General features: G+C 41.1%; 1 protein-coding gene and 1 pseudogene across 3 annotated transcripts; both read right to left on the reverse strand.

The window, feature by feature from the left end:
• Positions 1–19,416: 19,416 nt before the first annotated feature.
• LOC113189059 (cytochrome P450 4A11-like) lies at positions 19,417–31,611 on the reverse strand. 3 transcript variants are annotated; one of them, XM_026397670.2, is made up of 13 exons: positions 31,423–31,611; positions 28,918–28,920; positions 28,015–28,156; positions 27,314–27,358; positions 26,650–26,777; positions 25,539–25,660; positions 25,045–25,199; positions 24,497–24,603; positions 24,222–24,412; positions 23,987–24,120; positions 22,440–22,504; positions 22,231–22,307; positions 19,417–19,585 (listed from the first exon to the last, which is right to left on the reverse strand). In XM_026397670.2, exons 1-13 carry the CDS (start codon positions 31,609–31,611, stop codon positions 19,417–19,419), a joined length of 1,527 nt encoding a protein of 508 aa, XP_026253455.1. The 3 variants fall into 3 exon arrangements, with proteins under 3 accessions (XP_026253455.1, XP_026253454.1, XP_077647575.1); XM_026397669.2 differs by lacking the exon at positions 28,918–28,920; XM_077791449.1 differs by lacking the exons at positions 26,650–26,777; positions 27,314–27,358; positions 28,015–28,156; positions 28,918–28,920.
• Positions 31,612–56,183: 24,572 nt separating this feature from the next.
• LOC113189087 (cytochrome P450 4A11-like) lies at positions 56,184–64,290 on the reverse strand (annotated as a pseudogene).
• Positions 64,291–72,089: the final 7,799 nt, after the last annotated feature.

The following is a 72,089-nucleotide window of genomic DNA, read 5'->3' on the forward strand; positions in this document are numbered from 1 at the left end:
CTCTCCGTATTATTTTTTTTTGTACACACTTATGGGGTACAGTGTGATATTTTAGTACATGAATACAGCATGTTCTGATCAAATCAAGATAATTATTATTTCTTTCTTCTTACATATTTATCATTTCTTTTTTTTCTACTGCAAAAGTTTTAATTTATTATTTTAAACTATCTAACAAGATTATCACACAAAAATAGCTATTCTGCTAAAACGTGTCTAAAGTGAGGGTCACCATGCCCTGGGCTTTTCCCCAGACTTCATGGTTTATTAAGGCTGCCACTTATCTGGTCTCAGCAGAAAGTTCCTTGAGTTCACTCAGGAAGTCCAACACCTGCATATTTACATTGGAATTGCCCATGCCAAGTTCTCCTGGTAGGAGGTGAGTGCTCATCAATTTAGAGCATCTAAGTACCACACCTGCCAGTCTCCCACCATGTGTATCCATCTCATGGGCAGCTGTTGCTGCCTGGTGTCCAGGGCTGTGGTGAATGAGTGTCTTGCATTGCTCCATGAAGCATTCAGCCACTTCCTGAGGGGGCTGAGCATGCCCATGTGGGCTTTGGGCACATTTGCCAGCTCCTACTGCCTCTGATGGGAGAAGTCTTAGCTTCAGCTCACAAGCCTTTTCCTGTAGCTTCTCCCTTCCTTGGCCCATTATCAATGAATTCTTTGGTGCCCCTCCTTTGAACTGAGCGTGCCTATTCTCCATCCCATGCTATCTTTACTTTTCTGGAGCAGGTAGGGTTTCCTTCCGCCTTTACACACCTCCCACTGGTTTTTAACCCCTCTGCTGCAGGAGCCTTTTTGGTCATGTTCTTCTTGTACTGCAAGCGAGGACGCTCGACCACTCTCTGACCTCATACTCTTTTCCTTTTGTCTTGGTGCCAATGGGGGTGTTGGAACAGACCACAGGAGGCTGCTCAGCTGTGGCCTGAGGAATCCTCAGTTTCCCCTCTTCCACTAGAAGGCTGGCTCTTCAGGCTATTGTTTCTCTCTTCTGGGAAGGTTTGAACTCTTCTATGTCTTTATAAGATATATAATAATTTTTTTTTGAACTGTAGTTACCCCCCTGTGCTGTGGTGGTACCTAAACCTCTCTCCTAAGTGTAGTTTGGTATCCCTGATCCAAACTCCCTCTATCCCTCTTCCCCCCACCCTTCCTAGTCTGTAGTGACCACTCTTTTACATTCTACTTCCATAAAACCAACTTCTTAGCTTTCACATTTGAGTGAGAAAATGTTAGAGTCAGGCCCCGCTGGCAGGCCTGGATGAATGGAGCATTCATAGCAGGAGGAGTGGGCACTCCTCAGCTGTGTCCTGAAAATATCTATCACTAGTGAGATGCATCCGTGGGCCTGGGTTTGGTGTCAGCCAATTTCTAAGGGCTGCACAGGTTCCTTCATGGGGAGTAAGCTCAATGGTTTACGCAGAGGGGGCTGCCCAGCTGTTTACCAGGGCTGCTGGTGGGTGGAAGAGGTCCCTGAGGTTCTTTCTGTAGTCTTGGTGGACTTGCTGCATCATAGGACTACACTTGAGTGAGCCTCAAGGTGCTGTTGCTCAGTAGAAGCATGTGTAGTGGAGGGTAGAAAATGGGCAGGACTCTTCCTTTGGGGGTGTTGAATCAGTGTAGATTCTCTGGCAGCTCTGAACACCCTGTGAAGGTTGCAGGCTTATCCAGTAGCAAATTCTTCAGGTATTGGAGGGTTCACTGGGGACTGCTGTGGGCCTCATATTTACTGTGTGAAATTTAGGTTTTACCTTGCTTGGAGAGATGTGATGGTAGGTACTGTGTGCTCCATTTTCTTCTTTGGAAAGCCATCCTGGATATGTAGGCTGTGTGGTCTCCATCATGACCCTGCACTCCTACACTTCCTTCAATCACTCCAGTGAGATGGTAGTTTTGTTTTCTTTGATTTAATCCTTGTTCGTGGAGGGAAGTGTGCTTGGTACCTCTAATCTGGCATCCTGCTAATGACAATCCATTGGGTACTTCCTGGGAACCAGGCAGGATGGTAGATAGTAGGCACAACAGCAATAAAAATAGATATGAATCCTGACTTAAAAAATTCATAATCTAGTTTACCAAATGCTCAGTAAGTATGATTGGTTGAACTATTATTCTTATTTTAGTGATAAGAAATTGATGGCAGAGTGGCAAAGTGATGTTTTTTTGAAAAGACAGATGACCATTGGTAGTCTGTGGTAGGATTAGAATTGTTCTCTATTGGACTATAAAACTGCCTCCCCTGACAACTTCTGAAATGTTTCCAACAACCTTCACCTTTACCTTTCCTAATAACAAGTAATCCATTACATAAACAATGGGACTAGCTCCCCCCGCCCTTCTTTATCCTACAAAAAGCCAGGGGAAAGGGCATGCAGCTATTTACATCCCATTCCACTGAACTTTCCTCTAATTCTGTGGTTATTTTTCATCCTTAACTTTACTCCTCTTCCCTGACCTGGGACTCTTGGACCTTGACTCTTACCTTACTTGGCTCAGCACCAGCTTTTCATCTACAGATAAGAGACAGTAGTGGGAAGATATGTGGAGTAGGAGCCTGGCTTTGAAATGTGGTTGTGAGTTTTTCTGGCCCTCTCTGAATCCTGAATTCTTCTTTTTAGTGGGGCTCATAGTATGGTAAAAGCTAACATTTAGTGAGAAGTAAGTATATGCTGGGCACAGAGCAAAGGACTTTACCAGCTCCTCATCACAACAGAACAGATAAACAACAACAACAATAATAACAACAACAACTCATGCTATAGATGGAATTATGAGGCAGGACAGGTTAGTTGCTTTCTCAGCCTTACCCAGTTGATAAGAGGTGCTGCCAGGATTCTACCTGTCAGTCTTGATCCAAAGACATAGCTGTTAATACATTAGCACAAAGGAGATGAGGACTAGGTTGAACCTCATGACACTCCACTGGGCACATTTCTTACATTGAAGGTCTCAAATGTTCTAGGAGCTATTTTATGTTTGCTATATTTTATCCAGTTGTTCTAAGTAGCAGGAGATGTGACAGATTATCTACTCCACATATAAGCACAAATTCAAGTCTCAATATCCAAGGTAGCCCCTGTGAGAAGATGTATGGAAAAACATGTGATTAAACGTGCTAGTTATATGAAGAATTTTGAAGGACATAAGTAAAGCTTATAAGAAAGTGATAAAAAGAGAATATAGAACTGTATCTATATTCTCTATAAATTTAACTCTTACACAAATTTTGCTTTGCATCATCAATATTTATTAATAAGTAAATATCTTATCCATTTATTTGGTATTCAGACACTTCAACCAAGACTTCTGGAAAATTGTTACTGTTCTGGAAAGTTGTATGTCCTTATGCTTCCCACTGCATGGAACAGAAGCCTGTGCCTACTGATGGTGACTAATAAATACTGACTAATTTGGTGAATGAGGGAGAGAGGGAATGGGTAAAACTCTGGAGTGGCTGGATTTCCATCTTGACCACAGCAAGTTCAGTTTTTGGGTGCCATAGTTTATAGTAAAATGAAATAAATATTTTTCCTCCCACAAGCTTTCTGGTTGAATTTATAAGCAAAGAAAAGCAGAGGAGAGGCTGTGGATTCTGATGTGATATCTTGAAGCAGGTATTGCTTTGGGGCAATCACTCCAGGCTTTACTTGTTTTTTTTTTTTTAAGCCAAGTTTGATTTCTTATGTCTCTCGGACCTGAACATTGACACTTTTGCTTATGGGATTGAACTTGAGCTCCCTCTTTTTGCCCATAGGACTAGGGGTAGTAATGGGAGTAAACTTCCAATGTCCTGTACTCCCTGAGTCTGGCCAGCATGACTCCTTGCTGCTCCAACTGAAGCCACGGAGCTGCCAAATATCCTGTCCAGGATCTTCTGTTTCACTCTCTTGCCCCAAACCTCCAGCCAACACTGAGTATCCAGTTGTTCCTTTTCTTTACAATTCCATGGTTGAGGAATAGAAGAGTGAGGGAAGAGCTTGGATCTCAGCATCCATATGTGATTAACCTGAGGGATCTGACTTGAGAATTAATGGAAAAGCTTTACCAGTTGACAGAGAAGATGGCCATGTCTATACCCTTCTTCTTTCCCCGTATTATTCACAATATTTAGTGAGCACCTACCATGTACCAGGAAGTGTTCTAGTTCATGGGGCACACCGGCAAGGAATACAGGCACAGACTGGATTTCAAGGTATTCATTGTCTTGTTATCAAGTGTTCCTTAGGTGTATCTGATTGAAATATTATCCTAATTCAGTGATGAAAACTAATTAGAGTGGAGTAAAGAGAAGTGTTCAAAGGAAAATCACCATTGGTAGTCAGTCCAAGGTCACATTAGAAATCTTCTCTGTTGGACTCTATAACTGCCTGCCTTAGTTGCCTCAGAAATATTCCCTGGGGTTGTCCTATCCAGTTATGTCCCAGGGCAACTGGAGGTGGATGGATCACTTGGATTCAGGTGGCTCAAGGCCCAGGTCAGCTTCTTAGTTCATATAGCCAGCAAGTTATCCTCTCTGCACCTCAGTGTCTGCTTTTATGACATGGGGTAGTAATCCCTTTCCCAAACACCCCAAAAGATAGTTCAGTTTTCAATAACTTACTGCTTTAGCAAACAGTTTTTGACCTTATGGTCTGGTGGATAAAGGCAAAAATCAAAAGCTAAAAAAACAAAATAATTGTACAATTAGACATGGTAAGCCTGCACTGGGAGAATGAAATGTTCACCAGATATAGAAAAGACTAAATTAGTCTTTTAACTAATCCATTAGTTATGGACTTGTATTTTATTTATTTATATGTGGTGCTGAGAATCAAACCCAGTGCCTCACACATGCTAGGTAAATGCTCTACCAATTGAGCTACAACTCCAACCCCTAGAATAGGGTCTTGAAAGATGAATAGGTATTCACCAAGTAGGGGGTGATACATGGAGGAACAGTCAACAACAAAGTCATGGAGAGGAAGGGTAGGGTCATGTTAATCTTTAAGCTCCTCACCATCACTTTTTTTTCTGATTGACACCCCATAATGTCAAATCCAATATGCAGAATTCAGTGAGTAAAACAGAAAAGGTGTTTCAGGAAGAATCCCTTGAAAGCCAGATCTCTCAGGTACCAGATTTGCTCTTACTTAATCCTTTCCCCATATGAATTCTTTTTCTCATCACCCTCCATTTTTTGCCTTATTTCATGAGAGGTGATTCATTACTCAATCCAGGGGGCTGGAATTCTGTTTTTTTTCCCCTGAATCCTGAGCCCTTTTCAAGACCAGAGGGCAAAGGGGCATGCAACTATTTACACTCCATTCTGCTCAACTTTGCCCTGTTCTGAGGTTACCTTTCCATCCCCAAATATTTGTTGCATGAAGGAAATAATGAAATATAAGTTATTTAGGAAAGGGAGATTTTCATGCCCACCCTCCCCTACCAGGGGCTCTTGAATATCTACTCTCGCTCTACTTGGCTCTGAAACTGCTTTTCACTTACTGCACTGGGGACAGTAGTGGAATGTTCTGTGGAGTCAGAGAGTCTGACTTTCACTTGTGTTTAAGGCTCTTTTTAAAAATCTCTGAATCCTGAGTTCCTTGTAGTTTGGCTTATAATGAGGGCAATTGCTACCATTTAGTGAGCAGTTAATTGTTCAAAACACTGAGAAAACAACTATAAATATATACACACATATATATGTATATATATTTCCCTCTCAAACATACACAGAAATCATAACTACACAGGATTTAAGTTTTCAAAATTTGTTAAGGACACTTTTTTTGTGTGGGTGACCTAATGTATGGTCTAGTAGAAAAAGTTCCATTCGCTGTTGAGAATAATGTATATTCTTCAGCTGTTGAATGAAATGTTCTGTAATTATCTTTTAAGTACATTTGATTTATAGTATTATTTAGTTCTGATGTTTCTTTAAAAATGAAAAAAAAATTCTCATAGTATAGATAGGAAGTCTAAGGTAGAAAGAGGATGGCTGTTTGCCCAGGATCAACCAATTGGTAAGAGGAGCAGACTGAAGTCTAATCCAGCTAGTCTACCTCCAGAGATTTGACTTTTAATCATTAGTAAAAAAGAATTGATGATTACGTTGAATCAATATGATAACCTCCAAGATTTCTGGGGAGCAATACATGTTTTCTATGTTTCACTCAGTGTTCTGAGTAGCATGAAGACATGAACAATTATGAACTCCATATTTTGGCATAAATACAAGCCTCACCATCCAGTGAAGCTGCTGTGAGGAGGTATGTGGAAAACCATTTGAAAAAATAGAGATAGTCCTTGTAGATGATGTTTATGGAAGAATTTGAAGGATATGAGCAAATTTTTAACAAGCACTATTAGACCTAAAGGGAAAATAGGCTCCAATACAATAATAGTTGGTGGGGGGGTTTCAACACCTCACTTTCATTACTGGGCAAATCATCCAGACAATCAACAAAGAAATATCAACAGTTAAATAGTACTATAAATCAAGTATCCTTAACAGATATTTATAGAACATCTATCCATCAGACACAGAATACATATTCTTTTCATCAGAGAATGTAACTTTCTCTAGAATTGACCATATATTAGGCCACAGAGAGAGAGAGAAAAAAAAAACTCTTAACAATTTTTAAAAATTTAAATTATATCCTGTATATCTTTGATCATAATGGAATAAAACTAGAATTCAATAACAGAGGACATTTCAGAAATTATACAAATGCATGGAGACTGAACAACACATCATTCAACAAAAATTGGGCCATTGAGGAAGTCATAAGGAAAATTAAAAATTTTCCTGAAACAAATGTTAATGGAAACGCAACATATCAACACTTGTGGGATGCTGCAAAACCAGTACTAAGAGGGTAGTTTGATGTGATTAATGCCTACATTAAAAAAATAGAAAGATTTCAAATAAACAACTTAATGATGCATCTTAAGGACTTAGAAAATCAGGAAAAAACCTGGCCCTAAATTAACAGAGGGAAGGAAATAACAAAGATCAGAGTACAAGCAAACAAAGTAAAGACAAGAAAACAATATGAGATACAAAAGATCAATGAAACAAAGAGTTGGTTCTTTGAAAAGGTAAATGAAATCAACAAACCTTTAGCAAGACTGCCCAAGAAAAAGAAGATGACTCAAGTAAAAAAAAAAAAAATGGAAAAAGAGCCGTTAACAACAGAAGCCACAAAAATACAAAGGATGAATGGATGAATGGATAAGGAAAATGTGACTATTTGGGATTATTTTTAAAAATTATATGCTAACAAATCAGAAAACCTAGAAGAAAGGAACAAAATTTGGCAAATATGACCTAATAAAATTGAAACATGGGGACATTAAAAAATGGTTCTGCATATACAACTTAATAAACATAATATACCACATTCACAGATTGAAGGACAAAAATCATATGAATACGGATGCAGGAAAAGCATTCTATAAAATTCAGCATTCCTTCATGATGAAATCTCTGAACAAACTAGTTACAGAAGAATCACACCTCAACATAACATAACATAACATAAACTCTATGTGACAAACACACAGCTACTTCCATACTGAACAGGGGAAACCTGAAAGCATTTCCTCTAAGATCAGAAAATATACAGGGTATCTACTGTCACTGCACTTATTCAATATAGTACTAGAAGTTTTAGCTAGAACAATTAGGCAAGAGAAAGAGAGAAAAGACATAATTGAAAGGGAAGAAGTTAAACTATCCCTGTTTGCAGATGATATGATTCTATATACAGAAAAATCTAAAGACTCTACCCAAAGACTATTACAACTGTTAGTAAAAATTCAGTAAAGTAGCAGCAAAACCAATGTATAAAAACCAGTAGCCGTTCTACATACCAATTTTTCTGAGAAAGAAATCATGAAAGCAATCCCATTCACAATAAAATAATTAAAATACTAAGAATAAACTTAACAAAGGACGTGAAAGGATTCTACAACCAAAAATTATTAAACACTGAATAAAGAAATCGAAGAAGACAGAAAAGATTCAAAGACCTTTCATGTTCACGGATGGGAAGAATGAATATTGTTAAAATCTTCATACTTTCCAAAGTGATGTATAGATTCAATGAACCCCCATCAAAATACTAATATATTCTTCACATAACTAGAAAAAATAATCCTAAAATTCATATGGAATTAGAGGAATGAACAGTATCATAGTAGCTCCCAGAGACTGAATAAAAACAAGAGTTCTGCAGCAGCATGTTGAGGTAGGAAGGCTGTGAGAAAATGCTGGTAGGCAACCAGCCTGAAACTGTGAAAACCAGAAATACTGGTTTCTAGAAGAGGAAGATAATAAGAGAACTGTGGCAGTGCAAGGTGCCCAATTGCTCAATGGCAGGAAGTCCCCTTCCAACAAGCTAAAAGATATTCTCCCCCCAAATTTAAGAATAACAGGTGCAGCCGTCCAATCAATCTGCAATCTGAGCAGAAAATAGGCTCAGATATGCTGAGCTATGATGGTTCAGGAAAAAGTCCCATCCCTTCTTTAGTGAAGTTAGTTCTTTAGTGAAAGTGGGGAAGCAATAATAGGTTACAAAGACTGAATTTCCTGAGTGGGAAACTAGAATTTCCTTTTATTTTTCATTTTTTTCCTATCAAAATTTTTTTTCTTGTTCTTGGTAGGCTTGCTTTTTGAATACCCAAGACCAAACAGCCACTTATATTTTACTTTTCACTGGGTAGGTAGGTGACCAAGATGTGAGTCAGTCTGGGAACGGGGGTGAGACTGTAAAACAGACTTGGGGGGAGGTCTGAGTGATGGGGACCACGGTTGCCAGTCTAGGAGCCTGCAGAGTGGAGAAGAACAAAGGGCACTTTCATTTGAATTGACAGCCTGAACTGTGGGCCAAGGAATGGGGCTGACGGGGGTGGATCTGGGACAGATCAGGGTTTGGTGAAAATCAGTGACCTTGAAATATCCTACTGCAGGCCCAGCACAACCATCCCCATGTCCAGAGAGGTCTGGAAGATAGATAGACAGTGTCCCAAATACTCCTGCTGCACATGGATGGAGGTTCAGAACAAGGGTAGTCATGTAATCTGATCAGTTCACAGGTTGTGATGGTGAGAAAGGTGACTAATAATGCTGCCCATATTGACCCTCTACCCCAGGTCAAAACAATTTTGAAGACAAAGTCTGCTCTGGAATGGATAATGCTCCACCAATAGATGCTGTCAGGCAAGGAGGTGGAAGAGCTCAGCATACAAACCCCACTAACTAGTTTGTCTGATTTGGGTCTAAGATGAGAAAAAAACAAAGAGGAAATCTGTATCACACCAATTTCCTCATAGCTAGGAGATTCTAGAATTGAAACTCTGGAAAGAAATGTCAGCATTTAAAAAAATCTCAGCAAGAAAATGGAATCTCTCTTTTTTTAATATTTTATTTTTAGTTTTCAGTGGGCACAACATCTTTATTTTATTTTTATGTGGTGCTGAGGATCGAACCCAGCGCCCTGCGCATGCCAGGGGAGCATGCTACTGCTTGAGCCACATCCCCAGCCCCAAGAAAATGAAATCTCTTTATGACTGGCATTGTATTAGCAGCTCAATGTAAACTGATTTCCAGGGTCATCCCATACGCTGGAAATTTTCTAGAATTCTACCTAGAGTTTTTCTAGAATTCTACCTAGTTTTATCAATTAACTCGATTCTTTCATAATGCCTCTTTTCTTCTTTCTCTTTCATTCTTCTTTCTTTTCTCATTTTATCTTCTTTCTTCCCTTCCCCAGCCTTTTCTTTTTCCTTTCTCTTTTCCTCATTTTAATCCCTTCTTCCAATTCAATTTAGTGTATTATCATTAGAGCTTAATATTCTCAACCTATTCTATTTTATTTCCCACACATTTTTCTCTTTTGTTAATAGAGTCATAGAGATCATTGGTAATAATTTTTAAGCAAATGCTGATATGCAGTTTGATCTTTAATTACTATTTTTTTCTGGCTGTTATTCTTTCCTCTCAATGTGGTACTATTGGTTGAACTTAATAATTTTTATTACTCTGACCAGATGTGGTGAGGCGAGGCTATGTCTCTAGCCCAGAGATAATTATTCACTAACAAACCTCACATAAAACAGATAGAAGAATCCATCTCAACAGATGTACAAATACAGGACCTCAGAAAACATGATGAAACATGCCAACTAGATGTCTCCAAAAATTTATAACCCTCCAATAACTGACTCCAGAGATAATGAAGTAGATGAAATCCTGGAAAAGGAGTTTTAAAAATTTATTGCTAAAATGATTAATAAATTTAAAGATATAAGAAATGAATAAAAGGAGAAAACACAAGATGAGGTAAAGCATTTCAATAAAGAAAGATTCTGAGAAAGAAACAAACAGAAGTCCTAGAGATAAAAGACTCTGTAAATCAAATAAAAATTCAAATTAAAGTCTCACCAATCGATTGAAGTAGAATTCAGAATCTCAGACCCTGAAGAAAAGGTGGCCAGTTTTGAATATTCAGGCAGTGTTATGGTTTAGATATTAGGCATCCGCCAAAAGGTCATGTGTGAGACAATGCAGGAAGTTTAAAGGTAAAATTATTGAGTCATTGGGGCATTAACTCAATTAGTGATTTAATCCCCTGATAGGGATCAACCAATAGTGACTGTGGCTGGGTGGGGTGAGATTGGAGGAGGTGCGTCAGTGGGAGCATGTCCTTAGGGTTTATATTTTATCTGTGATTTTATCTGTGAGGGGATCTCTCTCTCTCTCTCTCTCTCTCTCTCTCTCTCTCTCTCTCTCTCTCTCCTTCCTGGTGCCATGTCCCCAGCTGCTTTCCTCCACCACACACTTCTGCCATGTTTGCCTGTTTTGGGCCCTGAAGAATGGAAAGGAAGATGAAATGGAAGGAACAGAAATACAGGCATTGCTAATCTTTTAGTAGTTTCCAGACCTTGGGAATGAGATGAACATCCTAATATAGGCAGCATTTGGAGAAAATACAAGATGAGCTAAAGCATTTCTATAAAGAGAGATTCTGAGAAAGAAACAAACTGAAGTCCTGGAAATAAAAGACTTTGTAAATCAAATAAAAATTCAAATTAAAGTAGAATTCAGAATCTCAGACCCTGAAGAAAAGGTGGCCAAAGAGACGACATCACAAAAAAGAATTACTCCATAACACACTGTAATTAAATTGCTAAATATAAAGAATGAGGATAGGATTTTGAAAGCTTCAAGAGAGAAAGGTCAGGTCACATTTAAAAGGTAACCAGAGTAACATATTACTTCTTAACAGAAACCCTAAAGTCCAGAAGGACTTGGAATAATGCATTTAATTAGCAGAGTAGTTAAGCAAATGATAATTAGGATCACATTTAACATTATAAATAAATAAAAGTGACAGTAAATAATAAACATCTATCTGAAATAACAGTGTAAATGGTCTCAACTCTGCAATTACATACAGAGAGGTGCAGTCAGGCTGGAGAGCAACAGGTGATCAGGGGTTAGGGGGACAGTCAGAGATAAGCAGGTAGGAGAGAGGTAGATAAAAAAAGCAGGTAGGAAGCCTGGAGGAAGGTGAAAGACAGAAGAACAGATAGACAGGAGGAAGGAGGAAGGATAGCCTGAAGGGGGTAAGAAGGGCAGGTGAGCAGATAGAAGGCAAGATGTGGGCAGACAGGTTGGTAACAGAAGCAGGTGACAAGATAGAGTTGCTGGCAGCAGGCCCAAAGAGCTGTCTTTGTACTCAAAAGGATTATTGGAGCTTCCTCAGATGCAGGTGGATCCCATTCTTGGACCTCAATGCAACTCAAAAGATGGGGAAGGTGACCCTGGTAGGATCTGGCAGCAACTCAAAGTGGAGCAAGGTCAGGGCCACAACCATCTTCAGCTCATTAATGTCAAGTTGTTTCCCAATGCAGTTCCTAGGCCAGGAAGGGACAATGACATGGTAAGTGACCTCAGACCTTATTCTGAGATATTACCTTATTCAGATCTTATTCAGACAGGCACTGACTGGCTCCTGAGCCACCCAGCCCAGAGCTGGACATTCAGGGCCCTCCTTGTTGGGGCCTGTCTTACTCTTCCTTATAGGTCACACATATATCTAACCCAAACCTTAGCTCATACTCTCCTGACCTTTGGCAAAAACTATCATTGTTTCAGGACAAGCCCTAGCCCTAATTCTGCTCTTGGAGGAATGAAATTGTTAGGATAGTATCCAAATTCTAAAGGACAGAGTCCAATGACATGAACCTTTAGAGTTAGTCCTTGGTTCATTCACTCCCTTCACTCATAGTTTCTGGTTCCTCGGTGTGGAGGCCATTTGTTAGTACCCTGAAGAGGGTGGCCCACACTCCCAGATCACCATTAGAAGGACACAGAAGGACTCAGATTATCAGAAATAGGATAAGGTGGGTAAGAAAGGGACATTAGAAGGGCACGGGGAAACTTTGTGGATGGAAGGGTAGTGTTATGTTTTGGATGTGAGGTGTCTCCCAAGAGCTCACATGTAAGACAATGTGAGAGGGTTCAGCAGGGGAATGATTGGGTGGTGAGAATCTTAGCCCAGTCAGTGAATTAATCACCCGATGGGATTAACTGGGTGGTAACTGATGGCAGGTGGGGCATTGGACCACATGACTTTGGGGTATATATTTGTATATGGCAAGTGGAGATCTCTCTGTTTGCTTTCTGATCATCATGTGAGCTGCTTCCCTGTCACCCTCTTCTACCGTGAGGTTCTGCCTCATCTTGAGGGCCAAGGAATGGAGCCAGCCTTCTATGGACTAAGACTCTGAAACTGGGAGGGATCCTAGAAGCCACCTTCTCTCACCTTTCAGTTGCTCCTCTGGCCTATTCAGTTCATTAGCATCTGTAATCTTCTAATTCTACTCCAGAAATGTCCATCCTTGCCAACTTCAGTCCCCTCGCCTGGACTTCTTTGGTATCCCTGACTCCCCACCTCTACACTAGACTTGCCCTGCCCTTCATCAGGTAGGACAGTGTCTAAATGCCTTAGCTCCCTGCATACCCTCTGTGGGCTGCTGCCTTGACTACCTCTTACCTGAAATCCATTTCCAAGCTCAGTTCAAGCTGTTGAGGTCACTGAGGATATCTTCCCTTCACTTCTGCCTTTGTATCTTCAAGGATCAGGCCAATATCAGTGGCCTGTTGGCTCTATCTTCCAGGCCTCAAAGTCTCCATGGGTGTTTCATTCAAGACATACTGTAGTCCAGGGCCTTGAACAGTGCCAGAGACATAGAATATTCCACAAACTGGTTATCAAAAATATTGAGCCAGTGAAAGAATGAAGGAATGATGTCTGTCTAAAGGTAGGTATCTGATTCTGCACACCCTACTTTGTGATTCCAAGCTCTTGGAGGCAGGGACAGTATCTTTTATCTATTTACACACTTAGCATAGGATTTCATATGTAATAATGTTTTGTCTCACTAAAGGCCTAAAGTGATGGGATCAAGTGATTATGGACTGAAATCTCTGAAACCATATGTCCAAATAAATATTTTCCCCTTTAAGCTGATTTTCTCAGTTATTTTGTCACAGCAACAAAAACCTGACTACTACAGATATTTAGAATTATAAAAGATTTGCTTGTTCTACTCTTGAAGCCTCACATGTGAAAGCTGAGGGAGCTAGGGATGCTCAGCAGAAACAGCAGACTCAGGAAAGACCAACCATAGTTTCCCAGCACAAGGCTGCCTGGGCAGGTAACAGTAATAAAGCTGAATAACAGCAGGATGGGATTCTTGTGAGGGAATGAGCTTCCTTTCACAGGGATGAGCCTAGCCTGAGAGGATATCTGGGTGTTTCTCAGAAGCTTTACGCTGTGTTCCACAGAGGCTTTGTCCTGTGGACTTGCTGGCCAGTCTCTGTGGGCTGAACCTGCCTGCCCTTCTACTCCACTTCCTCCTGCTTCCTACCTTGTGCCCAAAGAGGGCAGGAATGGGAACTGCTTGAGGGCTATGAGCAGCCACTGCCTGCAACGTGTACTGCTGGGCTGCCTTGTACAGCAGAAGAAGTAGGCCCAGCATAAAGGCCACTTGGAGGAATCCAGAGATACATTTTGAGAGTTTGGTGAGGCTCAGCACAGAGATGCTTGTGAAGCAACAGCTTTTAGACGACTGACGATCCCTCAGTATCACTGAACCCTCTAAGTAACCCCACCTAAGTCCTGGGAGGATTACCTTTACCACCAGTGGGAGGGAGAAGGGTCAGGACAGAGCTTGATCTGAATCCAGAGTTGATTCCTCTGAAAGATTTACCTTGGGAAAACAGTGAAGTCAAAGTCTTATCAGCTGACAGAGGCAATGACCGCGAACACACTCACTTTCCCGTCTCCATATTACTTACAAATATTTGTTAGGCACCGATTATGTGCTAGGCAATATCCTAGTGGTGGAGCAGGGATACTAAGAGAAGAAACATGAACCCAGACTTCAAGAAATTCATAGTGTAATTCATCAACTGTTCAGTCCATGATTGCTTGTACTACTGACATGATTTTAGTGATGATAAAAAATTATTCTAAAGAGATACACTGAAGTGTTCAGAGGAAAATATCTGAACAGTGGGTGGTAACATTACAATTATTTCCTACTGGACTCCCAAACTGCCTGCCCCTGCTGGGGGTTGCCCTATCCACTACACACTGTGACCCAGGGTGACTGTGGAGCACTGGACTTTGATTCAGGAGGCTCCAGGCCCACGTCAACCTCATTACGTATGTAGCCAGCCACTTACCTTCTCTGAGTCCTGTGATTTCTTTTGCAGAGTTGGATAATAATCCCTTTTGACTTACCCCATAGGACATCTCATTCTTTCTCTCAACAAATTCAACAAATATTTCCTGACCTCTCAGTCTAGTGGGCAAAGGCAGGGAATGACATTGGTACAGTAAAATATGATGAGGCTATGCTGGAGGAATGAGATGGCCACCAGGGAAGGAGAAAATTAAAATACAATGGGACGGTAAAGGAGGAATAGTTTATCTGGGAGGAAGTGCATTAGGGAAGGTCAGTCACCAGCAAAGCAAGAACAACAGATGGGGACATGCTCATCTTTAAGAATCTCACTCTCTTAATTTCATGATTCTTTAAGGTCAAATCCATCAGGCAGAATTCAGAAAGTAAAACACAAAAAAATATTTCAGGCCATAAACAGGGGCTGCAAGTTTTCTCCTGGCCTGACCCCTTACCCACCCAAATGCTTTTTTCCAACACCCTCCTTCGTTGTCTTATATTTTGACAGGTGATACATTAGTCAACCCCTGAGGCCAGAGCTCCTTTATTTCTTACCTGAATCCTGAACTCTGTCAGAAACCAAGGGCAGAGGAGCATGTAACTATTTATATTCCAATCCACTCAGCTTTGCCCTCATTTTGAGATTATTTTCCATCCCAGCGTTCTTAGAGTAGTGAACATTCTATGTTTAGGGCAATGATCAAATCTTTATCAGATATCTTTCACAAGCAATCATAAGAATAGAAAAAACAAAACAAAAACAAAAACAACAAAACAAACAAACAAATAAACAAAACCCCTCAAACCTCAAATCATCTCATATCATAGGCAGGAAACCTAAGGAAGAAAGGGGTTAGCTACTTGCCCAGGATCAACCATCTGGTCAGAGGTGCAGCCAGGATTCTAACCCAGGCAGTCTGAATCCAGAGATTTTTGCTGTTGACCTTAATGTGAAGGAGGCATTGATTAGCTGGGGATGCAGTCCTACAGCATGCCCCAACTTTGCAGGGAGCATTTCTGGCCTATCCTGTTTCATCCAGTGTTTCCAAGTAGCAGGAAGACACGACAGATCATCTTCTCCACATGTTGGCACAAAGGCAAGACTCTGTACCCAGGGAAGCTCCTGTGAGGGCCAACCACATGGCTAGATGTACATAGTCATTTAAAATAATCCTTATGGAGAACATAGCATTATATGACCAATGCTTACAAGACAGTGAAAAAAGCAGAAGATAGAATTACATGTGAAGTGTGAGCAGATGTCTTAGAAACATTCAGGGTCAAATCACCAGCAAAATCATGGAGAGCAAGGGATGAAGCCATTTTCTTCTTAACATCCTCACTCTCACTTCTTTATGATGCCCAAAGTTCAAATCCAAAGTACAGAATTCAGAGTAAAACACCAAAAATATTTCAGAAAGAATCCCTTGGAAGCCTGCTCTCCCCAGGGCTCCCATTTTGCTCTTGGTCTAATTTTGATCTCATGTCAATGTTTACTTACAAGTAAACATTTCCCTATCTTCCAATATCCATACACTCCACACCAAAGGCTTATGGAAGGTTGTCACTGAGCATCACATGTCCTTATGCTTCCCAGAGCATGCAGAGACTGCTTATTGATGATGATGCTCCCCAAATACTTCCTGATTTGATGTATGAGCGAGAGAGGGAGTGAGGAAAACTTAGGACTGGTTGGATCATCATTGTAATCAGACGTGGTTCAGTTTGGATGCCTTATTTTAAAATAGAAGTTGCTATTTCTTAATATTCCTGCATGCTTCCTGTTCCAGTTTACACAGAAAAAAAAAGCAGAGACGAGGCCATGGATCCTGAGGTGGCAGCTTGGAACAGGTACTCCTGTGGGTAGGTTACCCCAGTACCTTCTTTCAGAATTTTCATAAAATTGAGTTCAACAGTGATGCCATTTTATGTTTCTCACTTACATTTAACTGTCCACAAAGACTGAATATTCCAGACATATGCCTTTGAAACCTAAATGTTTTGCTCTTTTTCCTTGCTGAAGGAAGGCACAGAACTTTCATGTTTCTTTTTGGCTGGGGACGTTGTGTACCTCCACTTCTCCCTGGAATGATAGGCAGAAGTGAGTCTGAGAAGGTGAGGTCCCTTCACCTCTGTGCCCTGCACAGTGCTGGCGTGCATGAAGGTTTCCAGAATGTCTCCTCTATGTTTGCAAAGCATATCTGGGTCTCAGTTTATCAGATGTTAACTAATCTTATTTTACAGTCAAAAGAACTAATGCCCAGAGATGTTAAATGATATTTTTCAAAGTCACTGAGTGTCAGAGTCAGGGGGAATCATTGTTAGAAATATTTGGGGTCCTGGGCACCCCAGGAGTCAAAATAAACACTTGGAGACTAATCAGTTCTGTGGGCAGGGCAGGAATTTTACTTATGTTGCATAGCAATCAAAACCAAAGCAGGTGCACCACGCAGGCAGCCGGCTCAGCCTTTATCCCTTGGTTTCTCTGTTGCACAACAAGCAGATATTACTATTATAAAAAACCTTTCCAAGTTGAGAAAGAAATTCTCTGGCTTAAGGGAAGAGAGATGTTTGGGGTCAGGTGCCAACTAGAAGCAGTTGGCATTGTTGAATTAACCTAGGTGTGAGGAGAGGTGACTTGGACTTAGAGCAATGACTGTGGGATTGGAGCTGGCACTGTGGCAGAACTGTTGAGGGTGTGCAGAAGGAGGGAGGGAAGCCCCAGGGCCTACATGGGTAGCCTCCTCCCTTCCCTGCACTTGGAACCTGGCTGGTGACACTGTGTTCCTGAGAGGTCCTGGCCTTCTACCACAATTTCCTATGCAGTAGACAGGGATCCTAAAGAATAAAGTGTCCTGGGACCACCAGTTCCACCATACCCACTGTTTTAGTCAGTTTTTTTTCAAAGTTGTGACTTAAAGATCAGAAAAAATAGTTTTAGGGATGATAAGTGGGGGCGACCACCTTCAGTTACCACTCAGTTAATCTCTATCAGGAAATTAATTCACTGATTGGATTAATGCTTTCATAACTCACTCATTTCACCTCTGAATGTTCTTGCATTATTTCACACATGAGCTTTTGGGAACACCTCACATCCAAAATATAGAATTCTGCTCTTGATCTCCAAAAGTTCATGACCATCTCACAATGGAAAATACATTTAGTTCATTTCCAAGAGTTTCCATAGTCTCAACAGTTCTAAGAGTGTCTAAAAGTTCAAGTCCGAAGTGTTTTCTGAAACTTAGGGCAATCTCGAAGTTTGAGTTCCTATAAAAAAAATCAAGAGCAACTTACAAGTATCCGCTATGTAAAGGTATGGAGGAAAGACAGTGGGATGAATTTGCCATAGCTTTCCTATGTTCATATATGAATACACCACAATGAATCTCCACACCACATACAACCACAAGAATGGGATCCTAATTAGAATAAGTTATACTCTATGTATAGATACATGTCAAAATATTCTCTACTATCATATATATATATCTAAAAAGAAAAAATAAAAATAAAGGTACAGAGTCAATAGTCCCATTCAGAAAAATAGGTGTATAGAAAGAAGGATGGGACCAGAGCAAGACTAAAATCCAGCTGGACAAACAAGTCCTGTAGTTTCATATCCAGCATCTGGAGCACATGGCTTTGTGATATTCTCTCTAAAAGGCTTGTGTAGCTCTGCCCCCTTGTCTTTGCTGGTTGCAACCCACATGGCTTCTCTGTTGGCTTGTCTCTGCTCAATTCCTGCAATTTTGGTGGGACAATGTCTCACATTTCTGGCATTTCTTAATCCCTGGGGTCTCCACTGCAGCTTTACTTCCTTCCACATTTCTACACTTCCCCCTTGCAGGGGCTGCCCTCAGGGATTCCAGCCCTGGGACAACTCTGACTTTTTATTATTGTACTTGGGGTGGGGAATGATAGTGTATTTTTAATACTATGCTGGGTAGTTGGCAGAAGTATGACTTTGTTATATCCCTGAGGGCTATAAACACTCTTAGAGGGATTTGGTTACAGAGCAAATCTTTATTTTCTGATTAAGTAAGTTTGTGGGGATGTATTTCAATGACAACTTGCCAGGATAAAATGTGATGCCTATGATTCAACTTGACAAGGCTGAATTACTCACTTATTCAATTAAATGCTAGTCCAGATGTAACTGTGAAAAATGTTTTAGTTAGGGTTAACATGAAATTTGTCAATTTCAAGTACAGGAGATGATCCCTGGGAGGTGGACCTATCCATCCATCAGGAGGCCTTGAAAGCCAAGCTGGCAGATGGTGAACAGGGCTTGTCCCTGAGAAATTCTGCAACAGCTTGTTTTTTGTCCAGGGAAATCCATTTCAGACATCTGATCTCCAGAGCTGTAAGACTATAAACATGGGTTGTTTTAAGTCATTATAGTGGTGATAGTTCATTATAACAAAATAGGAAGATAGCACAGGTACAGACAGGCAGCACAAAGGGAAGAGATAGAAGAGGGCCAGCAGGTGGCCAGAGGTTAGGTGCACAGAGATGTGGTAGGAGACAGGTAGGCAAACAAACAGATAGAGAGACTGCAGGCAGGTGCGATACAGAAAGGTAGACATACGGGAGGGCAAAAACAGGTAACAAGAAGATAGAAGGGCAGGCAGTAGGTGCAAAGATCGGGCCTTGTCCCTACCAGCATTAGTGGAGCTTCCTGAGATGCAGGTGGAACCCATTCTTGGACTTTAACACAATACGTTGCACGGGGAAGGGGACTTTGGTGGAATCCGGCAGCAGCTCAAAGCGAAGCAGGGTAAGGGCCACGGCCACCTTCATTTCATTCATGGCAAATTGCTTCCCGATGCAGTTCCTGGGCCAGGTAGGGACAAGGTATAAAAAGTGGCCTCAGGTTCCATTGTGAGCTGGCAAGGCATTGGCCCTTGAGCCCCAGCCCAAAGCAGGGCCTTCTCTCATGGGACCAGAAGAGTGGTTTTCCTTATAGGCCCCTAATGCATCTTCCCCCAGCCTGGCTTACACTCTCTTGACCTTGACACAGCCTACCACTGTTTCAGAACCAGCCCTGACCCTACTTCTGCTCTCATTGACATGAAGTCTATTAGGATAGTGCCAGAACTCTAAGGCAGAGTCTCATCACATGAATCTTTTAAACAGCTAATCATCGGTTAGTTCACTCCCTTCACTAATAGTTTCTGGTTCCCCAGTTGTGGATACCACTGTTCAGGGCTGCATGGGGAGCAGTGGGCCACACTCTCAGGGAGTGTGCAGTAGACAGGGATCCTAAAGAATAAAGTGTCCTGGGACCACCAGTTCCACCATACCCACTGTTTTAGTCAGTTTTTTTCAAAGTTGTGACTAAAAGACCAGAAAAAACAGTTTTAGGGATGATAAGTGGGGGCGACCACCTTCAGTTACCACTCAGTTAATCTCTATCAGGAAACTAATTCACTGATTGGATTAATGCTTTCATAACCCACTCATTTCATCTCTGAATGTTCTTGCATTGTTTCACACATGAGCTTTTGGGAACACCTCACATCCAAAATATAGAATTCCCATAGAATTTCACCATCAATGGGAGAAAGAGTACCTATTCCTGAAAGGGGAGACACATGTCTGTGGAGAAAATCCTGGAGGATTCATCAGGTTTAGTATCCTTAAGCTGCAGCCATATCCGTGTCTCAGTGGTGAGGCTCCTACCTCTCTCATACCCCTCATTCTACCAGTGTTGGTTGCCTTTTAATTCCATTCTGGAAATGTCCCTACTAGTCATATCTGTATCTCCTTTCCTGGGCCTGTGTTGTGTCCCTGGCTCCTCTCCTTCTGTAGTGAAGCAAAAACCCAACCCAGATACTAAACATGTGCTCTGTGCAGTTAGGACACTGTCCAAATACCTTGGCTTTTCTCTACCCTTTATGGGCTGATTTCTTGCTTGCTTCTTGTCTGTCCAGTCCCGTTCTAAGCTCAGATCATGTTCTTCAGGATGTCCTCCCTCCAACTCTGCCTACACATCTTCTAGGCTTAGGCCAATGACCAGTTGGCCTTCACCTCTCTCTCTCCAAGTCACCCTAGTGTTTTATTCAAGGACACACCACACTCCAGAGCCTTTGACAGTTTCGAGGACATTCCACAGTTGTTCAATGAGTGGTGAGTGAGTGAAAAAATGGAAGGAGGGAAAGATGCCCATCTTGGGTATAGGTATCTGATTCTGTACCACCGGTTTCTGCTTTTGTTCTGAACCAGCAGTGGTATTCTATATCTCTGTGTTTCCATCTCTAAGCATAGGACTTGGTGCAGGGAAATATATCTTTTCAATCTTTATATGTGAATTAAGTTAAAGAAATTGAAAAGCACTCAGTAGATGACACTGAAAATAAATGTTAGTTCTACCTAGAAAATGATATATCTAGACTTTCCTATCCCTTCGTGTCAGCAACATTATTTGTAGCCAATGTCTAGGAAGAAAGAAGTAGCCAAAAAAATCAAAATTTGGAAAAACCAATGTGAATTATCAAGTTGCTGAAAGCCTGTTCTAAAGCTGATACGCATTTGAAGAATTCACATAATCATGAATCAGAAAAAAAATCTTTGTTTCTAGTAATATTTACAAGGTGTATGGCAAAGTATATTCCAGAAGACAATTCTTGAGTGTTTGTGGATGGCCACAGCAGCCCTTTGGAGTATGCTTACCCAGCTTCATGGTTCCTTCAAGGTTCTATATTGTACATATCAGGTGACTTTCAAGCAATATGCCATATACAAAATAGTGGATTTTTCCTCCAAGGCAATTTATTGTCCTCATTTTTATCCTTTTTGTCTGAAGTTGGACTATATGTGCTTTAAGTATAATTTTAAGGTAAGTTCTCACTTGGTTTTTCAAGTTTTTACAACTTGGAAAGCTACTAGAGGAACATGAACATTCACATGCAATCAAAAATCATGTTGGGAGAGACTGCAAATGTGGAGAGAATGCCCATCACTGTAAACTGTTTTCAAAGGGCAACAGTAACCTTTAAAGTATCTGCACAGTTGGCATATGCCATGCTTACAGAAAACAAACCCAAATCCACTCATCATTTGCTTCAGTGGTCCAAGGATTAGTGACTTGAACAAAAAGGGTGGTGGGCAGAGTTGAGACTATGTGGGGGAGACGACTCTATATAATAAGGACCAAAATTAAGGGGCATAAAACTGAATTTAAGTTTACATGAGCTTTCCTAATTCATAATCATACCCCTAATGTGTGGAAAACACCAAAACACACTGATGCTGAAATTTGGCCCTTAGGAAGGACAGTGGGCCAATGTCTCTGTGGCATAACTTGAAATGCAACCTGCTTTTGGGCACAGATATACCCACCTAAGTCTTCTTTGTTTCATCCACCATCTAAAAGGGCATATCTAGAGCTGCTACATGGCAGTGAAGGGACCACAAACATCAGGTTTGTGCCCAGAGACTTCTCTTTCCTTATCCCACCACCAACACAGGACAGCTCACCTAGATCCCCCTGAAAAAGGCAGGAATGAATGGCTGTGTCGAGTAGAACCGGGTGCAAATCGGAAAGGGTCAAACTCCTGTGGAGAGAACAGAATAGGTGAGGGTCAAGCCCTGCTTCCAACCCATGAGGGGACAGAGTGCCCAGAAATAGGAGCAGGAGGAGGTATCCTCAGAGATTATTCCCTTTCCTTCCCTCAGAACCTCCATACCTCTGGGTTTGGCCACACCTTCGGGTTGTGATGAAGGCCATAAATGGATAGTGTGACAAAGATACCTGTAGGCAGATAGGAGATAAAGAGAAGACCTACTGAATCCATGAAGGGCTATGGTCCCTTGGCCAGCAGGGGACCTGCCAACCCCAAAGGCCTGGTGCCATAAATCATGCCTTTGAGTAGTATGAGTCAAGTACAAGGAGCTGGGGGAGGGCTTGGCAAAGTCCCTGAGCACAGGTGAGGAGCAGAAAACTACAATTCAGGAAAGAGAAGCAAGAAAACATCAGAGGCTCACAGTTTGTAGTAACTCAAGTGACCACTCACTTCATCAAATGCCTTCCATCAGTCTTTGGAGAATATAAACTAATTCACTTGATATTCACAAACACCTACCAGTTGGAGGCAATTTCACAGTCTCTGAGCAGCAGTGAAATGCAAATGACAGGGAGGTTTTATCTTCATTTTTCAGATGAGGCACCAGAGGCTCAGAGAGGCTAAGTGACCTTTCTATGATCACTCAGCTAAGGTGGGTCAGGGAAGAGGTCAGACCCAATGGTAGTTGAGATAATGGTGTCCTTCTGCCATCAGAGGGGACTCAGATGTAGCCATCAGCTGGTCTCTGCCATCTACCTAAGGGCTCCTCAAAGACGAAACTATATCTGACTCCTGACATGAGATTCTTGATCTTACTCATTTGCCTTGCCCCAAGGAAAGAACTATGCCTACCTCTATCCCTGTCGTGTTCTTTCCCCAACCTCCCCACTTCTCATGAAATGAGAATTTTAGGGCTGAAGTCCCGAAACCACACCCGGAGGCTGTGAATATCCACGTGGAAAAGGTTCAGAGGGTTGAGTTATCATTGTGTTAACTGATGCGTGTGCCCTTTTGCATGTATCATAGTAGAGTTATTTATATATTCTATCAAATATAAAGGATATTTCCAAAAAAAATTTGAAAGTGAAGAAAGAAATTGTACATGTGCACTGTAATTGTTGAATCAAGAATCAAAACCTATATAGGCAGAGGAATGAAAAGTTGTGCTCCATTTGTGTACAATGTGTCAAGATGCATTCTACTGTCATGTACAACTAATTAAAGCAAAATTTTTTTAAAAAAGAACCAAAACCTGGAGTGTTGGAATAAAAAATATTAGTGTAATCCAAATGGAGGTAACTATAGTCATGAAACCGTAGACTCTAAAGGTGATTGAGTGATAGATAGCCCTGGAGAATAAAAGAAGCTCATGATTCTATTCCAGTGAAAATAAAAGGAAATTGAAAGGGATCTTAGGGATGGTTTAAGCCAATGTCCTAGATATAAAAAGTTCTTTTGATGTTGGAGGGGAATTAATTTTTATTAAATTTTCTTGTGGCCCAGGTAGGTGCCACCACTTTATATGCATCATTCTAACTAAAAAATGAGAAATGATTACTATAAGGAAAGGGAGACACAAATAGGTTCAGAACTGCTGAAGCACATGGGGATTTAGATTCTCCCTTGTCCCTGGGGAGAGCTTAGGTGAACTGAGTCTGAGATGCTCATACCTTTGGGTAAGGAACGTCCATCAGGAAAGGTGATAGGTTTGCTGAGTTTTCTGCCCATAGTTGGTACTGGTGGATAGATCCTCAGGGCCTCCTTGATGCACATGGTGGTGTAGGGCATCTGGTCCAGGTTTTCCCTGAGGTGAAGGCCATCCTGAGGGGCAGGCAGGGCCCAGGAAGACCAGCACCTTGTCCCTACCAGAGGCAGGGCTCTCCCACCTCTTGAGCTCTCACTCACCAGGTGATGGAGTCTCCATCCCCCAGGAGGCTCTGGACCTCCTCCCTGCACTTCTGCTGATGCTCAGGGTGTGTGGCCAGAGCATAGAAGATCCAGGAGATACCGCTGGCTGTGGTGTCATGGCCCTCAAACATGAAGGTGTCCACCTCGGCACGAAGGTCCTCATCAGACAGGCTGCTCCCATTCTCCATCTGGGGAGGCCATGGATGAGAAGGCAGGGTTTGTCCCTCCCTCTGCTCCTGGGCAAACCCTCAGCCTTCTTCCCACACATTTACTTTGGCAAACAGGAGGATGTCCAGGAAATCCAAGTGCCTCTTCTTCTTGATCTTCTCCAGCTCTCCCTCATCCTTCAATTGAGCTTTCCTCTGCCTGATCACTTGGTCTGTCTCAGGTTAATAATTACCAGACAAAATCAAGGGCTATAGCAACCACCAGGAGCCATGTGTGCCACCTTCCCCAATCTGGGTGCCCTATAGAGCACAAGATACATTTGGGAGCAGGTGTGTAGGCCAGTAGTGGGAGTTCAGCACCATTTGATGCAGGTCAGCACTGCTTTCAGGAGCACAGCACATGGAGACTCTGCATGAGCTCCTGGAATGGGTCTCATTTCACATTACCAATGTGAGGGCATCAGCAACCATTTCCACGCTGCCTGACCCCCTAACATTTTGGCTCCCAACACTTGCACTAGGGAAGTACCCAGCATGAATGTGTTCCAAGTCCTTCAGGGGCACCAGGAGACCTGGCTGTGCCTGAGGAGTTATTCCCAGCTCCTTTGGGCTAAGCCTGGTAAAGGAGGAGAAACAGTAGGAGAAGACAAAACCTGTGTGCTTATGGGCAATCTGGCAGGCATGGTTGGTCCAGCGACCAGCAGAGGTCAGTCTATAGATGATGTCATTCTGATGAAAGGCATTCCGCACACGAGAAGGTATCAAGTAGCTCAGGTCACTAATAGCCTTGATGTAGGCCTGGGAATTCCTGAGGGAGAGCATGCACAACAGACTGATGATAGGGAGGTCTGACCTAGAGGTAGAAAGGACTCTGAGATGAAATTTACTATGCGGTGGAGACAGGCAACACCGAGACATGGGACTTTAGAAGGTGGCATGAGCAGTCAGACTTCCACCTGTGTTGGGATTAGGGTTCTGTGACTGGTACAGGGTTGAGTTTGCTCAGGAATTAGAATTTGGCCTGGGGCTGGGGTCAGAATCTGTCTTTTTGTGAAGGTAAGCTTCCAAGTCTTTCTACCTGCCTCTCAGGTGAGTCCCCACCACTTGGTAAGAACAAGGACCCTATAGCTGAAAGCTTGTCACTGACCTGTCCAGCTGAACATTGTCTTGATAACTGAAGGCGCACTTCATGATGGAGTCCAGAGTCATCAAAGAGATGTCTTGAGAGATCTCAAATGAGTCCTCGTTGGTAAGCTTCTCCCACTTGTTCTGAGGTGGTAAAGGTACACTGATTTCAGTCCTTTCAGAATGCATGTTCTGTAAGGCTCAGCCCTCTGGGTGTCTAAGTATTCTGATGGAATTTCTTCATGTCATGAAGCAGATGTATGAAAGCAAGTTCAGGCTCTAAAGCAAGTATTTGTATTTTGTCACAAACTTTTATTATAAAGTTAAATATATATTCTCATAATGGTATTGCTTTGGTTTGAATTTAAGGAAGAAGTTATTATGAAATTGTCTTTTGCTAAGTCAGAAAACATTTTTTTTGGAGAATAAAGGGGAGGAGTACCCTGCTTTTCTGAGACCTGAGCTAGTCCAGAGGGCCAAGTAAGAAGATCCCATTTGAGGGTATAAAAGTTTGCAGCATTATGACTCCTAAAGAGAGAGGATGTTACTTCAGGAACTTCAATTCCTTTTCCTTTGACAAACTTCTGCTGAGCATATATAGGTAATAAAAACATCAGCTTTGGTGAAAGGTGATGACATAATAGGGTGTTTGTGAGAAGTGGGAGCTGGTGTCCATTTCAGTGCATGCATTATGCAAGTCCATGCAAAGGCCAAACAGAAGCCCTAGGCACTCAGGCTAGAGCATGACTGAATTGTATCCTGGGAAGTGCACCTGCCACTGAAGATGCCATTGCCCAGGCCAGCCAGGGATAGGTAGTCCTGCTGTCTGATACAACTGACTATTTCTCTAATCTACTGTGCCGAAGGCTTGGAAATGGGAGGTGGAGTCTATATCCGCTATGATGCTCTCTGTCTTGCACCATAAGGAAAGTGTGACTCTATCCTAATACACGGGTCCTCTGTGAACTACTTTTGAGGAACTCTCCTCACAGTAATGGTCTCAGAGAATTTCTCCATGTGACTGATGGCTGTGGAATCTGAATATGTACTGTGAGTGGATGAATGGAAATGAGAGAGAGAGAGAGAGAGAGAGAGAGAGAGAGAGAGAGAGAGAGAGAGAGAGAGAGACTCACCAGCATCACTCTGACAGAGTCAGCCATGATTCCCAGGTAGGGCTTCAGGATGTCATAGTGGAAGGCTGGGGTCAACATCCGGCGGTGCTGGAACCACGTCTGCCCATTCAACAGGAGCAAGCCATACCCTGGGTCATACATGGTTGTGTGCATGAGTGAGTGGTCAATAGGATCAGAGGGAGACTTGGACAATTTGAGAGAAACAGATGGTGTGAGAAGAAGATCCAGATTGCAGAACTTCTTTGAACAAAGACAGTAATGACTGGCACTTTTCAGAAAAATGAATTTCCCAATTGGGCTGGTGTATCTGATGTGATTACAACAGCTGTGAGATAATTGTTAAAGGAGTTGAGAACAGGGTGGGGAGGGGCATAAATAAATATCAGACTGAAAATATTTGGAGATAATTAGAAGGCAATGTTAAAAGAGCTGAGCCTCAGGAGGGCTTTCAGCTGCATGAGGAAGTGGTGAGGTTCTAGTTAGAAGAAAAGAAATGAGGCTTGATTTAGGGAGGGGTCATCATATTATATCAACTCTTATTCTCTGTGAATCAGAGAGAGAGAGAGAGAGAGAGAGAGAGAGAGAGAGAGAGAGAGAGAGAGAGAGAGAGAGAGAGATCTTTCTGAGTGTGACTGGGGAGGAAACTAGGTTTAGATATACATACCAATCCAGGGAGCCAGGAATCTGGAAGTAGTTTTAGTTTTGGGGTCTGAAAGCAAAGGAAAGACTTTTCAGAAAAGTATCAGTGACCAAATAAGGTAGCCTATAGGCAAGTGTGATTGAGGCATGGTCTGCCATGAGTTCTTGGTGACTGTCAGCAGTGTGTTGATCACTTCCCACTGGGTCCCAAGCCTTCAGTCTCTGCCCTGATAGTCAGTTGGGCTCAGGAAGGTAGGCTCTGGAGACGAGTCACTGAACACCCCCCTGCCCTGTAATGAAGATTTGAAGTGTAGAACATGACCTTAATGACAAGGAGGAAGACAGCAGAGCCTTGTGGTTTTTCTACAATGGGTAGTCAGTCTTTCTATGACACAGGACAGGGAGGGATATAGTCACTGTGGATATAAGGTTCATTTTTAACATCTGGGGCAATTTGTGTTATAGATCAGGTCAATTTGGTTTACAAAATTGAAAAGCAATAAAAGAAAAACAATTTTGGTGCTGCATAGCTGTTTTATTAAACATTCAGCAGTCAGAATAATATATAATTGCTGCCTTTGGTCTGGGTTGTGGCGTGGGTAAAGGGCTGGAAGAGGGTTCACACATTTAAATTGCCACTTTTTTTTTTTTCTGGAACTTTATAGACATAGTGTATGTACCCAGGAGAAAAGAGCTGCTGCTGACGGGATGGGATTTCATTCTCACCTGATCTCCCCAGAATCATCTTCATGTAGTCAGGATCGTAAATCATGAAGAAGATCCTACTTCCCCATACCCAGCGAGGACAGGCACTTGGGAATTTCTCTACCAATTTCAGCAGCAGTTGCAGTTCCTGGTCCATTTGGGTCTGTCATCAAGTGAAATAAAATCAATATGTTTTCCTTAAAATTCCGTTTTTGGAGTAGGAATGTAAGGTTTAACAGCTATGGGAAGGTTGGGCTGGATAGATCAGAGTCAGACTATTTATGAGGACCTGTGTTCTAGTCCAGACCCTTGCTGTCTCCCTATCTATAGGCTCTCATTCAGAACTTCCCTTAGAACTTTACATACAGTAAATACTTGATAAATAATATTCAGGGATGGACTCCAAGGTGCACAAAACTCCTTCACACATTTTCATTATAGTTTGTGTTCTTCACAATTTCATACATTAAATTGCTAACCCTTAATACCTCAAAAAGTGATGTTAGTTGAATGTAGGATTTTTATAGAGGTAATCAAAGTGAAGTGAGTTTATTGGGCTGGGCCCTCATTCAGCATGACTGTGGTCCTTATAAAAAGAGGAATTTGGGATACAGCAGTATGTGCAGAGAGAAGACAATGTGAAGGGAAATAGGGAGAATATGGCCAAAGACTCAGGTCAGCAATAAGAATCTTCTTCAGAGCCCATGAAGGAAACAGCCTTGTCAACACCATGAACTTGGATAATACATTTCTGTTGTATGTGTTCCCAGTCTGTGGTTCTTTGTAATAGAGCCCTATCAACCTGGTACAATTATACAACGTTTAAGGCATTCCTGAGGTCAGGGAGGGAACATTAGGTTTATCCTGAAGAATGAGGAAACCAATATTAGATGATATGCCCACGTGATTGCATGAAAACCAAACCTGCTGACCCCAGAGTGTCCTTTCCCTGTGTTCCCACAGTTCTTGGGTGTCGATTTATTATCATATTTCAATTCAATCTTTTAATCCGAGGCCCTGTGCTGACAAATTTGGCTTCAATATCTGTCATCTCCATGTTTTCAGAGACCAGCATACAGCATGGCTGGTGGTAATTATGTCTTATTTTTGAAGAAATGAATAAGTGCATGAAGGAATCAGTGAGTTCATGTGGAAGAATGAATGGGTGAGTCTTCATTAGAATTCTTGTTACCAGGGACAGGTATAATCTTGGGCTAATGTAAGAAAAAGAAAAAGGAAAAAAAAAGAAGGTTGGGGCATTGAGGTACTGAGTGAAGTCCAAGTACCAGCATGGATAAGGGACAGAACTAGAGACTATGAGCTGCCAGTCCTCTGAGTCTCTTGCATTCGTTCATCTGGCAAATATTTGTTGAGGCCCTGCTGTGTTCCATGACTTTTCTAGAAGCTTGTGATAAAGCCATGAACCAACAGAAATACTCCTTGCTTTTGTGCAACTGAGGTTCACATGGTGACCAGGGCTACCCTTCCTGTGCTGACAAATCTCCATGTTACCACAGGTCACGTCTGTGTGGTGTGCTGAGTCCTCTTCTGAAAATCTGATTGTGATGATATAGCCACAGGGTCCACCTAGTCCTCTCAAGTGTGGCTAGCATTTCAGAAAGCTCTTAGGATTCACCTACTGGGGGAGTAGAAGGGGGAGATAGTAGAAAGAAGGGGGAGATAGGTAGAGGTGTGCAAAAGTTTTTTCTACAGTCAATAAGTGAGTATATGAACAAGTAGAAGGAAGAATGGATTCATTCTTGATGAGAACTTACTTTGTATGAATTGCCTTCTTGGAGCTAGGGATAATCAGTGAACAAATACAGTTTCTGCTATCATGTAGCTTATGTTCTAGTGGAGTAAGTCTGGGACAGTCAATCCTGACTTGAACTGAGAATTGTCCTGCTTAAATTCCTGAAGAAGGCTACTCTATATTCTTTTGTCATTTCCTTATAGAAGCTTCTTTTGTCCTTTAATCTAGTATGGAGCCTGGTTAGTGAGAGCCATTACCCTCCAGTTATATGGCTGTGTCCCCTGCAGGGACCTGGGGGACTCTGTTCAGCACTGTTATGCATTCATTTGGATTGCTTGGTACCCAAGGTAGTCTGCTGCATGCTAATGCTGCTCTGGGTACTGTCATTGGTCAAACCTAACTACACATAGCATTCAAGTTCCTAACTTAGGTAGCAGAGCTAGTTAATAAATGACAATCTCTATAAGACTAGAAATATTTTTCTATAACTGTTATTAGCTAACGCAAGTTGAAAGGTAACTCAGGACTATAATATTATTTATGTAAATGATATTATCTATTTGTCAAGTCTACAAATAATCTAACGTGTATCAGTGTAATGGAAATTTCCCTGGAGAAGTCGTTAATGGGTCATCATATCAGCAGCTAGTTCTGAAAAAAAAAATCATTCAGTTGGTTACACCTACATCAAACAAAAGTTAACAATGTTTCAAAATCAACAAATAATCTAGAAGTTTTTGGTATAGCAATTTGCATAATCAATCTGAGTATTTCTCTATGGCCAATTCTAATGGTTCCTATATTTGGTTCCCCATATGCTGATAATTATTTGGCATCCTCATAGAAAGTGGTAGCTCTGTGTACCTCACCTCCAAGGTTGCCAGTAGTTGCTCCTTTCTCTCCTCCTAGTGACTCCATACCTATACCAGGCTATGAAGGGCTTTGTAGTACAGGGAGGGGATGATTGGCTTGGTTCTAAGGATATCACAGTCAGGGTGTGTGGGAGGAGATTGGAGAGGTTAACAGGTCATGTTTAATGAATAAGTAAAAAATTAGTACTGCTCAATTGCCGGTCATCCTGTCTCCCTCATTCATTCATACCACTGTTAGGGTTTCAGCTCTAAATCACCCATTCTGGAAAATTCCTTAGTTTTAGGCAAACCAAATCAGTTTGTCCCTCCTCTGGATATCATTCACCCATCACAGAGGAATGACTACTTTCTTGTGGACAGACACATTCTGAGATTCATGTCCATTGTCACCATACACCAAGAACTCCACAGGGCAGAGATTCCATAATACTAATGTCTGTGATCCCGGGCAACCTCAGGCCAGGTACAGAGGACAGCATTGAGTGGCCAGGGCAGGGAAGCCTTATTCTTTGAGAATAGATGAGAGAACTAAGGGTGCTCAATCTGAAGAGGAGACTCAGAAAGGAACCACAGAGTTTCTAGGATAGACGGCAGATCTGCATAGGGAAGGAGCATGTGACAGAGCTGAGTTAACAGCATTACAGGATTCTTGTGAGGGATGAGCTCACCTGAGAGGTGAGCTAGGTGTTCCCTGGAGGCCATGTCTGCTGGTCACACAAGAGGCTTTGCCCTGTGGACTTGTTGACTAGGCTCTGAGAGCTCTGGCCTCCCTGCCCTCCTATTCCCCTTCCTCCTTGTTCCTACCTTGTGCCCAAAGAGCCAGTGGGAGGGCGGGGATGGGAACTGCTGGGTAGCTTTGAGCAGCCATTGCCTGCGCAGGTAGAACTGGGCTGCCTTGAACAGCAGCAGAAGCAGACAGAGCAGGGAGGCCAGCTGGAGGAACCCAAAGATGCCGCCCTGGAGTCTGAAGAAGCTCAGTGCAGAGACGCTCATGGTGCAGCAGCTTCTAGATTATTTGCTGTTTCTTAGTGTCACTGAACACCCACCTGACCTACTCTGCCTCTGCCTGGAAATATATCCCTCCTACCTGTGGGAGGGAGAAAGTAGAGGGCAGAGCTTGACCTCAGAGTCCAGAGCTGGTTAATATGAAAAATCCACCATGGAAGACAGGAATTTTGGTCAGCTGATAGTGATAAGGGTCATATGTATACTATTTTCCTCCTCTTCCTTTCACTCATAAATATTTATTTATACATTTATCTGTTGACCACTTTCCCTGTTTTTTTTCTCTTTTTAATTTGAAAGCGAGTTTATTTTTTATTTGTACACAGTAACAGTACAGTGTGATATTTAAGCACACGGATGCAGCGTGTACTGATTCTACAAGGGTACTTATCATTCCCGTCTCCTTTAACATTTATCTTTTCTTTCTCTTTTCCGTTGACAAAGTTTTATTTTTTTAAATATCAAACAAGATTATCATACAAAAATGGCTATTCTGCTAAAGCACTGTCTAAAGTGGGGGTCTCCATGTCCTGGGCCTCTTCCCAAACGTCATGGCTTTGACTGCTGCTCTACTGCCCCGGCAGAGAGTTCCTGGAGTTCACTTAAGAAGTTCGGCACCTGCGAATTTGCTTTAGATTCACCAATGTCAAGTTCTCTTAGTAGATGGTGAGTGACCCTCAGTGAGACTGCAGAGCACCTAAAGTATCTATCTTTTGGGTAGCTAGTGCTTCCTGGTGTCCAGGGCTGTGGTGAATGAGTGTCTTGCATTGCTCCATGAAGCATTCAGCCACTTCTTGAGGGGGCTGAGCATGCTCATGTGGGCTCTGGGCACATTTGCCAGCTCCTACTGCCTCTGATGGGAGAAGTCTTAGCTTCATCTCACAAGCCTTATCCTGTAGCTTCTCCCTTCCTTGGCACATTATCAATGAATTCTTTGGTGCCCCTCCTTTGAACTGAGCGTGACTGTTCTCCATCCCATGCTATCTTTACTTTTCTGGAGCAGGTAGGGTTTCCTTCTGCCTTTACACACCTCCCACTGGCTTTTAACCCCTCTGCTGCAGGAGCCTTTTTGGTCATGTTCTTCATGTACTGCAAGCGTGGATGCTTGACCACTCTCTGACCTCACACTCCTTTCCTTTTGTCTTGGTGCCAAGGGGAGTGTTGGAACAGATCACAGAAGCCTTCTCAGCCGTGACCTGGGACATCCTCAGTTTCCCTCTTCCCCCCATCCTTCCTAGCCTGTAGTGACCACTGTTTTACACTCCACTTCTATGAAACCAACATCTTAGCTATAATCAATAAATGGACCAAAGAACTGATCAGACACTGCACAGAAGAAGAAATTCTGTCGATCAACAAATATATGAAAAAATGTTCGACATCACTAGCAACTAGAGAAATGCAAATCAAAACTACACTGAGATTTCATCTCACTCTAGTCAGAAGGGCAACAATGAAGAACACAAGTAACAATAAATGTTGGCAAGGGTGTGGGGGAAAAGGCACACTCATACATTGCTGGTGGGACTGCAAATGGGTGCAGCTACTCTGGAAAGCAGTATGGAGATCCCTCAGAAAACTTGGAATGAAACCACCATTTGGCCCAGTTATCCCACTCCTGGGTATATACCAAAAGGACTTAAAATCAGCATACTACAGTGATGTAGCCACATCAATATTTATAGTGGTTGAATTCACAATTGAGCTAAGCTTTGGAATCAACCTAGGTGCCCTTCAACAGGTGAATGGATAAAGAAAATGTGGTCTATATACACAATGGAATATCACTCAGTCATTAAAACAATGACTTCATGATGTTTGCAGGTAAAAGGATGGATCTGGAAACTATTATGCTAAGTGAAATATTCCAATCCCCCAAAACCACAGGTCAAATGTTCTTTCTGATATGTAGATGCTAACACAAAAAAACGGGGGATGAAGAAGCATAGAATTTCAATAGATTAGACAAAAGGGAATGAAGAGAAAGGTGGGGACAGGATTAGGAAAGACAACGGAAAGTATCTGACTTAAATTTCCTATATACATATACAAATATACAACAGTGAATCTCAGGTATAATCACAAGACTGGGATCCTAATTAGAATAAGAGTGTACTCCATATTGGTCTAAATATGTTAAAATATACCCTACTGTCATGAATAACTAAAAAGAAGAAAAATTTTAAAAAGAGAAAACATGGAATTTGTATTTCTGTGACTGATTGATTTCACTTAATTCAGTGTCCTCCAGTTCCATGCCAGTTGCTGCAAATGCCAGGATTTTATTCTTCTTGTGGCTGAATAATATCCCATTGTGTATATACCATATTTCCTTTATCCATTCTTCTGTTGAGAGACACCTTGTTTGAGTCCATATCTTGGCTATTGTTCATAGCACAGCAATAAACTTGGGAATGCAAGTATCTCTTTGTTATGCTGATTTCATTTCTTTTGGAAAAATGCTTAGTAGTAGGAAAGAGGGATCATATGGTAGTGCTGCGCCCCTCCCCTGACTCAGGCAATGGCAAGGCCCTACTGAGGTGGATGGCGCAAGGCGTCCATCCTCTGGAGGAGTGCAGTATGTTTCTGGGAATGGGCTGGTTTGTTTTTGTATTCCTTTAATAAGTATAGTTGGGATTTCTCATATGATCGTTAAGTATGAAGGAAAAAACATGACTTTCCCAATTAATGCAACTACTTCTAAAGAATAAATCTGTTTGCTCTAAATGCAATGATTCAGCTGTGGAGCGTAAATTGTTAATGTCTAATGAAAAACTCCCTGTATTCCTGTCAAGGAAGTTTTTGAGAAATTAAATCAAAATCTAGAGAAGAAAAATTAATGTTAAGAAGACAGATTAGGGCGGGGAGCGCGAGTGGCGGCCACTGCCACGTATTCCCAGCAGTGGCGGCGGAGGTGGCGGCGCCTGCAGCAGGATCACTAGGCAATGCTGAGCTGATGTGGATCTGGGGCGAACAGTCTGGGCCTCTCAGAACACACATTGAGCCCGGATTGGCTGAATTCAAGCTCCTGTTCGCCTGCTTCCCGCAGACAAACAGCTGTGACTCAGCACTAATCCACCCGGCTGAAACAACTGGTCAGCCCTTCTAATCCTACAGAGATAAATGCCAACCGAGCCTTCATAGGTGGTGGCCACAGGTTTGAAACGGGGCTTGGGAGAGACAGTAAGGACCCACCCGTTGCATTGGTCACCCGGCAAAGGGAAACGAACTGTTGCCATTTGCAAGAGATACCACCATGGCAGAGAACTGGCGTCACCAGACTTTGGCGGAGGAGATAACTTCATTGAAACCTGCGGCTACAGGTGTGTAATTCCCTAGCCTTCCCTCTCCACACATCGGGGAAAACTTACGGGCCCCTCCCAGCTCTCCTGTAAGGGCCCCTCCCAGCTCTCCCGTGATCGCAATAGCCAGACCGAGGGAATCAGACATGGTGCGGGACCTGCGGCGCAGAACTCCCGGCTACCGCTCCTACCAGTGCTGACAACTGAGGTCTCTTGCACCAGCTACCGGGGGCGTGGCTACCGGAGGGCAAGTAAAATTCGCTGAGGATTCTCAGTCCCAAGCTCTACAAACTTAGGGTCTGAGGGAATGGCAAACAGGGAGAGTGTGCCCAGTCGTTCATGAAAACAGGGCTCCCAGGAGCAGCAGACCTGGCGTGTAGCCAGTATTGTGGTGAGCGGCACCCATGAGAGGGGCCTGGCTAGAGGAAAAGTGGGGAAGTGACTAGACACAAGAGGAGGCCCTAGGCACTCAGGATTGGAGACTCGCCCAGTCTGGGAGGAGGAGCTGCTGCACAGTGATTGGTTCCCGCATATTGACAGGAGAAACTTGGCCTGGTGGGCACAGCGCCACCTACTGGAAGAGAAGTTAATCAAACTCTAAGACTGCATTTATTAGGTTTTTTTTTCTCTTTTTTTTTTGATTTGGGTTTTTTCTTTCATTTTCATTTTTCTTTCTTGTTGTTTTTTAAATTTTTTTTCATTTTCTAAAAATTTTTTTCTTCTAATTTTAATTTTTATTTTTATTATCATTATTATTTTTTAAATTTTTTTTTCTTTTTTTATTTCCTTTTTTTTCTTCTTTTGTCTTTTCATTTCTTTTCAATTTTCTTATTCCCCCTTCCTTGAATTATACCTGCTTACTCTCATTCTCTTAAGTGACTTCTTCCCTTCCCTTCTAATACCTTTCCTCCCAAGCATCAAATACATTTATAACAGTAAACAGTAACTCAGCAGTCAAACAGAACAAGAAGTAACATGAGCAGCTTGAAAAAGCAAGGAAGAAAAGGAGTACAAACAATACAGGACAGCCTAAATATTCAGGAGGACCTAGAGTCATCAGAAAAATGGTCATATAAAGAACTCAAGGAACACCTTAGACAGATGGAATGGAACCTTAAAGAGGATACGAGACAGCAAATTCAAGCAGCGAAAGAACACATTGAGAATGAATTACATAAACAGATAAAAGAAGAAGTTAAGAATCTTTATCAGGAGATAGAGATTATAAAAAATAATCAAACAATAATTCTAGAAATGAAGGAAAAGATAAACCAAATTAAAAACTCAATTGAGAGTATCACTAACAGAGTGGAGCAAGTAGAAGCCAGAACGTCAGATAATGAAGACAAAATATATCATCTTGAAAAGAGTCTAGCCAACTCAGAAAGGCTGGTAAAAAATCACGAGAAAAACATCCAAGAGTTATGGGATAACATAAAAAAAACCAAACTTACGAGTCATCGGGATAGAAGAAGGTACAGAGATTCAAACCAAGGGAATGAGTAACCTGCTGAATGAAATAATTACAGAAAACTCTCCAGAAATAAAAAAGGAAACAGATATACAAATTGAAGATGCATACAGGACACCGAGCACACAAAATCACAGTAGACCAAGGCCAAGACACATTGTTATGAAGATATCCAATATACAGAACAAAGAGAAAATATTAAAAGCTACAAGAGAAAGGAGGCAGATTACATTCAGGGGTAAACCAATAAGGTTAACAATGGATTTTTCATCACAGACACTGAAAGCAAGAAGGTCATGGAACAATGTATTTCAAACACTGAAAGACAATGGATGCCAACCAAGAATTCTGTATCCAGCAAAATTAAGCTTCAGGTATGACAACGAAATAAAAATCTTTCATGATAAACAAAAGTTAAAAGAATTTGCAGCCAGAAAACCAGCATTGCAAAGCATTTTGAGAAAAACACTACACGAGGAAGAAATGAAAAACAATAACCAAAACCATCAGTGGGAAGTGCCTCGGTAAAGACAGAGGGTGAGGGGAAAGATAATCATGGAGAAACAAACTAAATTTTTTTAAAAAAGGATAAATAATCAAACATGGCTGGAAGTACAAACCATATATCTATAGTAACTCTAAATGTTAATGGCTTAAACTCTCCAATAAAGCGACATAGGCTGGTATCATGGATTAAAGAAACAAATCCAACAATATGCTGCCTCCAGGAGACACATCTGATTGGAAAAGACATACACAGGCTGAAGGTGAAAGGATGGGAAAAAATATACCATGCACATGGTCCTCGTAAGCAAGCAGGGGTGTCCATCCTCATATCGAATAAAATCGACTTCAAGACTAAGTTAATCAAAAGGGATAAGGAAGGACATTATATACTGTTAAAAGGAACCATTCACCAACAAGACATAACAATTATCAATATTTATGCACCAAATAATGGTGCTGTGACATTCATAAAACAATTTCTCCTCAAGTTCAAGAATCAAATAGACCACAACACAATAATTATGGGTGACTTCAACACACCTCTCTCACCATTGGACAGATCCTCCAAACAAAAGTTGAATAAAGAAACTATAGAACTCAACACCACAGTCAATAACCTAGACTTAACTGACATATATAGAATATATCAACCATCATCAAATGGATATACTTTTTTTCTCAGCAGCACATGGATCCTTCTCAAAAATAGACCATATATTATACCATAGGGCAACCCTCAGTAAATATCAAGGGGTGGAGATAATACCATGCATTTTATCTGATCATAATGGAATGAAACTGGAAATCAATGATAAAAGAAGGAAAGAAAAATCCTACATCACATGGAAAATGAACAATATGTTACTGAATGATCAATGGGTTACAGAAGACATAAAGGAGGAAATCAAAAAATTCTTAGAGATAAATGAAAACACAGACACAACATATCGGAATCTATGGGACACAATGAAAGCAGTTTTAAGAGGGAAATTCATCGCCTGGAGGTCATTCCTCAAAAAAAGAAAAAACCAACAAATAAATGAGCTCACACTTCATCTCAAAGCCCTAGAAAAGGAAGAGCAAAACAACAGCAAATGTAGCAGAAGGCAAGAAATAATTTAAATCAGAGGGGAAATCAATGAAATTGAAACAAAAGAAACTATTGAAAAAATTAACAAAACTAAAAGTTGGTTCTTCGAAAAAATAAATAAGATCGACAGACCTTTAGCCATGCTAACGAAGAGGAGAGAGAACTCAAATTACTAACATATGGGATGAAAAAGGCAATATCACAATAGATGCTACAGAAATACAGAAGACAATTAGAAATTATTTTGAAAACCTATATTCCAATAAAATAGAAGATAGTGAAGACATCGATAAATTTCTTAAGTCATATGATTTGCCCAGACTGAGTCAGGAGGATACACACAATTTGAACAGACCAATATCAATGGATGAAATTGAAGAAGCAATCAAAAGACTACCAACCAAGAAAAGCCCAGGACCGGATGGGTATACAGCGGAGTTTTACAAAACCTTTAAAGAAGAATTAATACCAATACTTTTCAAGTTATTTCAGGAAATAGAAAAAGAGGGATAACTTCCAAATTCATTCTATGAGGCCAACATCACCCTGATTCCAAAACCAGACAAAGACACTTCAAAGAAAGAAAACTACAGACCAATATCTCTAATGAATCTAGATGCAAAAATCCTCAATAAAATTCTGGTGAATCGAATACAAAAACACATCAAAAAACTTGTGCACCATGATCAAGTAGGATTCATCCCTGGGATGCAAGGATGGTTTAATATACGGAAATCAATAAATGTTATTCACCACATCAATAGACTTAAAGAAAAGAACCATATGATCATCTCAATAGACGCAGAAAAAGCATTCGACAAAGTACAGCATCCCTTTATGTTCAAAACATTAGAAAAACTAGGGATAACAGGAACTTACCTTGACATTGTAAAAGCTATCTATGCTAAGCCTCAGGCTAGCATCATTCTGAATGGAGAAAAGTTGAAGGCATTCCCTCTAAAATCTGGAACAAGACAGGGATGCCCTCTCTCACCACTTCTACTTAATTTAGTCCTTGAAATACTAGCCAGAGCAATTAGACAGACAAAAGAAATTAAAGGCATAAAAATAGGAAAAGAAGAACTTAAATTATCACTATTTGTGGACGACATGATTCTATACCTAGAAGACCCAAAAGGGTCTACAAAGAAACTACTAGAACTAATAAATGAATTCAGCAAAGTGGCAGGATATAAAATCAACACGCATAAATCAAAGGCATTTCTGTAAATCAGCAACAAAACTTCTGAACCGGAAATGAGGAAAAACACTCCATTCAAAATATCCTCAAAAAAAAAAAATACTTGGGAATCAACCTAACAAAAGAGGTGAAAGATTTATACAATGACAACTACAGAACCCTAAAGAGAGAAGTAGAAGATGATCTTAGAAGATGGAAAAATATACCCTGTTCATGGATAGGCAGAACTAACATTATCAAAATGGCGATATTACCAAAAGTTCTCTATAGGTTTAATGTAATGCCAATCAAAATTCCAATGGCATTTCTTGTAGAAATAGATAAAGCAATCATGAAATTCATATGGAAAAATAAAAGACCCAGAATAGCAAAAGCAATTCTAAGCAGGAAGTGTGAATCAGGCGGTATAGCAATACCAGATTTCAAACTACATTACAGAGCAATAGTGACAAAAACAGCAGGTACTGGTACCAAAACAGGTGGGTGGACCAATGGTATAGAATAGAGGACACAGAGACTAATCCACAAAGTTACAACTATCTTATATTTGATAAAGGGGCTAAAAGCATGCAATGGAGGAAGGATAGCATCTTCAACAAATGGTGTTGGGAAAACTGGAAATCCATATGCAACAAAATGAAACTGAATCCCTTTCTCTCACCATGCACAAAAGTTAACTCAAAATGGATCAAGGAGCTTGATATCAAATCAGAGACTCTGCGTCTGATAGAAGAAAAGGTTGGCTCCGATCTACATATTGTGGGGTCGGGCTCCAAATTCCTTAATAGGACACCCATAGCACAAGAGTTAATAACAAGAATCAACAAATGGGACTTACTTAAACTAAAAAGTTTTTTCTCAGCAAGAGAAACAATAAGAGAGGTAAATAGGGAGCCTACATTTTGGGAACAAATCTTTACTCCTAACACTTCAGATAGAACCCTAATATCCAGAGTATACAAAGAACTCAAAAAATTAAATAATAAGAAAACAAATAACCCAATCAACAAATGGGCCAAGGACTTGAACAGACACTTCTCAGAGGAGGATATACAATCAATCAACAAGTACATGAAAAAATGCTCACCATCTCTAGCAGTCAGAGAAATGCAAATCAAAACCACCCTAAGATACCATCTCACTCCAGTAAGATTGGCAGCCACTATGAAGTCAAACAACAACAAGTGCTGGCGAGGATGTGGGGAAAAGGGTACACTTGTACATTGCTGGTGGGACTACAAATTGGTGCGGCCAATTTGGAAAGCAGTATGGAGATTCCTGGGAAAGCTGGGAATGGAACCACCATTTGACCCTGCTATTGCCCTTCTCGGACTATTCCCTGAAGACCTTAAAAGAGCATGCTACAGGGATACTGCCACATTGATGTTCATAGCAGCACAATTCACAATAGCTAGACTGTGGAACCAACCCAGATGCCCTTCAGTAGATAAATGGATAAAAAAATGTGGCATTTATACACCATGGAATATTATGCAGCACTAAAAAATGACAAAATCATGGAATTTGCAGGGAAATGGATGGCACTAGAGCAGATTATGCTTAGTGAAGCTAGCCAATCCCTAAAAAACAAATACCAAATGTCTTCTTTGATATAATGAGAGCAACTATGAACAGAGCATGGAGGAAGAGCAGGAAGAAAAGATTAACATTAAACAGAGACATGAGATGGGAGGGAAAAGGAGAGAAAAGGGAAATTGCATGGAAATGAAGGGAGACCCTCATTGCTATACAAAATTACATATAAGAGGTTGTGAGGGGAATGGGAAAATAAACAAGGAGAGAAATGAATTACAGTAGATGGGGTAGAGAAAGAAGATGTGAGGGAAGGGGAGGGGGGATAGTAGGGGATAGGAAAGGTAGCAGAATACAACAATTACTAATAGGGCATTATGTAAAATTGTGGATGTGTAACCGACGTGATTCTGCAATCTGCATTTGGGGTAAAATTGGGAGTTCATAGCCCACTTCAATCTAATGTAAGAAATATGATATGTCAAGAGCTTTGTAATGTTGTGAAAACCAATAAAAAAAATTAAAAAATAAAATTAAAAAAAATAAAATAAAAAATCTAAAAAAAAAAGAAGACAAATTAGTGCTTAGTACTGGGCAACTTGTTCTTGTTCCTGTGCACAATGGTTTGTGCTCTTACTCTTGTTTGATTAAAATTCATAACAAGTCAACCACTTGCCGTAACCATGGCACCGGTTCCAGTCAGTAAGTCAAGAAAGATTAGTCAAGGTATAGGCCAATAGTTTGGGACATTTCTAACTATTATTAAAAGTTAACTAAGCAGAAACAGCTCAAAGCAAAACGCGAACTGAAAGTAGAAATGCTTGCTTATGCATAAGCCAAGATACATTCTTCTATTCTAATTGTAGCTACATAATATTTTGTTTCTTTGAATAATGATTCCTGTTTTGTAACCACAAAGTACTGTGAGCCTGCCAAAATGAAAAGTATATATGATCAACTTCACAAGTAAAGATGGGGATCAGCACCTTCACTTTGGTGTCTGTATTGTTTCTCCACCCCTCTTTCGCCGACTCCTCACCATCCGTTCGTCTCCTGAGACCCCCTGTTGGAGCTAGACTCCTACATGGTAGTTCAATTTTTATCTTTTTGAGAAATCTCCCACTGTTTTCTGTAATGGCTGCACTAATTTACACTCCCACTGACCTTGTATCAGAGTTCTCTTTTTCCAGCATCCTTGTCACCTTGTCATTCTTTGTCTTTTTGATTATAGCCATTCTAACTGAGATGAAATGATATCTTTGTGATTTTGATTTGCATCTCTGTGGTGGCTAATGATATTTGGCATACAAGTTCCTCCTCTCCCTTCTCCTACCATCACTTCCCTTTATCTAATCTAAGGTAATGCTATTCTTCCCTAGTGCCCCCTGCCTTATTGTGAATTAGTCAAATATTGGCTATTATCCACATATTAGAGAAAACATTCAGCCTTTGGTTTTGTGGGATTGGCTTATTTCCCTTAGTATGATATTCTCCAACTCCAACCACTTACTGGCAAATGCCATAATTTCACTCTTCTTAAAAGCTAAATAATATTCCAGTGGGTAGATATACCACATTTTCTTTATCCATTCATCTATTGAGGAACACCTAGGTTAAAAAGCAATCATGAAATTTATTTGGAAAAATAAGAAACCCAGAATAGATAAAGCAATCCTTAGCAAGAAAAGTGAAGCAGGAGGCATCACAATACCAGATCTTAAACTATACAACAGAGCTATAGTAACAAAAATATCATGGTATTGGCAGCAAAATAGACTTGTAGACCAATCGTAGCTATTGTGAATTGATCTACTATGAACATTGATGTGGCTGTGTCACTATAGTATGCTGATTTTAAGTCCTTTGCGTATAAACCACAGAGTGGGATAGCTGGGTCAAATGGTGGTTCCATTCCCGGTTTTCTGAGGAATCTCCATACTGCTTTCCAGATTGGTTGCACCAATTTGCAGTCCTACCAGCAATGTATGAGTGTGCCTTTTCCCCCCCACATTCTCGTCAACATTTATTGTTGCCTGTATTCTTGATGATTGCCATTCTCACAGGAATGAGATGAAATCTTAAGAGTAGTTTTGATTTGAATTTCTCTAATTTCTAGAGATGTTGAACACTTTTTCGTATATTTGTTGATCAACTGCATTTCTTCCCTGTGAAGTGTCTGTTCAGTTCTTTAGCTCATTTATTGACTGGGTTATTATATTATTTTTTTAGTGTTAAGTTTTTTGAGTTCTTAATATATCCTAGATATTAACGCTTTATCGGAGGTGCATGTGGTAGAAGTTTTCTCCCAATCTGTAGGATCTCCCCTCAAGTTATTGTTTTCTTTGCTGAGAAGGAGCTTTTTAATTTGATAAATCTCATTTATTGATACTTGATTTTACTTCTTGCGCTTTAGGAGTCTTGTTGAGGAAGTCAGATCCTAGGCTGACGTTGTGAAGACTTAGGCCTATTTTTTCTTCTATTAGGTGCAGTGTCTCTGTCTTAGTGCCTAAGTCTTTGATCCACTTTGAGTTGATTTTTGTGCAGGGTGAGAGATAGAGGTTTAATTTCATTTTGCTACATATGGACTTCCAGTTTTGCCAGCACCATTTGTTGAATAGGCTAACTTTTCTCCAGTGAATATTTTTTGGCACCCTTGTCAAGTATGAGATAACCGTATTTATGTGGGTTTGTCTCTGTATCTTCTATTCTGTACCATTGGTCTACAAGTCTATTTTGGTGCCAATACCATGATATTTTTGTTACTATAGCTTTGTTGTATAGTTTAAGATCTGGTATTATGATGCCTCCTGATTCACTTTTCTTGTTAAGGTTTGCTTTATCTATTCTGGGTTTCTTATTTTTCCAAATAAATTTCATGATTGCTTTTTTTTCCCAATATCTTTATTTCATTTTTACGTGGTGCTGAGAATCAAACCCAGTGCCTCACACATGCTAGGCGAGCACGCTACCACTTGAGCCATATCCCCAGCCCTCATGATTGCTTTTTTTAAAAAAAATTTTATAGTTGTAGATGGACAGTTTGCCTTTATTTTATTTGTTTATTTTTATGTGTTGCTGAGGATCGAACCCAGTGCCTCACGCATGCTAGGCAAGTGCTCTGCCACCGAGCTACAGTCCCAGCCCTCAAGATTGCTTTTTCTATTTCTATGAAGAATGTCTTTGGTATTTTAATAGGAATTGCATTAAATCTGTATAATGCTTTTGGTAGTATGGCCATTTTGACAATATTAATTTCACCTATCCAGAAGCATAGGAGATCTTTCCGTCTTCTGAGATTTTCTTCAATTTCTTTCTTTAGTGTTCTGTAGTTTTCACTGTAGAGGTCTTTCACCCCTTTTGTTAGATTGATTTCCAAGTTTTTTTTTAGGCTATTATGAATGGAGTAGTTTTCCTAATATTTATTTCAGTGGATTCATCGCTGATGTATAGGTATACATTTGCTTTATGGGTGTTGATTTTCTATCTTGTTACTTTGCTGAATTCATTTATTAGTTATAGAAGTTTTCTGGTGGAATTTTTTGGATCTTCTAGATATAGAATCATATTATCAGCAAACATTGCTGGTTTGAGTCCTCCTTTACCTATGTGTATCCCTTTAATTTCTTTTGTCTAATTACTCTGGCTAGAGTTTCAAGAATGATGTTGAATAAAAATGGTGAAAGAGAACATCCTTGTCTTGTTCCAGTTTTTAGAAGGAATGCTTTTAATTTTTCTCCATTTAGAATTATGCTGGTCTTGGGTTTAGCACATACAGCTTTTATAATGTTGAGGTATGTTCCTACTATCCCTAGTTTTTCTAGTGTTTTGAACATGAATGTGTGCTGCATTTTGTCAAATGCTTTTTCTGCATCTATTGAGATGATCAGATGTTTCTTGTTTTTAAGTCTATTAATATGATGAATTACATTTATAGATTTCCATATGTTGAACCAACCCTGCATCCCTGGAACAAATCCCTCTTGATTGTGGTGCACTATCTTTTTAATATGTTTTTGTATACATTTTGCCAGAATTTTATTGAGAATTTTTACATCTATGTTCATCGGGGATATTGGTCTGAAGTTTTCTTTCCTCGATGTGTTTTTGTCTGTTTTTTGTATCAGGATGATATTAGCCTCACAGAATAAGTTTGGAAGGGTTCCCTCCTTTTCTATTTCATGGACTACTTTGAGGAGTATTGGTGTTAATTCTTCTTTGAAAGTCTTGTAGAACTTGGCTGGGAATCCATCTAGTCCTGGGCTTTTCTTGGTTGGTAGGCTTTTGATGGTGTTTTCTATTTCATTACTTGACACTGATCTGTTTAAATCATGTATGACTTCCTCATTCAGTTTGGGTAGGTCATATTCTCTAGAAATTTGTCAATGTCTTTAATATTTTCTATTTTATTAGAGTATAAATTTTCAAAATAGTTTCTAATTATCTTTCATATTTCAGATGTGTCCATTGTGATATTTTCTTCTTCGTCTTATATTTTAGTAATTTGAGTTTTCTTTTTTTCCTCCTTATTAGCATAGCCAGGGATTTATCTATTTTATTTATTTTTTTCAAAATCCAACTTTTTAAATCAATTTTTAAAATTGTTTCTTTTGATTTGGTTTTATTAATTTCAGCTCTGATTTTAATTTTTTCTTGTCTTCTACTGTTTTTTGTGTTGATTTGTTTTTCTTTTTCTAGGGCTTTGAGATGTATTATCAGGTCATTTATTTATTGACTTTTTATTCTTTTAATAAATGTACTCAATACAATAAACTTTTCTCTTAGTACTGCCTTCATGTTGTAACAGAGATTCTGATGTTGTATCAGTGTTCTCATTTACTGCTAAGAATTTTTTATTTCATCCTTGATTTATTCTACTATCCATTTGTCATTTAATAGTGTCTTCTATTTTTTATGTTATTGTTGATTTCTAATTTCATATTGTCCCAGAGATTTCTAATTTCATTCCACTGTGCTCTTTCATTTCCTTCATTTTTTTCTTTGATTTCACTCTTTATACTATCCTTTACTTCACATATCAATTTAACTATATACAATCTGAACTCCTTCTTGGACATTTCTTCTACTGTGTTATTAGTGGCTTCTGTTGTTGAAGCATTTTGGTTTGTTTGGGGTGCCCTATTCTCTGGTTTTTTTTTCATATTGTTAGTGTGTTTTTCCATATAAAAGTATGGATCTAAGGCAGGATAAATTCTATCCTGTAGACCTATAGTGTCCTTGAAGGTTTCCAATGCTTTGCCTTTATTGGTGAGACCAATATCAACAGCACCCAGTGTACACAATATATAGCCTTAAACTTAATAGCTCCCACTAAGGCATCTACTGCTTTCTTGAATTAAACCAAAATGATGAGTTCAATAATTATCTATAATACAAACAGAAAATTTGTTAAAATGGTTTACAATTTCAAATGGTGAGTGAGAGAACAGAGGTAGAGTAGTATGTGTTATTCACAAGGGAGGAAGAGAGAAGCTAGAAATAAAAATTCACAGGAAAAGTGGAGGAGGAGCCAACAGAGATTGGCTGTTGGTTGGAGAAAAATTGGAAAGAAAATCCAAGAAAATAGACAAGAGAGAAGAAGAATACAAACAGAAAAAAAATTAAAGACATAAGAATACAACAAAAATGCAAAACACCATTCATATACCATTGTCCTCCACACACTGATGCATAAAAAAATCCTGTTCCAAATATGGTAGAGAGATTAGTGAATCAAAAAATAAAATAAAATAAAATAAATCTTGCTGGAAAGTCGAATTGTCTCTGTCAGTGTTCAATAGTTTTTCTCAGCCCTGTCTCTGACATCTCACCAAACCCATATCAGCCCTCACAAACCCAGTCTCTATCACACCAATCTGGGCTTCAGATACCTCAGGCTCAGCCACGCTATAGTCCCAAGATCTCAATGCTGTTCCTTCTTGCAGAGAGACCACCAGGGATACACTCATGCAAAGGAGCAACCCCGAGATGTAGCAGCAAGTCAAGGGCCACCAGCTCTCTCAGCAGAAAGACCCCAGGTTCCTCCAAACCCACAGGCACCCCCACAATGGACCTGCAGGCCCCAGCTGGAGTCCCCAGACAGAGGCTCTTATGGTGGTAAACCTGCTGGCATCTGGGTCCCAGGCCCTGGCTGGTGTCCCAAAATGGGTGCAGCCACATGCAACCAAACTTGGAGTCTACCCTGAAGCAGTCCTCTGGGCCATGGCAGCAGTAGTGGTGGTGGTTGTTGGCGGCAGGCAGTGGGTTAGCAGTAGCAGCAGCTGCAGTGGTAGCTACAACTGCAGCTGTGGGCCAGCATCACCAGGTGATCTCTGGGGTCAGCAGCAGTGTTGGCTTCAGTTGCATCCGGGGCAGCAATTTCTTCTGTTGCAGCAGCACCCAGAAAGAAGACCTCCAGGTGACTGCAGGCTGGCAGCAGTGGAATCAGAGGCAGCAGCAATCTCTGCAGTAGTTTTATAGTTCCAGGTCTTACACTTAGACCCTTGGTCCATTTTGAGTTGATTTTTTTAGTAACTGTTAAGAGATAAAGATTTAACTTCATTCTTATGATTATGGATATCCAGTTTTCCTAGACTGATTTATTGAGGAGGCTTGTCCTTTCTCTAATGTATGTTTCTGGCACCTTGGCTGAAGATGAGTTGGAGGTTGTTATGATTTGGAAATGAGGTACTTCCTCAAACCTCCTATGTTAATGCAGGTGGTGAAATGATTAGATTATGAAAACCACAAACTAATCTGGATTAATTCATTTGATGTTTTAGTAATTTGAGTGTATGACTGGGTGGTAACCATAGGTGGATGGGTGGAGTGTTGCTGGAGGAGGTGGGTCACTGGGGACATGCCTTGAGGATTATGTATTTTACCATCTCCTTCTGTGCACACTATCTCTGCTTCCCAGCTATCATAACTAAGTAGCTTTCTTCCACCATGCCTTTCTACCATGATGTTTTGCCTCAGCCTCAGGCCCAGAGCAATGGTGTTGACCAACCATGAACTGAACTGCTGAAACCATGAACCAAAACAAACCTTTCTTCCTCTAAGTTGTTTTGATCATAGAAAAAAAAAAAGCTGACTAATGTCACTGTTGATATGTGGATTCATTGCCATAAGTTTTGGGCTTTGTTTTTCCTGTCTTCTCATTTCCTTTTGTCTGACCAGATAGTTTCAAAGGACATGTCTTCAAGGTTGGAAATTGTTTCTTTCTCTTAATCTAGTCTGTTATTAAACTCTTGACTAATTTTTTTAAAATCAATAGGCTGTATTCTTTTGTATCTAGTTGATTTTCTTTAAAATCAATGTTTTGAATTTTTTTCAGGTTATTTATCAGTTTACTTTCTTCAGGGCTCCTGCTGGAGAGATAGCATATTCCTTTGGAGATGCAATATTACCTTGCTCTTTTTTCCCCCCTGTGGCTCTTTGTTGACATTTGTGTATATGGGTATATTAGTTTCCTCTACCACTTTTTCAGGGTAGTTCTGTGGTAAATGACTTTATTCTGGAGATGTGTCCTAGGGTTTCAGTTGGACAGGTTACACTGGATTTGGTTCCAGGATGGAACAATAGTGAAATCTCCATGTAGCTTCTTCAGTGGTACCAGCTTTTGTGATGTCTGTGGTATGTCAATGGCTCAGGCTGCAGGGATTTGTGGGATTTCTCTGACAGTTGGATGCAGCTCTCATAGGAGGACAGGTACACTTGCAGCTGTGGAGGCAGTGCATGCTATTGCCTATGTGCAGAGCATCTGTTAGTTTGCGTAGGTTGCCTCAGGTGGGGCTGATTGATGGGTCAAGGTAGGTAAGATATGGCTGGCACCAAAGTGGAGGGAGGGTGCTGGTCTGTTTCTGAGGGCTTCAAGGGGGGCAGGCCTACCCTGGGGTCCCAGAAGGTACAATGTTGTGTGCCCAATAGTGAGTGTCAGTGTCTGAGGGCTTTGCAGAAGCCATGCAGGGGCTGAGACACACTGGTCAGCCTGGATGGGGTGCCCGTCAAAGTCCATTGGCTTCACGTTAGCTTTCATGAGAACTTAGCTCACTGAGTTTCTCAGAGTGGACTGCCAAGTTGCTTCCTAGGACTGTGAATAGATGACAGGAGCCACTCAGCTGGCACCTGTGGCTGTGGTGGGCTGAGCTGCTCAGGTCAGGCCCCGTAGCTGCTTCTTAAATGGGATTTTGGTTGGGCTGACTGACTGCATTAGGGAACTACAAAAGGGTGGGCCTCAAGATGAGGCTGTTCAGCAGAAGCTTGGGTGATGGAGGGCACAACATGGGCTGGGCTCTTTCTTTGAGTTAATGAAGCAGTTTGGATGCCCTGGTACCTTGGTAAACTGGCCTCAGGGCCAGTGAGGTTTTCAGGCTTCTTCAGTAGCAAGTACTTCAGGCGTCTGTGGGTTTTTTGTTTTGCTGGTGCCTCCTACTTACTCATTCCCCATTTCATGAAGCTTAGGTTTTATCTCCTTTGGGAAGATGTGATGGTGGATGCTTTGTGTTTAGTACCATTTTTTAGAAAGCCTTCCTGGGTGTCTGTGCTCTATATTACTGCCCTACTGTTTTGGTACTCTCCCTCAAACACTCCAATATAATAATAATTTTTTCTTTGATTTGTAGAGAGAATGCGTCAGGTCCCTCTAGTCGGGCATCTTGCTAATGACATTCTACTGGGCCCTTCCTGTGTACCAGGCAGGTTGGCAGGTGGTAGGCACAATAGCAGTGAAAACAGACATAAACCCAGACTCAGAAGAATGCACAGTCTAGTTTACCAAATGTTCAACAGATGTGGTTGGTTGTGCCATTGCTATTATTTCTGTGATATAAACAGATGACAGAGAGGCAAAGTGGTGTTTTTAAGAGGCACACATTCATTGAGGATCCATGGTGGGACAGGACTCCTTCTCTGTTGGACTATAAACCGGCCTCCCTCAGCAGCTTACAAAATGTTCCCAACAGCCTTCACCTTTGTCTTTCCTAATAACAAGGGATTCCTTACACAATCCTTGGGGCCAGAGGTCTTTTTGGTTTTTCTCTCCTAAATCCTGGGCCCTGTCAAAAATCAAAGTAAAGGGGCTGGGGTTGTGGCTCAGCAGTAGAGTGTTTGCCTAGCACGTGAGAGGCCCTGGGTTCGATCTTCAGCACCACGTAACAACAAATAAATAAATTAATTAAATAAAAGTATTGTGTCCAACTACAACTAAAAATAAATAAATAAATATTTTTAAAAAATCAAAGTAAAGACGTGTGTAATAATTTACATCCTATTCCACTGAACTTTCCCCCAGTATTTGGTTACTTTCTATCCCTACTTTGTGTTCCTCTTTCCCCATCTGGGACTCTTGGACCAGAACTCTGCCCTACCTGGCTCAGCACCTGTTTTTCACTCACAGCCTGAGAGGCAATACTAGAAAGAGCTTTGTTCTCAGAAGCAGGATTTGAATTGGGTTTTAGCATTACTAAGCAAATATAGCCTCAAAACATTAGCCAGAGCAATCAAGCAAGGAAAGAAAATCAAAGGAATACAAATAGGAAAAGATAAATTTAAACCATTACTGTTTTCTGACAAAATAATTATATATATAGAAGATCCAAAAATCCCACCAGAAGACTTCTAGAGCTTAAAAGTGAATTTAGCAAAGTAGTAGGATACAAAAGCAATACCCATAAATCAATAGCTTTTCTATATTGAAGCAGTGATTCAGCCAAGGAAGAAATCAAGAATGAGAAACCATCTCATTCATAATAACCTCAAAAATATACTTGAGAATTAATCTAACCAAGGTGGTTAAAGGGCTCTAAATGAAAGTTCTAAAACAGTAAAGAAAGAAATTGAAGAAGACTTTAAAAGATGGAAAGACATCCCATGTGCTTGTATAGGTAGAAATAATATTGTCAAAACAGCCATATTACCAAAAATAATATATAGATTCAATATATGAAATTCCAATCAAAATGTTAATGACATTGTTCAACTGACTAGAAAAAATAATACTAAAATTAATTTGGAAGAATAAGAGACCCAGAATAGCCAAAGCATTACTAAGCAAGAAAATTGAAGTAGAAAGCATCGTGATATCTGATGTGAACTTATTCTATAGAACTGTAGTAACAAAAAACAGCAAGGAGAAATCTGTAGCTGTCTGATATTTGACAAAAGTGACAAAAATATATGTTGGAGAAAAGACAGTCTTTTAAACTAATGGTACTGGGAAAACTGAATAGCTATATATATAAAAATGAAACTAGATCCCTATCTTTCATCCTGACCAAAACTCAAATCAAAATGGATAAAAAACTAGAAACTAGGCCACTAACCACACAACTGCTAGAAGAAAATAGAATTAACATTCTATCACATAGTGTTGACACTGATTTTATTGACAAAACCCCATGAAAGACCCTAGCCCAGTTAGTCCAGTTACCTAAGGCCAAGATATGAAATCAAGATACCGGGCTTGTCATAAACAGGCTCAGGTGCCAGATGTGCTTTCCATATAACCGGTTGAGAAAGGACAGAGCACCCACATCCTGAGGCATGAATGAATAAACAGGAACAGATAAGCAGGAACAGAAAGAATAGAATGCAGACCTGTGGTTTTTGGAATGCAGACCTGTACCCCCTAGGTGGCCTATATGCTAGATTTAAACAAACCAATAAGAAACCTGTTGCTTCCTGCGCGCGCGAAACCTGTCCCAAACCCTATAAAAATCTCTGTATCCCCAAGCCCGGGTGTGCCAGTTCACCAAAGCTCCGGCTGAGGTTCTGCTGGACACCCGCAGGCGCCTGTGTCCCAATAAACCTAAACCTCTTGCTTTTGCAGCCAGTGTTTCGTGTGATTCTCCTTGGACAGGGAAACGGGGGTTCTTTCAAAAAACGGGGTGTCTTTCACCCAAAACTAAAGAAATAAAACCAAGAATCAATAAGTGGGATGCCATTAAACAGAAAGTTTATGCATAATTAAGAAATGATCAAGAATATGAAAAGAAAGCCTACAGAATGGGAGAAAATCTTGGCCAGTTACTTCTCTGATAGGGGATTAATATCCAGAATATACAAAGAACTCAAAAATCTTAGCACCAAAAACCCCCCCAAATAACCCAATCAATAAGTGGGCAAAATAATTAAACAGAAACTTCTAAAAATAAGAAACCCAAAAGACCAATAAATATATGAAAAAATGTTCAACATCTCTAAAAATCAGAGAAATACAAATCAAAACTACACTAAAATTTAATCTCACTTTAGTCAGAATGGCAATGATCAAGAACATGAACAATAATAAAAGCTGGCAAAGTTGTGTGGAGAAAGAAACACTTGTACATTGTTGGTGGGACTGCAAACGAGTTCAATAACTCTGGAAAGCAGTCTGTATATTTCTCAAATCATTAGGAATGGAACCATCATACGACCCAGCTACTTCACTCCTGGGTATTTTCCCAAAATATCTAAAATCAACATCCTATGGTGACACAGCCACATTAATATTTATGGCAGCTCAATAACTAAATTATATATAAATGATATATAACAATATATAACATATATAACTATATATATATAGTTATATAACTTTATAAGATATGTATATGTGTGTGTACATATATAAATAATAGTGTTCTACTCAGCTATTAAAAAGAATGCAGTCATGGCATTTGCTGGTAAATGGATATAAATGGAGGATATCATGTTAAGTGAAATTAGTCCAACTCAGAAACTCAAAGACTAAGTGTTTTGTCTCATGCATAGAAGCTAGTAAAATAAAGGAAAGGGAAAAGAAGGCTAAGATTAATAAGAACCAATCAAATATAAATTAATAGATGAGAGAAAGAAAGTTTGGTAGATTAGAGGAAGTACAATGGGAGACGGGAAGGAGGATGGGAGAAAGGAATCATGAACTGAAATTGATTTCTATATCAATAGACTTAAAAGACAAGAATCACATAATTATCTCAATAGATGAAGAAAAAAACATTTGACAAAAATAGCACTCATGCATGTTTAAAACAGTAGAAAAACAAGGGATAATAGGAACTGAACTCCATATTGTAAAGGCTATACATGACAAACTCAAGGTCAACATCATTCTTTTTTTGTATTTTTTTTATTAGCTACACATGACATTACAATGATCTTGGCAATTCATACATTTGAATCAATTGGGGTATAATTTCTCATTTTTCTGATTGTACAGATTGCAGAATCACATTGGTCATACAGTCACCAATATACATACAGCAATCATAATGTCTATTCTATTCTGCTGCCCTTCCTCTCCCCCCTTCCCCTCAACATTATTCTTAATGGAGAAAATCTGAAAGAATTTCCTCTAAAAAAAAAGGAACACAACAAGGATGCCCACTTTCACCACTCCTATAAAACATAGGCTTTGAAACTCTAAACAGAGCAATTAGGGTAGAGAAGGAAATTAAAGTGATATAAATAGGAAAAATAAGAGTTCAAGTTATCTCTGTTTGCCAAAACTGTTAGGGCTCATAAAAGAATTTAGCAAAGTAGCACGATATAAAATCCATACCCATAAATCAATTGTGTTTCTATACCCCAATAAAAAAATCTTCTGAAAAAAGAAATTAGGAGAACTATCCCATTTATGATAGCCTCAAAAAAAAAAACCACCTTGGGAATCAATCTAACAAAAAAAGAGGTGAAGGAACTCTACAATGAAAACTACAGAATACTAAAGAAAGAAATTGAAGAAGACCTTAGGGATGGAGTTGCCTTCCATGTTCTTGCATACACAGAATTAATATTGTCAAAATGGCCATACTACCAAAAGCACTATGCAGATTCAATGCAAATTCCATAAAATTTCAATAATGTTCTTCGTGTAAATAGAAAATACAGTCATAAAATTCATTTGGAAAAATAAGAGGCCCAGAATAGCCAAAGCAATCCTTGGTGAAAAAAGTGAAGCAGGAGACATCATAATACCAGACCTTATATTGTACTACAGAGCTATAGAAACAAAAATGGCATGGTATTGTCACCAAAACAGACATGAAGGCCAATGGAACAGAATAGAAGACACAGATACAAACCCACAAAGGTGCCAAAACATACATTGGAGAAAAGATAGCCTCTTCAACAAATGATGCTGGGAAAACTACAAATCTATATGTAGTAGAATGAAACTTAAACCCTATCTCTCACCCTGCACAAAACTCAACTCAACATGGATCAAAGACTTAGACGTTAGACCAGAAACCCTGCATCTGCTTGGAGAAAATGTAGGCTCAACATTTCAGCATGTTGACTCAGAAAATGTTCCTTAACAAGACTCCTAAAATGCAAGAAGTAAGACGAAAAAATCAACAAACAGGCAATAATTAAAAAGCTTCTGCACAGCAAAGGAAAGAATAAAGCATAAGAGAGATACCGCATAATGGGAGATCTTTGCCACCTGATACTCAGATAGGACATTAATACCTAGGATATACAAAGAATTAAAAATACTTAACACCAAAAAAAAAAAAACCCAATAAATAAGTGGGCAAAGGAACTAACACTTTTCAAAAAATAATACAAATTGTCAAAAAATACATAAAAAGTATTTATTAGTATCAATTAGAGAAATGCAAATTAAAACTACATTGAGGTTTTTATCTCACTCCAGTCAGAAAGGCAATTGTCAAGAATATAAATAACAGTAAATGTTGGTGAGGATGTGGGAAAGGGTAAAGGGTATATTCATACATTGTTGGTGGGACTGCAAATTGGTGCAACTATTCTGGAAAGCAATATGGAGATTCCTCAAAAAACAAGGAATGGAACCACCATTTGACTCAGCTATCCCAGTGCTTGGTATATATCTGAAGGGTTTATAATCAGCATATTACAGTGATACCACCGCATCAATGTTTATAGCAGCACAATTCACAATAGCCAAGCTGTGGATCCAACATAGGTGCCCTTCAACAGATGAATAGTTAAAGGAAATGTAGTATGTATACACAATGGAGTATTACTCAGCCATAAATAATAATGACTGTATGATAAATGGATAGAACTGGAGACTATCATGCTAAGTGAAATAAGACAATCCCAAATGTCAAAGGTGAATGTTTTATTTATTTATTTTTCAGTTGTAGGTGGACATAATACCTTTATTTTATTTTTATGTGGTGCTAAGAATCAAACCCAGTGTCTTACACATGCCAGTAGAGCACTGTACCACTGAGCCACAGTCCTAGCCTTGAATGTTTTCTTTAATATGCAGCAGCAAATTCAAAATAAGGAGGGGGAATTTAAAAAGAGTAGAAGAAAGATCAGTGGAGTAGACAAAGGGAAATGGATGGAAGGGAGGTAATATGGGATAGGGAAAGACAGTAGAATAAATCTGACCTAACGTCCCTATGTACATATATGAATACACCACAGGAATCTTACCATCATGTGTATCCTACAGACACTAATTTAAACAAAACCTATAAGTTAATAGAAGAAAGATCAGTAAAGCAGAGGGAAGAAAACAGGGGTTGGGCAGAAGGAAGGGGAAGGGAAAGCACTGGGAACTGAATTAGAACAAATTATATTCCATGCTTTTATAATTATATCAAAATGAATTCTATTGTCATGTATAACTGAAAAGAACCAATAAAAAAGAAGAGTAAAATATATAGAACATAAACTGGACAATTTGATCAATTCAAATTCTACCGTTTACAGGCATTAATTACATTATGTTTTGCAGCCATCACCACTATTTCAAAACCGTTTCATCACCTCAAACAGAAATATTGTAACCATGAAGCAATACCGCCCACTCCCCCTTTCCCAATTCTTCATAATCTCTAATCTACTTTTTCTAGTTTTGTTTCTATTCAAAAATATATATATTGAATATAAATAATATATATATTACATATATATGTTGTCACTTAATTTAAAAACATTTTCTGCCTTTCTGTGGGCTCTCTTAACTCTCCAATCCATTATTTTATGTGTATGGAAGAGGTAGGAACCCAAGTCGCTCATTACATGTGGACATTCAGATTTCTCCCTCTTGCCCACCTTCTCCTGCTCTTGGGTCAGGGTCAGGTCTCCACCTCTGGGACTAAGACATTGACACTTGCTCTCGTGTGCAGCTCCTCCTGCTTCCACAGGACTGAGTGTCATAATGGTAATTAGCTCCCCTTTGTCCTCTACTCTCTGAGCATGGCCAGCATGAGCCCTCCTGTCCCACCTGATGCCACAAGACTGCCATTCAGCCTGTCCAGGACACTCCTATCTCACTCTCCTTGCTTCATCCTTGGACCAGGCACTTCATGCTCAGCCTGACCTCTGTAGTTTCTTCTTAGAGCAAGCAGGTGGGAAGGAGGGCAAGTGAAAAGATTAAAAGCAGTTTTGGGGCAATGAAAGGTGTACAAGAACAGGTGACAGAATCATAAAATGTCAAGCAGCTGGCCTGCAGACATGTTCTCTCTTCCACCAGAATTATTGGAGCTTCCTGAGACGGAGGTGGATTCCATTCTTGGACTTCAACACAGGGAGTAACATGGGTACAGGGACCCTGGTGGGATCTGGAGGGAGCTCAAAATGAAGTAGAGTCAGGGCCACAGCCACTTTCAGCTCATTCATGGCAAATTGTTTCCCAGTGCAGTTCCTGAACCAGGCAGGGACAAAGAAAGTGGTCTCAGGCCCCACTCTGAGCTGGGGAGGCCTTGAGCCCTGAGCTCCTGATAAGGACTAAGCATTCAGAAACCTCCTTTAATTAGAGGTGGCATACAGCTCTGCTTCTAGCCTGGATTCACACTCTCCTGCCCTTTGACAAGGCCCCCACTCTTCCATGGGAAGCTATTATTCTGCTTCTACATTTATAGACATGAAATCTCTGCTAAGATAAGGCTCACACACTGAACAATCAGGTCTAGTAACACTTTTCATTTTAAGAATAATCATTGGCTAGTTGAATCCCTCTACTAACAGTTTCTGGCTCATTGGTGTGGCTATAATTGGTCTGGGTCACATGGGAATGTGTGGACCACACTCCCTGGGATCACATCTAAGGCAACAAAATATTCTAATGGCAGAATCAGATGTCAGTGTCATCTCCTGATTAGGACATTGTGCTGGGGATCTGTAAGCTCTGACTCCATCTGCCTCCCACCCAGTGGTCAGGCTCCAGCCTCCCCTCACACCCTTGGTCCACCAGCATCTCTAGACTTCTACTCCAGAAATATCCCTTTTGCCATCTTCAGTCTCTTCTTCCAGGCTTTACTGGTCTCCCTGACTCCCCTCCCTCCTTACTCCCATGCCCCCCACCAGTAAGGGCAGTATCCAAGGCCTCACCTCCCTGCTCACCCTCTGTGGGCTACTGCCTCACCCACCTCTCACCTGCCCAGCCCCACTTCCTGCTTCAGCTCATATTCTTGAGGTTGCTGAGGATGTCCTCCTTCTACTCTGCCTGAACATCCTCAAGGCTCAGGACAATGCCCAGCTGAATCTTAACTCTCTGCTGGCTGTCCCTCTCTCTCCCAAGCCCCCAAGCTACCATCAGTGTTTTATTCAAGTAGCCACCACAACTTATGACCTCCAACAGTGCCAGGGACAAAGAAACTTGCATCAATGTTCAATGAGTGATGAGAAAGTGAAAAAATTATGGAAATAATGATGTCTATCTCAATTGTAGGTGTCTGATTCTGAAGAACAGCTCTCTATTCTCACTGAACCAAGAGCAACAGCCTGCCTCAGAGCACAGGACTTGGCACAGAGAAACATATTTTTCAGTTCTTTTGTATTTGACTTAAATATGTTGAACTACAAAAATAAAGTGAAATGCAATGTAACACAGAATGTAAGCTTTTCTACCAAAAAATTGAGCTACTTAATACTGTCCTGCCCTACAATGTCAGCACCATGATTTGTAGCTAGTATCTAATGGAAGATATCAATTCCAGGATAAATTTAATCTGAAAAATATGATTTCTCCATGGATAATTTTATTTAATGCCAGTGTGTTAAAGTTGACTTAGAATTGTAAAATTCACAGATTTTTTGACTCAGAAAAACTTCCTACTAATCATTTAGTAGGTTTATGTCAATGTGTATTTCACAGGCCGATTCCTGTAGCCTTGCTGGGCTTTCACAGCAGCCCCTATGGTGTGGGGCTCTCCAGCTCAACAGCTACTTCAGGTGAGTTTGTCTTACTTTATAAGACAGTGTGTGCTCTGTGTCAACTTAATAGTGAATTTTCTCTGAGGCATTTAGCTTCTTCATCCTATACCATGGAACTATGGGTAGAGATCTCTCTCCAAATGCAGAATTTTACAGACTGGGAATATGGACACATCCATTGTGAATGTTAAAATGAGACCAAAAATTGGAGGGCAGAAGCCAAAATTGCATGAAATAACACTGGTATCCACCCCTGTATAACAGGCTGCAAACTCTACACGGATGGCTTTACAGTAAGAACAACAAGGTGTAATTTTAAATATATGAAAACATTTCAAGATTCATCACAGTGGCCACTGAGGAATTAAGTAGAAAAGGTGACGAGTTCATTGAAAATGTGGTAGAAAGAGGAATCCACCTCTTAAAACACCTGAGAATTGAGGAAAACACCTGAAGGGTAGTTTGGGTACAAAAACCTAAAAATTCATACTCCAAAATGAATAAAGACCAAGAAACGATGATACTTGTGTTTCAAACTTCCATATATTTTGGTGTTTTATTCACCAAAGACTGGCCATTGAAAAGGTGAAGTGGGTCAAACACTCTACAGTGTGTCCTGTCTTTGGGGCACAGACACAAACGCACAACACCTTCTACCCACAAAAACCAACAAGCAAGGGCCTCCATGAAGAAGCCACATAGAAAACTAGGGGATCACAAATACTGAGTGTGTGACAGAGATTCCCTGTTCTCCACACCCTATTGCTACTCAGAGGACATCTCACCTTGATCCTCCTGAAAAGGGCAGGAAGGAGTGGCTGTGTCAAGAAGATCCAGGTGCAAATCGAGAAGGATCAAACACCTGCAGAGAGAGCAGCAGGGCCAGGACAAGTCAGGCTTAAGCCCCCCGCCTGCCAGCCATGGGGGAACAGGATCCACAGAGGTGGAAACAGGAGGAGGTGTTGGTCCTGAGAGATGATCCCCTTCCCTCCCCACAGGGACTCATACCTCTGGGTTTGGCCACACCTTCGGGTTGTTGTGAAGGCAATAAATGGAGAGTGTGACCATAACACCTGTGGGACAGTTAAGAGGAAAGAAAAGTTATGACAGTGGCTAGAGCTCTGGTCCCTCAAACACCAGGAAACATGCATGAACAAGTTTCCTGGGTCGCAGGAGCCATCACTTTGAGCAAGATGATTTTAGTGCACGAAAGTAGTGTTGCCAATGTAAAGCACCTGAGCGAAGGTGAGAAAAGAAAACTGTGAGCCTAGGAATGAGAGAAAGAAAATATGGAAGACTCACTGCTTACACTAAATGAAGTGACAACACACAGCCATCCAATACCTTCCATGAAACAGTGGAGAGTAGACACGATCTCACCCAACCCTCATGAGCACCCTACAGAATACACTGGTCTACACCCATTTTCATAAGACATACTGGGGTTTCAGTGAGGTTGATTATCTTTTCCACATTCACACTGTTGGCATGTGACAGAGCAAGGATCAGACTCAATGCTGGGTGAGCCAATGTGTGGCTTCCCAACAGGGAAGAATACAGCTTCTATCCTCTATTACCCTGAATGTTCTTTAGATTCTGAACAACTTCTGACCTGTAATGTGGGTTTTCAAGATCACCTTCATTGCCTTGACATTAAAAACATGCATATGCCAATACGTATACACAAACACACCTCTTCAACCCTGTATGATTCTCTCTCTCTACCCAGCTCTTCTCAAGTATTAATAATCACAAGGATAATATCTGGAGGCTGACATTTAATCTAGAAGTTGGCATTTTTTTAATTGAGATTTTTCTGATTTCAAACCCCATGTCCAGCATTTCATAAGACTCATCTAAATTTCAGAGTAACTATACTTTCTATAGAGGAGGAAAGGGAGACTGAGAGAAGTTCATAAAAGCTAAAACAGGTGAATTTCTGAACTGCCATTTCCCTGGGAGGTGATTAGGGAAGTATAGAAAGCTCATACCTTTGGGTAAGGAGCATCCATCAGGGAAAGTGATAGATTTGCTGAGATCTCCGCTCACACCTGCTACTGGTGGATAGAGCCTCAGGGCCTCCTTGATGCACATGGTGATGTAGGGCATCTGGTCCAGGTGATCCCTGAAGTGAAGGCCATCCTGAGGGGCAGGCAGGGCCCAGGAAGACCAGCACCTTGCCCCTACCAGAGGCAGGGCTCTCCCACCTCTTGAGCTCTCACTCACCAGGTGATGAATGGGAGTGAAAGAGAGAGACTCACCAGCATCACTCTGACAGAGTCAGCCATGATTCCCATGCAGGGCTTCAGGATGTCATAGTGGAAGGCTGGGGTCAACATCCGGCGGTGCTGGAACCATGTCTCCCCATTCAACAGGAGCAAACCATACCCTGGGTATATATGGTTGTGTGCATCAGTGAGTGGGCAATGAGAGATGGAGAGTGGGGACAATTTAAGATAGACAAATAGTGGAACTCTTGGGGGAGAGAACCCAGAGGGCAGAATTTCTTTGGACAAAGACATTAATGACTGGCACTTTTCAGGAATATGGATTTCCCAGTTGGCCTGGTGTATCTGATATGATTGTGACAGCTGCAAAGGAGATGTAGAAAGGATTTGTGGGCAGGAGAAAGAGGTACCCAAGTCCATGTCAGGCTGAGACAGTTTGGAGGTACCTAGAAGGAGAGGTGGAAGGAGTGAGCCTCAGGAGGGCTCACAAGAGCTTGCAGAAGGGGTGGGGTTCTGGATAGAAGATAGGAAATGAGGGTTCATTTAGGGTCAGTCACGGTAGTGACCCATCAAATCTTGTTCTCTGTGAGTCAGAGAGATATTTTTTTAAAATATTTTTTAATTGTCAATGGACCTTTAGTTTATTTATATGCTGTGCTGAGAATTGAACCTAGTGCCTCACACATGGTAGGCAAGCACTCTACCACTGAGCCACCACCTCAGCCCCCAGAGAGAGATTTTGCCAACCCTAATTTCAGAGTGCCTACTTTCAGATGTATATACCAATCCAGGGAGCCACAGTCTGTACATACTATAAGCTTTTGGACCTGAAAAGTAAGTAATGGGATTAGTTGCAAGAAGGAGACAAATAATGAAGACCCAGGGCAACTGTGGTTGAGGCCATGGAATGTCATGAGTTCCTGATGACTGTCAGTTGACATTTTGTCCTATGTCATCTCCCACAGTCTCCCATCCCATTCTGTCTCTTCTAGGGCAGTCAAAGGGCTCAGAAAGACAGGCTCCTGGAATAGCAAGACTGCGGTGAGGAGGTGGAAAGGAACATAGGCTACATTCTCAACGCCAAAGAATATGACTGAGCCTTGGCGTGTTTTCACAATGAGTGGTGGCTTAGTTAGCCCATTACCTAAACAGGGAGAAATTAGAGGTTTCAAATAAAAGTCACTGGATATGAAGTTTGCTTTTCAGATACAGGCTAATATATCTAATGGATACAGGCCAGTGTACCTAACAGATCTCCTCCACTGAGTATAGACAAGAGAGAGGGGGAGAAAAGACCAAAAAGAAAAAAAAATCAGACCCACAGCTGTTGTAAATGTCCTCTATGAAGTAAGTGCTGATGCCCATATGCGAAGGGAACGCACATAGTTCATTTAGACATTTATTAATGAATTGCCTTTTTTTTTCTGAACGTTCACAGACAGAGGGCATACATGCCGTTCTTAGAAGAGAAGAACTAAAAGTTCTGAGATGGAATTTCACTCTTCCCAGAATCACCTTCATGTAGTCAGGGTCATAGTAGTCAGGAAGTGCACTTTGCTGCGCCATAGTCACAGTGAGCAGCTACTTGGGGACTCATTAACCCATGTCAGAATGTGCTGCTCTTTCTGGTCCTTTGGGATCTGATATCAGGGGAAAGACACATCTTTAAAAACCATCATTTATTTCTGGTTTAGGGACTGCAGTGAAGGGCAGCATATCCACAGGGTCCATATTTCTGGACCTTTCAGCAGAACTTAGGGATTGGAGTGTTTCTAGAACCTATCTGTGTTTTTCTAGAACCAAACCTTTGCTGTCTCCCAGAACTTTCCCTAAGCTGGATCCTGTGGCCCTGGAGAATAGAGCTGTGTGCCTCAGTAGAGCTGTGGGGTTCAGAGCCTCAGCTCTCTGCATGAGCTTCATATCCCCCACCTCCTTTTAAGTGTGTTCAAAACACAATCCTTTGCAGAGCTCCCTTCCTACTGCCCCTTAACCTGCTCTGTGCCCCACCTCAGGGCTGGAATTGCAGGAAGTTGACCCTCTCCCTCCATGCCCTCAGGCTATTCCTTTCCCTCCTTCCTCTGACTCTATTCAAGGTGCCAGGCTCTGCTATGGACACTGAGGTACAAGAAAGTATTGGTGTGCCCAACCTCAAAGACCTCGTGGTGTAAGGTTTTTTGACAACGAGCCAAACATTTTGTTTATGGAGCGACTCTAAATCAGTCATCCTCAGTGGCAGAAAATGTGCTGCCATTTCCCTCTCTGATACCATGACACACATTCCGTAAACATCCTCAGTTTGGGACAAACCTAGATATTTGGTCCCTCCACCTGAGCAGAGGTAGCTGATTTACTGTGTCCTGACACATCCTGATACTCATGTCTCTTGTTGCCACCCAGCATGATCTCCTCGGGGTAGTGACTCCAGCACACTGATATCTGTGTTTCAGAGCAAACTCAGGACCAGACAGAGTATCACATTCAGTGACTGGAGCAGGGAAGCATGTAGAAGGCTGGTTCGGAAGTGGAAGGGTCTAGGTGGGCTTAGCATTGAATGGAGAAGACTCAGGAAAAACAAACAATGCCTGGTTGTCAGGACAGATTTCAGATCTGCATGGTGATACAGTGATCAACAGAGGTAACAGCAGGACAGGCTTCTTTTGAAGGAGTGAAAGGTAATGTGGGAGTCCTCAGATGCCTAGTGCATGCAAGAGGCTTTGTCCTGTGGACTACCTGGCCAGTCTTTGGGCTATGGCCTCCCTCCCTCCTACTCCCCTTTCCATTACTGCCTACCTTGTGGCCAAAGAACCCATGAGAGGGTGGGGATGGAAACCGCTAGAGGGCTTTGAGCAGCCATTGCCTACGCGGGAGGAACTGGACTGCATTGAACAACAGCAGAAGCAAGCCAAACAGGTTGGTCACTTGGAGGAGTCCATATTTTCTGCCAAGGAATTTACTGGAGCCCAGTGCAGAGATGCTTATGCTGCAGAAACTTCTGGGTTACTCATTCTCCCCTCACTGCCACTAAGGGCACCTAGCCAGCTCTGCCTAAGTCTGAGAGGACTACCTGACCCACATGGAGGAGCGTGAAGTATGAGAGCAGGGCTTGATCTCAGAGAACAGAATTGATTAACCTGAAATTTCACTTTGGGAAACAGTAAAGTCAAAACTTCATCAGCAGACAAAGGCAATGGCCATGCACACACCCATTTTCCCTTCTCCATATTGATTACAAATATTTGTTGGGCACTAACTTGCAATAGGCAATACTCTAGTTAGTGGGGCAGAGCTGCTTGAAGAATACACATGAACTCAGACTTCAAGAAATTCATAGCTAATTCATTAAACATTCAGTAAGTGTGATTGTATGAACTACTACCATGATGTTAGTGATAAAAATTTTATTAATCCAAAGAGGTAAGTTGAGGTATTCATAGGAAAATGGCTAGGGAAAGTGGGTGGTGGGATTGGAATCCTTTTCTATTGGCCTCCCAATCTGAGCCCAATTGTTGGACTCCAATGTCTGAGTCCCAGCGGCCCCAGAAATATTCCCTGGGCACACCCTGTCCATTGTGCTCTGATGATACAGTGTGACCATGCTCTGTATGGAGCACTGGAGTGGGACTCAGGACACTGTAACCCTAGAGCCGCCTAATTACTTATGTAGCCAGTAACTTATCCTCTATGAGTTCAGTGTCTTCTTTGTAAGGTGGCTATTAATCCTTTTCTCAATTATCCTTGAGTGCAGCTCATTCTTTCAATCTTTCAACAAATTCAAGAAAACTTCTCAGTTTTGCTGTCTTGTGAGTAAATGTAGAAAATGACATCAGTATAGGAAAATGGGATAAAGCTGCCATGGAGCAATGAAATGTCCACCAGGTGAGGAAAACACTAAGAAGAATGGGATGTGGGGAAGGAATAGGAGGCCACCAGAGGGGAGGGTGATCTGTGAAAGGTCAGTCTCCAACACACAATGGAGAATAAGAGAAGGGATTGTTCATCTTGAAGATCCTCACTCTTACTTCACCTAATTCTCCAAGATCAAACCAAACATGCAGAATTCAGAGAGCAAAACACAAAAGATACTTCCGAAAGAATTCTGTGGAAGCTGGGTCTCCTGGGGCTGCAAGTTTCCTTCTGGCCTGACCCCTTCACTCATCCACATGGTTTTTTCCACCACCTCCTTCATTGCCAGACACCATGACGGGTGATTCATTAATCAAGAAGGGGCAGAGTTCTTCTCCTTCTCCTCTGATCCTGTGTCCTCTCAGAACCCAAGGGCAGAGGAGCAAGTAACTATTTACACCACATTTCTCTCGACTTTTTCTTCATTCTGAGGTTAATTTCCATTCCTGGATCTTCTTTAGAGTAGTGAGCACTCTATATTCAGGGCAATACTCAAATCTTTACCTGCTTTCTTTCAGGGCAATGCTCAAATCTTTTACCTGCTTTTACCCTCAAAACAGTTTTTTTTAAAGCAAAACATCTTTAATATAGATGAGAAACCTAAGGAAGAAAGGGTTTAGCTGCTTGCTCAGGTTCAACCAGCTGGTCTGAAGCATAGCCAGGATTCTTTTTTTTTTTTAATATTTATTTTTTAGTTCTCGGCGGACACAACATCTTTGTTGGTATGTGGTGCTGAGGATCGAACCCGGGCCTCACGCATGCCAGGCGAGCGCGCTACCGCTTGAGCCACATCCCCAGCCCCCATAGCCAGGATTCTAACTCAGGCCATCTAGACCCAGAAACATTGCTGTTGGCCACTAATGTGAATTAATGATTAGCTGGAGGTGCAGTTCTATGGCATGTCCCAACATCACAGGGAGCATTTCTTGCCCACCATGTTTTATCCAGTGTTTCCAAGTAGCAGGAAGACATGACAGATGATCTACTCCACATATTGGCACAAATGAAACCCAGGGAAACTCCTTTTAGTATACACAGGGCCAACCCTGTGGCTAGATCCTTGTAGTCAATGGAAATGATTCTTTTGGAGAACTTAGCAGGATATGAGAAATGCTTACCAAAACAGTGACAAGAGCAGAATACAGAGCTGTGTGTGTGGTGTGAGCCGATGGTTTAGTCGAACTGTGTTTGGCATGTCAAGATTTCTTACCAGCAAATATTATTTCCAAGCTTTTGTATATGTACACCCCCAACCAAAGACTCCTGGAGGGTTGCTAGACATTGTGTTTCCTAATTTTCCCTATAGCATGAGGAAGAGAACTGTATCTACTGATGATGCCCAATTAATACTTACTGATTTGATGAGTGAAAGAGGGAGTGAGTAACTTGGTACTGGTTAGATCATCATCCTCTGACCACATCAGGCTTGGATGCCACTTTTTAAAAATTTCTTAACATTTGAAAATATTTAAAATATTATTTAATATTTCTTGGTGCTTTCTGTTTCAGTTTATAAGTGAAGGGAAATTAGAGAAGAGGCCATGGATCCTGAGGTGGCAGCTTGGAACAGGTACTCCTGTGTGTAGTTTACCCCAGGCCCTTCTTACTTTCAGAATTTTCACAAAGTTGAGTTTGATACTGATACCATTTTACATTTCTCACTTACATTTATTCATCTACAAAGGCTAAATGTTCCAGACATTCACCTTTGAAATCTAAATGGTTGCTGCTTTTCTTGACTGAAGGAAGGCACAGAACTCTGTGGTTTTGTTTTTCTTTCTTTTCTTTTTTTTTTTTTTTGCTGGGATGTCCTTTACCTTTGCTTCTCCTTGGCATGACAGACACAGGTGAGTCTGAGAAAGGAAGGTTCCTTCACCTCAGGACCCTGCACAGTGCTGGCACACAGAGAAGCTTCAAAAATGTCTCCTTTATATTTGCATAGTGCTTAGACTTTGCAAAACATATCCATGCCTCAGTTTACCAGCTGTTGTTAATGTTGTTTTATAGACAAGGGAACTCATGCTCCAAAATGCTAATTGATTTTCTCAAAGTCACAAAAGAATTGAGTGTCAGAGTCAAGGGCATCATCTCAAATCTAACTCCTCATTTTCTACTACTTGAGTTTATTTATTTAGTTTAGCACCAGCAGCCTGCAGAGCATGGAGACAAGAACTGTCATATATTTTCTTCCTTCAGTCTGTTGATTTCCTGTCATGGAGCACACCCACCCTGCCCTGACCTCACAACCTCATCTCAGGTGTCTGTCTCATCATGGGGCTGCTTTGTGAGATACCATGGTTTGTCCCACTTTAGAGCCTTTGAACTTGTTGTCCCTCCCCCAACAGTGTACATGCCTTACTCTTCACACAGCCAGATACTTATCCTCCTTCCAGGCTCAACATGTCAAATGCCCTCTCCAACAAGAAGCCTTCCCCAGGTGGCCTCCCAAGCAGGTCTTCCTATTGGCCTCTCTGGTAACACCTTCTCTATTTCCTTCCTGAACTTCCTTTTTTTCTGCGATAATTGCAGTGTCATTTATTTGTGCAATACTATCTATGTTCTGGGCAGCAGACGACAGCTTTTCTATCTCATCTCCTTTCACCTTAGTGATGCCCTGTCATGGAGACCCCCCTTTGGTCTTTCCAACCTGTTCTCAGATGAGAATCTCCTCATGGGTAGCTCCTAAAAGACTTCAAGAGCCTTCCCACCCCAGAGCCTTTGTGCTGGCTTCCCTCTCTCAGAATGCCCTCTCCTTATTCTTCACCCAGTCAGACCTTATCATCTTCCAGGTTCACCTTAAACATCCTCTCCATCAAGAAGCCTTCCAGATTACCCTGCTCAAGGAGGTCCTCTCTGGTGAAAGCATCTTTATTTTCTTCTTGAGCTTCCTGCTGTCTGTGACAATTACACTTAATTATCTACCTGTCTATTTTCCCTTTTCACATAAAATGAAATGGAAGGACCTGGTCTTTCTCATCCTCCTCCCCCTCAAGATGGTTAAACTTGAGCTTCGCCTTTTTTAGGTTTTTATTAAACACATACTGAACAACACAAAAGGGAGGATCTAGATGGTTTCTGTGGTTCACAATAAGCAAATATCATTGTTGTTATGGAAAACCTTTCCATGATGAGAAGGAACTTCTCCCTGGGTGCAATGCAGAGAGGTGGTTGGTGTCAAGTGTCAGTTAGAAGCAGGCTGGCCATTTGGAGTTGTTGAGTAAACATACATTTATAATTCTACTCTGGTTTGTCCCTAGTTGCCATCACTCAGCCTTCTCTCCTGTACTTCTCTTGTGTTCCTGCCTTCCCTCCTCCACACTGAAGCAACTACCATGCCCTTCAAGCAGTTAGGATAGTGTCCCAATGCCTCAGCTCTCTGCAGACACTCTATATGCTAATGCTTTGCCCACCTCTTGTCTGTGCCACCCCACTTCCAAGCTAAGCTCATGTTCCTAAGGTTAGTGATGAGGCCTCTCTCCATCTTTGCCTGCACATCCTCTAGGCTCATGTCAATGACCAGCTGACCTTCACCACTCTGCTGGCTGTTGCTCTCCCTCCCATTTCCCCAAGGTGTCATTATTTTAGCACTCACCACAGTTCAGGGTCTCCTATGGTGCCAGGAATATGAAATATTCTATGAACTACTAGATGAGTGGCAAGTAAGGGGAAAAATGAAGGAAAGTATGATGTCCATTGCAGGTATAGGTATCTGACTCTGTATTTCTGTGCTTCTCCCTGGACCAGGAGTGATTATTCTACATCTGAGTTTCCATGTCTTAGCATAGCACTTGGTACAGGGAAATATGCCTTTTCAATCTTCTTATTTGAATTGTCTTAATTAAATTGAAATCACTCATTAGAATACACTGAACGTGAACATGAGTCATTATGGATAAGCACAGTAGGCCTTTTGGAGTGTGCCTGTCCAGCTCTGCAGCTGCTTCAGGTGGGTTTTATATTATACTCTCTGGGAACCTTTCAAGCAATGTGTCAGAGTACATAGTAGTAGATTTTTTTCCCTTAAAGGCAGTTTATGGTCCTAATTTTCATTCTTTTTGTCTCAAATTAGATTATATAGTCTCTAAGTATAATTTTAAGGTGAGTTCTTACTTGGTTTTTCAAGTTTTTACAACTTGGAAAGTGAAAAGAGGAACATGAACACTCACATGCAGTCAAAAAATCGTGTTGTGAGAGACTGCAAATGTGGAGAGAATGCCTATCACTATAAACTGTCTTCAAAGGGCAACGGTAACCTTTAAGGTATCTGAACAGTTGGCACATGCCAAGTTTTTTAAAACAAACCCAAGTCAACTAATCCCTTGCTTTCCTGATCTGAGGCTTAGCAACTTAACTTAAAGGGCAGTGGGTGGGGTTAAGAATATGTGGGAGAGAAGAACTGTAAGAATCCTGGCAACCAAAGGGCATAATACCTGAAGATAAATATATAAGAGGATTTCTTCTTCATGACGTTATGCACCTGAAGTGAGGAAAACACCAGGACACACTGAAGTATGGAACACCCACTGATCTGAAATTTGTCCGGCCCTTAGAAAGGGCAGTGGACCAATGACTCCATGGCATAATTTGAAATGTCACCTTTTGGGTGGCACAAATACACCCACCCAAGGCTTCTTTTCCACAACCACCACCTAAAAGAAGCCTCAAGGAAACCTAGGGGGTGACAAACATCAAGTTTGTTTCCAGAGACTCCTTTTCTTTCCCTTACCCCATTACCAATGTGGGATGCCTCATATACATCCTACTGAGAAGAACAGGAAGAAGGGGCTGTGTTGAGCAGAACCAGGTGCAAATCAGGAAGGGTCAAGCACCTGCAGAGAAAGGAGCAGGGCCAGGACAAGTCGGGATCAATCCCTTGCTTCCAACCCATGAGGGGACATGGCCCTGAGGTGGGAATGGAATGAGGGGTTATCCCAGAGACTATCCCATTCTCTCCTGAATGCCATACCTCTGGGTCTGGCCACATCTTCAGGTTCTGGTGAAGGGCATAAATGAAGAAGATGAGCATGATTCCTGTGGCCCAGGTTGGAGACAGAAAGACTGATCATGCACATAGAGTAACTCTCTGGTCCCTCAGCCTGCAGGAGGGCAACATGCCCTAAAAGTCTGGGGCCATAAATCATGACTTTGAGCAGAACAATACTGTTTCAGGGAATTGGAGAGGGCTTGGCAAAGTAAATAAGGTTAGAAGCAGAAGACTACCATTCAGGAATGATAGACAAGAGAATATTGGAGACTCACAGTTTATAATAACTCAACTGACCACTCACATTCATCAAATACTTTCCATGAATCTTTGGAGAACATAAATTAATTCACTCAATATAAATGCCTACAAAGGAAAGCTGTTTTACATCTTCATCTTTCAGAGGAGGGACCATAGAGTTGGAGATGCTGAGAGACATTTCTATGATCACTCAGCTAGGGTGGGTCAGGGCAGAGGTCAGGCCCAATGGTAGTTGAGGCAATAGTGTCTTTCTGCTATGGGAGGGGACTCAGATGTAGCCATCAGCTGGTCTCTGCCAACCACCTGAGGGCTCCTCAGAGATGAGACTATATCTGACTTATGTCATGAGATTCCTGATTTTACTCATTTGCTTTGCCCCAAGGAAAGAACCATGTCTCCCTCTGTCCCTGCCTGATTCTTTCTCCAATCCTCCACTTCTCAAGGAATGAGAATTTTAGGGCTCAAGTCCTGAAACCATAGCCCAAGACTGGGAATATCCGTGTAGAAAAGGTTCCGAGGATTGAGTCATGATGGTGTCAACTGATGTGTATGTCCTCTTTCATGTATCACAATGGAATTATCTACACATTCTATCAAATATAAAGAATGTTTTCAAAAAACATGAAAGTGAAGACAGAAGTCAATGTGTGTGCTTAATTTTTGAGTCAGGACTCAAAATTTGGACAGAGGTGACACACTGCTCCTGGGAATTTCTCCTCAGGAAGCCACTGATTGAAAACTGCCCAGTTGAAGGTGACCCCTGTTAAGAGAGAGCATCCTGTACTTGCAATAGAAGTCTTTAACTCATAGCTTTGAGTTCAAACACCAGCTCCTAGGAATAGAGGATTTTGAGCACAGCAAGATAACAATGTTTCACAAGTGCTGTAAACTTCAAGCCTGTTCTCTTGGTAGATACTTTGAACAATGGGCTTCCTGGGTGCCACAGGAATCCCCAAGCATTGCAACAGTGAAATAGCTACAAGAATGTTTCTAGCCCTGTAACTTTCTAGTGCATAAAGAATAATGCCTCTATAGTCCTTAAGTTCTTGGTTAGGAGACCCTATATAAATATAGGGTCTGGGCCAGCACTCCATCAGAAACAGTGTCTGAAGAGTACAGTGTTCCATCTAATCCTAGCTTTCCCTCAATATCTGTGTGTGTGGGGGGTGTATGTGTGTGTGTGTGTGTGTGTGTGTGTGTGTGTGTGTGTGTGTGTGTATTTCTTAGTCCTCCATCACTCCTAACTGGTTTCTTAGGTTCAGCCATGCACATTGTTGTATTCTGGTCCAGACTCTAGCTAGCATTCTAGAACCTGACCTAAGGTCAGTTTCTTTCACCCTGCTGGACTTCTAGAGGCCTATACTCAGAACTACCCTGATCAATGTTCAGTGATGGCCTCCCTGTTTACAAGTCTTTTACACATTTACTTTAGAATTATGGGTTGGTTGTATTCTTTCCAAATTTATATGTTGAAGTGCTAACCATTGATACCCCAGAATGTGACTTTATTTCAACAGAGGGTCTTTATAAAAGTAATCAAAGTAAAGTCAGGTCATTATGGTGATATTCATGGAGAGAAGACAATGTGAAGAGACATAGAGAGAAGATGACCATATAGAAACCAAAAAACCAGGTGCCTCATTCAGAATCCTTGGACGGAAACAGCCTTGCCAACATCATAATTTGGGATTTCTAGTCTTCACACTGTGAGACAATACATTTCTTACTTTATGCATCCTTTTTCATAGAAGTCCTAACAAACTGGTACAATTACATACTGCTCAAGGCAATTCTGTGATCAAGAAGGGATTGTTAGTTTATCCTGTTTTACTAAAGAATGAGGAAACCAATGTTAGAAGGTCTGCCCATGTGATTGAATTAAACCCGAGCATGCTGACCCAGAATGTTCTTTCCCTGGGGTCTCATTCCTCCCAATATCTCTGTACTATGATATCTCAATTCAATGTTTTAATCATTGACCCTGTGCTGGCAACTTGGCTTTATTATCTGTCATCTACATGTTCTTAGAGACCAGCTTACAGTGTGGCTCACAGTAATCATGCCTTATTTTACAGAAATTAATAAGTGCATGAAGGAATCAATTAATTCATGTGGAAGAATGAATATTTGTTGAAATTCTTGTTGCTGGGATCAGATATAATCTTGGTCTAATGTTAGAAAAAATAAAAAGGAATAAAAGAAGGTTGGGGACAGGAGGGTTTCCAGTGAAGTCCAAGTACAGGGGTAGCTGATGCGAAAGGGACAGAACCAGGGACTATGAGTTGTCAGGTCTCAGAGTTAAGAGAAGTAAAGGGTGCATTCATTTGAAACTGATGTTCTGAACTTTCCAAGAACAGGACTGACAGGGTGTAAAAGTGTGTCAGGTGTGAGTTGGGTAGAAAGTTCTACCTACAGCATACTACTACGGGTCTTGTCACCTCTCCCATGGCCAGAGGTAACTGTAAACTCTGCTGACATTACCTGGGCTCCTTCAACACACTGTCCCTAGTATATAGTCTGAGGTTTTTGAAATTAGGATTGCAATGCAATCAAGATTGACCACAGACTCTCAGTGAGAGGGTTGACCAACAGCTCCTGATAAAGTTAGACTCCCAACTCTTGATGGAAAAGCACAGTAATATTGAGGGTGAATTTTCCTGTAAAGGGACAACACTTTCCCAATAAATGCAGGCAGGCAAGAAGCAGGTAGATCCTAGCACACAGACTCCCCTGCTAAGTTTGGCTAGTTTGGGTAAGAGCTGAGAACCAGCAAATAGTATGAAAATTGTATCTCACAAACATTCTCATATCTGAAGATTCTAAAATTGCAAACCTACAAAAAAGTTGCCC

Source organism: Urocitellus parryii, chromosome 11, assembly GCF_045843805.1.
Source record: "Urocitellus parryii isolate mUroPar1 chromosome 11, mUroPar1.hap1, whole genome shotgun sequence".
Classification (NCBI taxonomy): Eukaryota; Metazoa; Chordata; class Mammalia; order Rodentia; family Sciuridae; genus Urocitellus; species Urocitellus parryii.

What these genes read in the sequence shown, in the direction of transcription:
- LOC113189059 (XM_026397670.2), bottom strand. Translation starts at nt 31,611, where the DNA reads ATGAGCGTCTCTGCACTGAGCTTCTTCAGACTCCAGGGCGGCATCTTT. An exon ending in ATTCCTGGCTCCCTGGATTG is followed by an intron (nt 26,778 to 27,313) that starts GTATGTATATCT and finishes TGTATGACCCAG; the next exon opens with GGTATGGCTTGCTCCTGTTG. An exon ending in GATTGCCCATAAGCACACAG is followed by an intron (nt 24,604 to 25,044) that starts GTTTTGTCTTCT and finishes AACCTGAGACAG; the next exon opens with ACCAAGTGATCAGGCAGAGG.